A 72089-nucleotide genomic window follows, 5' to 3' on the forward strand; every position below is an offset into this window, starting at 1 on the left:
GTGCAGGTCTTCACCGCACACTTTGTCACCAGCAAACGGTGCCCCAGAACAGAGGAAAGCATCTTCGGAGTTGTCCAGAGGGAAGGAGAATCCATCCGGGGCTACATCAAGCGATTCAATGAAGCATGCTTACAGATACCACGGTTAGACCTCGTGGTGCAGCTCGCGGCGGCCAAGACAGGAGTAACGCACAAAGAGTTCAAGTGGCACATGGTAGCTAACCAGCCCGCAACCGTGGCCGAATTCCTCAAGCTCGCGGACAAGTTCATGAGGACAGAGGAAGAAATCAACCAACGAACCGAAAGCGGGAATGAGAAAAGAAAGAGGAAAGGCAAGCCCTCCAACCCAGTCGATAGAAAAAACCCGGCCCGAGAGCCGAAGCCGAACCAGTCGTTCCGGGCTCCCCTAGCAGTTCGGACGGATTACACGCCGTTAAACGCGAGGCGGACCGAGATCTTAATGACAATCAAGGACGCCCCATACGTTAAGTGGCCACCTCGCCTAAAAGGAAATCCGAACGAGAGAAATAAGAATTTGTATTGTAGTTTCCATAGAGACCACGGTCATAGTACCGAACAGTGTAATAATCTCCAGGACGAGATAGAGGGGCTCATCCGTCGCGGATACTTAAGAAATTTTGTATAGCATAACAATAATAACAATAAGGCAAGGGGAGCACGGAAAGGATGCCCCCGAATCTAGTAGCAGACCTGCCGAACCGTTGCAACGGCAGCCTCCGGAAGAGAGGCTAGTTCGGGGAACCATCCACGTAATTGTGGGAGGTTCGGTGGTAGCAGGGTGCACCTCGGCAGCAGCCCGGACTTCAGTTCGCGAAGCGGCCCTCGAGGAACGGAACCCCCCAAAAAGACTAAAGACCGAAGAACCAATCTTCTTCGTGGAAGACGACGCGCAAGGGGTCCACTACCCCCACGATGACGCGCTCGTCATTAAACTAAGGATCAGCGACTTCGAGGTCAGACGCGTACTCGTAGATTCGGGCAGCTCAGCGGACATCCTCTTCAAATCAGCATTTAACTAGCTACAGTTACAGAGGAGCGAGCTGAAGCCCACGAACACTCCTCTGGTGGGTTTCAGCGGAGAGGAAGTCAGGCCCCTCGGAAAAATAACAGTACCTGTGGAAGTCGGCACATGGCCTTGTGCGATCAGACTCAACCATGATTTCCTGGTGGTCGCGACCCCCTCCCCATACAATGCCATAATAGGGCGGCCAATCACGCATATCCTGTAGGCGGTGGTCTCCACCTATTATTTGGCCATGAAGTTCCCTACAGACTTCGGTGTGGGGGTAGCGCGGGGCGACCAGATCGAGTTCCGCAAGTGTTATGTTGCCGCCCTAAAGGGAAAAACCAAGGTGGCCGACGACCTCGAACTGGAGTGGCCTACGGAGCAAGGCGAGGAACGAGCTTCGCCAACAGAGGAAACGGTCACAGTCCCGACTTCGGTTACAGACCCAGCTCGCACACTACAGATCGGTGCTTCCGTCGAAGAACCCCTACGAACCGAACTGGTGAGTTTGGCCTATACTGCTACAAGGTCACGCCCTTCGGATTAAAAAATGCTGGGGCAACCTTCCAAAGACTTGTAAATAGGCTGTTTCGGCCCTTAATTGGCACAAAGATAGAATGTTATGTAGATGACATGGTCGTCAAGACACAGTTTTCACAAGAATTAATACAAGACTTAGATTCTGTCTTCCAAATCCTACGTCAATTTAGCATGAAGCTGAACCCTAACAAATGTGTCTTCGGTGTCACCTCGGGCAAATTCCTAGGGTACATTGTCAACCGGTGCGGTATTGAGGCCAACTCGGACAAGATAAAAGCCATCCTAGATATGAGACCACCCCGGAAAGTAAAAGAAGTTCAGAGGCTAAATGGCCGCATAGCCGCCCTAAGCCGCTTCATGTCCAAATCAGCAGACCGCTGCCTACCCTTCTTCAAAGCAATCAAAGGCAAAGGGTTCGAATGGACCCAAGACTGCCAGCTCGCGTTTGACAAGCTAAAAAGTTACCTCGCTAGTGTGCCAACCTTAGCCCGGCCCGAGGAGGGCGAAGTCTTAGAACTATACCTCTCGGCAAGCGACGAGGTGGTCAGTTCGGTACTAATAAAAGAAGCAGATCGGGTCCAGCGACCCATCTATTATGTTAGTAAGATTTTGCAGGGATCAGAGACAAGGTACCCGCAGATAGAAAAGCTAGCATACGCACTGGTGATAGCAGCTCGGAAACTCCGCCCGTACTTCTAGGCTCACACCGTCATCGTCCTAACTGACAAACCTCTGAGGCAAGTTCTACTCAAACCCGAGGTTTCCGATCGACTGACGAAATGGGCCATCGAACTCAGCGAGTATGACCTCCAGTACAAGCCAAGAACTGCTATTGAGGCCCAAGCCTTGGCAGATTTTATCGCTGAGTGCACGTTTAGCCTCGAAGCCCCGAAGCTAGTCAAGCCCGAGATCCCCAGTTCGGGCGAGTTCGGAGCTCCCAAGCCAATAGAGTCTGAACCCCGTGAAGTAGCAGCCAGTGTAGCATCTCTCCTAGTTAGGCCAAACGCGAACTGGGATGAGGAGCCCTGGATCCTTCACGTAGATGGCTCCTCGAACCGTCAAGGCAGCGGGGCTGGAATAGTGCTATGCGGCCTGAGCGGAACAAAATTGGAATACGCACTATGCTTTGAGTTCGTGGCATCCAACAATGAGGCGGAGTACGAGGCACTGATAGCCGAGCTGAACCTAGCACACAAGGTCGGAGCAAAGCACGCAGTTATCTGCAGTGATTCCCAGCTCGTGGTTAACCAAGTTACAGGCGAGTACGAAGCACGCGAGCTCACTATGATTGCATACTTGGCAAAAGTAAAGGAGGCTCTGCTCAACTTCCAGTTACACTTCATCAAGCAAATCCCGAGGTCAGAGAACACTGAGGTCGACGCCCTGTCCCGGCTAGCCAGCACGAGTCACAACGCCATGAGAACTATGTACATAGAGGACTTACCTCGGCCCAGCATTCTCGATGGGGCAGAAGAGGTCGCTCCCATCCTTGAAGCAGAGCCAAGCTGGATCGACCCACACGTGAGCTTCTTGCTAGATGGAACCCTCCTTGCGGACCGCAATGCAGCCAAGAGGGTGTAGCGCCAGGCAGCCAAATACATCATAATAGACGAACGGTTGTACCGACGATCCTACACGCTCCCCTACCTACGTTGCTTGCGACCTGCCGAAGCCGAGCTCGTACTCCGCAACACTCATGAAGGCTTGTGCGGCGGACACCTAGGGGGTAGAGCCCTTGCTCAAAAGGCACTTCGACAAGGATACTATTGGCCAACGATGAAGGCAGAGGCCGTCGAGCTCGTCAAAAAATGCGACAAGTGCCAGAAACATGCCAATATCCACCATCAGCCTGCTGTCGACCTCAAGTACCTCACCAGTCCATGGCCTTTTGCACAGTGTGGCATCGACCTTCTGGGGCCATTCCCGCCAGCAACAGGTGGGAGAAAGTTCCTAGTGGTGGCAGTAGACTACTTCACAAAGTGGATAGAAGCTGAACCCCTGGCAACAGTTACAACCCGAAACATACAGAACTTCTTTTCGAAGAACATAGTATGTCGCATCGGGCTACCTCGGGTACTGATCTTCGACAATGGCAAACAGTTCGAGGATATCAAGTTCTAAGAATGGTGCCAAAGTATGGGAATTCGTCAGAACTTCACGTCGGTCGCACACCCGCAAGCAAACAGTCAAACAGAAGTAATGAACAGAGCCATCCTCCGCGGACTAAAAGCACGACTAGACCGGGCTAAAGGGTTGTGGGCGGATGAGCTACCAAGTGTCTTGTGGGCTCACCGAACCACGGAAAAAACCGTTATGGGAGAGACCCCCTTTAACCTCACCTACGGCACCGAAGCAGTAATTCCGGCGGAAATCGAAGTACGTACACTACGACTAGAAGCATATGACGAGCAGACAAACGGAGATGAGTTACGCACCAACCTTGACCTACTGGATGAGGTAAGAGACCTCGCGCACATCCGAATTGCGGCCTACCAGCAAAAGGTAGCTCGGTACTATAACGCCAGAGTAAAGAAGAGGAGCTTCCGCGTCGGCGACCTGGTTCTCCGTAAGATCATGGTACCCGAACCCGGCGTGGGAAAACTCAGACCAAATTGGGAAGGACCCTACAGAGTAAAGAAAGCACTCGGGGGGGGGGGGGCATACGAGCTCGAAACCTTAGAGGGTAAGCAAGTACCCCGAGCATGGAACATCGTCAACCTAAGAAGATACTACCTAATAGACCGCCAAGCAAAGTGGATAAAATCACCACCAAAATAGGCCGCGTGAGTGCGGTAGCCCGGACAGAAAACAGATCGGACGTATGATTAGTTCGGCAAAATATGCTCAGTTCGGGAGAAAGAACAACCAACACTTAACCAAAAGTCATTCCATTTCGAAAGTAAGGTAGTACATTTAAAAAAAAAAATTTACAAGCCTAGAGCTATTTCCTCATTATCAGAAGGCACTTCAACAATACCCGAAGGCCCCGCCTCGCCCTCGGAGTCTGGCTCACCATCAGCAGCATTGGCCATCTCCTGAGTTATGTGTGAAGTGGATATGGCGCTAATATCGAGCTTGGGGTACGTATTTCAGATCATCCACCGGCTTAGTTTAACACCCCTCCTGTATGAATCCACCATCAGATCATCAAAGCCCGGCGAAGCAATGTACTCATCGACAACCTTCTTCTTGGCATCTTCGATACCTTGAGAAAAGATCTGCGTCCTCTCCCTGATGTCCTCCTGAAGGTACTCGACCTGATGCTGCAGATCCAGCCTCAAGTCCGCCATGTGTTTCACCACCACTCCCATGGCCTCGGCATCTCTCTGAGACCTCGCTTGCCTGATCCGGGAAACACGAGCAGCCTCCTCGGCAGCATGACGAGCCTCTTCAGTAGCTCGCGCCTACCTCGAGCTCCTCTGCACCTGAGCCGCCAAGGTGTGAATAGAAGAATTCACCTACCGAAAGGAACCGAGTGATCAAAAGAAACCAACAAAACGAAAGCCAAAGAGCTTTAAAAAAAAAAGGGAGAACACTTACCACCATGGCATGGGTAACGGCATGCTTCCCCCCTTTTGGACACTCGAAGAAACCCAAGGAACCCTAACAATGCACCTCGCGCCGTCAGAACCAAGATTCAAAGTGCAGGGCAAATCTACCTGACACCTTGTGAACTCCCCGTGCCAGGGCAAGACCCTTAGCACGAGGAGCGGGGGGCAATTGATGAAAGAAGATTTGGCCCGGCCTCGCAATTACGCCACGTGGCAAAAAACAAGTAGCTCGGCACTTGAAGCAACGTACCTAGGGTGCAAACACCAAAGGGAAGAAACCAGCAGTCCGAGCTCCCCTCGAGGAGACCGAACTCCCTTCGAGGAACCCAAACTCCCTACGAGGAGCCCGAACTCCCTTCGAGGAGCCCGAACTCCCTAAGAGAAGCCCGACCTCCCTACTAAGAGCTCGAACTCCCTACGAGGAGCCCGAACTCTCCCTTTGGCCTGAGCCACACAAAGCAGTGACCCGAACTGGCCCGCCTCATGGCAGTTCGGGACACTCCCCTATCTGAACTCAAGACTTCACCTCGCACACCGCTCCAGCACTTCGCCTCCAGAGCATCGAACTGGACAAACCACACCGTACCTGACACCGAGGGAGTCCGTATCCAGGGGCGCCGCACCTGACTGACTTGGGATCTGACGCTTGACGGCCGCACTTCAACGGCCACCTGCCACCGTCACTTGCCACCGCCATCTCCAGTTACAGAGACGGCTCTAACAAAAAGAGCAGTGATGGTTCTGCCTCAACAGAAGGTGATGACACCCGAACTGGCAGAAGCACGAAAGTAATCGTACCCAACCTGACAGAAGTCTAGGAGTGAGTGCGCGAGGTGGTTATAAAAGGCTCTCCACCCCTTAAAGAAGAGGTATGCAAACTTTGCGCTATCTGGTTTTATCTTGCCTTTGAAGGATTCTAACTTGGGCTTCGGAGCCTTTACACCAGGTTCCCCCCGGAGCTTCCTCATCTTCTCAATTTCAGGTTCCCTGCTACTCAGTTCAGAGGCAAGGTCGTTGACAGCTAAGACCGGCCGGATTGCGCACCATCAGGATACATCTCTAATATTTTATAATAATCATATTAAAGAAAAATAAGTGAGATAAATAATAATTATTTTTTATTGATTATGAAAATAGAATATAAAATTTAAAACAGATAAAAAAATGAAAATGAAATATATACATATAGATAGATAGATAGATAGATAGATAGATAGATAAAGTTAAGGAATTAGACCAAAGTTCACATTTTGAAGAAAACAATTGAAACACCTCTTTAAGTTGGGGGGTCAGATTGGTCGGTTCGTTTCGTTGAAGCACTCTGGGCTTACTGAATGCCAATTCGCATGCCGACGGGCCTTTACTTGATGAAAGGGCTCCGTATGCACTAACGTATGGGATGGAGCCCATCCTCCCATACAAAATTCAGATTCCATCTTTAAGAGTACAGCTCGATAAAGACCTCCCAATAGATAAACGATGAGAAGCCTTGCTAGTACATAAATGCTAGCACATAAAGACCTCCCAATATATATATGTATGTTTTGGTGGCTGATCAACAACTCAACCTTTTGGGTTAAATGTGTCAATTTTTGATATATCATAATTGAATATAAAAATTAAAAGAAGATAAAATATTAAAAATTGTAAAAAAAATATTTGAACACATCTCCAATATAATATAATATATTTATCATATTAAACAAAAATATATATAATAAATAAGAAATATTTTTATGCACATAAAAATATAAAAAAGATCATAGAAAAATTTGGACACATTATTATTTGTCTGTCAGATGCAAATCATGTATACACTTACTAGTACTTCCAAAAAACTGCATCAAGAAACATCTTTGTATTAGCCAAATAAGTGGCAGACAAGAGTCCATCACGAACAAATAGCGAAATAAAGTAAAGAAAATGAAAACATGAGGGGTCCATGCAAGAGTGTGGATGTTATTCGTCCCAAATTCCATTTATTCATATATTTTAATGAAGACCATATGATGAGTTTGTGTTGCTAACTTTGTTTAATAATACATTCATGGATAAAGAATAACCTTTGAATTGAATAACATGGTGATATAGCCAAGCCAATCCAGTTAACTTTGGGATGAAGAAAGAGACTGGACTGACATGAAACAAAATTGATGAATTGATTTAACATAGCTGGACCAGCTTAGAGATGAAGTGGATTCCATATTCTTCCTCTTTGAGACAATTTGAAAATAGAGATCAACTAAGCACCACTTCTAAGTCACTTTGCCGACTTGACTTTGCTGCTGTATCCACCACATTCCCATTCTCATTTTCTTCCCTGGCAACTTGGCTCTTTATATGCCACAAGCAGTATCCATGCACAGGCAAAGAAGTTTCACATACATAGAGGAAATAATTAGGGATGTCAATGGCTTGAGTTCGGAAAAGGTTTTGTAAATTTTAAACCTATCCATCTCCCTAATCCTCCTAATCCGTATCCATCCCAAAACTTATATTGAGTTGGACTTAATTTTGAGAATCTAAATCCTTTTCATACATGAAAATGTAAAACCCTTCCCAATCCTACTTTCCTTATATTCAAGGTGGGTGAATTGGGTTTAGAATCTACATCTAATTTTTTTATTATTATTTTTTATATATAAGTAATAAATAAATAAAATAATACAAACAAATAACAAAAATTTTAAATTATTTGAATAAAACATATAAAAAACACATAAACTATTAATTATCCTTCACATAAAATTCAAAATATTATTAAATTCAACACCTAATATATAAAGTTTATATGCTTTTATACAATATACGGATTGGGAGGGTCAGATTTAACCTAATGCCATACCCTACTAATACTTATACAGATCTTGAAATCCCAAAACCCGACCTAATTCAAAAAACCAAAGAAAACTGCTTCACTGGATAAGGTGGAAACTGCCATCGCTAACGATAATGTTTGACGAAGCCAATTCAACGCTAGTCCTTCTGTCCAAGAGCAGCAAGATGCAAATGGGGTCCATTCGGTTTAATTAATTTGGCTCAAAAACAGGCAAAAAGAAAATTGATTTGTCACTGCATCAAGCAATTAATTTCATGGGATTATGCAGGTTGAACCATCTAATTCAATACTTGTGTCTGGTTCTTTGATCCGTTTCCGTTCAACATTTGTATCGAACCAGAAGATTAAGGGAGATCGATTTCAATCAGGACAAACCTGTGTCCACTCCGTTCTCTTTTGATATCTTTCATTGAGAATATCTACCAATGAAATAAAATACATAAATGCAGAAATATTCTCAACGCAAGAAAGCAAAGGCTGCTCTAACGGGATTTGGCCTGACTGAAGCCGATTCCAGAATAAGGTATGGTGTTCTAAACATTGGCATTTGACAAGAGATTCAATTCAGCATCACGGAGATGTAGAGTAGTAAAACCTAGATGCTGGCACAGTTATCTATGATGTGTGGCGTAAGACTTCGTAAGAACCCTACTGTAACCTGAAATGGACCACCTTACAATACATGGTCCCGTGCTCGTGCTAGGCTTCCAACCCCAACGACCAGGACGATCCTCTAAAGAGATAATACATATAAAAATTTATAACAAGGAGCTTGTTTGATACTATGGTCATTTATTGAAGAAACCTTTTGAATGAGATTTGTCTTGAAATATGAGAAAATTAATTGTTATATGTTTATTACTGTTATTCGATAGTTAGGTGATATTAAATAGTTTTTGGAATAAGCCCTGTCGAAAAAAAAATGGCCATAAAAGGTGCAATCCTACTTCTGAGTATTTTTTAGGGTTACACAGGATCAATAGGATGGAGGGAGGTTTTGAAGAATGAACATTAGATGATTACAAGGGACTTATTTACTGATGGACCTGGCACTCTACATTGATGGATTCGGGTCAGATGGTTAGAATGTGGATCATTTTAGGATCCAAATCCGATAATTCAGGAACAGCCAGCCTTCTCCATTTCTTAATTCTGACCCACCCTAGAGCCCTAGAGTGAACAAAGTTAACATGGTGGTCGGGTTAGATGGGTCCCACAACCATTCGAATAGGTCCAATATCAACATAAATTAGGCCCGAATTTAAGGAGAGAAGATAACATAAAATTCCGCCCTTAGAAAGTGAAAAACCACCCTGTGGATAGATCACTAACAAGTCTCTGCCTCGAAACTTGAAAGGCCCGTCCTGTCTGCTCTCCACTCTCCTCAATCCATACTCCCTCTGCGCCTGATGATCCTACTCTTGAAGAGTCAACTGCCGAGATCTGCCACGTGTAAACCTTAATCCATGCATGTGCACCACATAATAACGCATATCTTATACTCTTAGTACAACAAACTACCAAAATACTTAAAATAATAAAATCTGAAAAAAATAAGGTCAAAAGGAAGCAAAAGAAAATCCAATGGGCTGGACTCGGCTCGGCTGGACTGAATCAGTCGATCCGTCAAGAATTGATAGATGACCCAGCTGAGCCAGAACCCACCACCTGTCTCCATCATAAGTCGACAACTCTCCAACATAATAATAATACTTATTTATAATAATATTACTATATTACAATATTCCTCACATCATTTCCCGTTTATATTATTTAATTATTTTATATAGTGTATAAAATTTCCCCAACCTGCCAACCAGGCCCCTCTCTCTCTCTCTGCCCTTCTTCTAATGATAGTAATGGAGGAAGAAGAGATATCAGCGACGGAGAAGGAGAAGATGGAATACACGAACACAGCACATCACACAAGGATTCCAGCCGGTCTAAGTGGAGAAGAATTCGAGGAATTAAAGCCAGTCATCTACCACCACCATACGTATCGTATCTGTACGGGTAAATGTTCATCTCTACTCGCTCAACGGATACAAGCTCCCATCGACACGGTCTGGTCCATAGTTCGTCGATTCGATAAGCCGCAGACCTACAAGCATTTCATCAAGAGCTGCTTCCTTAAAGAAGGATCCCAGCAGTACCCCACCACCGTCGGATGCTTGAGAGAGGTAAACGTTATATCCGGGCTTCCGGCGGCGACCAGTACGGAGAGGTTGGATATTCTGGACGACGAGAGACACGTCACTGGGTTCAGCATCATCGGCGGGGAGCACCGGTTGAAGAACTACCGGTCGGTGACGACGGTGAATGAGTGTAAAGGGGGCGACGGGAGGATCCGGACCGTTGTTTTGGAGTCGTACGTTGTGGATGTGCCGGAGGGGAATACGGACGATGACACTCGTATGTTTGCCGATACGGTGGTGAAATTGAATCTGCAGAAGCTGGCGTCGGTGACCGAAGGGTTAGCTCGTGATGCGAATAGAAGAAACTCAGGTGCGTGAAAAATGAAAAAATCAAAAGAACAATAAGTCGAATAGTTTCCCACGTCTTTCTTTTCTTGCCTCGAAAATTACCGAAAGCTGCCTCTTTTGGTCTTCTTTTGGTGATGAACTGATGAAGGTTCCATTAAAATGGCCGGAATGCCCTAAACATTATCTAAAATGTAATACTTTGTTGATTCGAACAAGTTAGGGGCATTGTTGTTGAATGATCACATGTTCCCATGAAGAAAACAAACGAGAGGTTTCTTTTTTCTTTTTTCTTTTTTTTTTTTTGTTTTTGCTTTCTTTGGTAATTTTCTTTCTTACTTTTTTTTTTGGAATTTTTGGTTCATATTTTTGTGATTTTGATTATGTCTGAATGAGATGAGAAAAGTTAGGTTGAGAGTTATTTTGGAAATGGGATACAATTTCTCATAGCTCATCTATTTTTGATAGGCAAATCACAAATGGGCTACACAACAGGGGCCCGGCCAGCCCACCCCAAACCTCTAAACCCGTCCAAGGTCCAACCCCGGTGAAGGCAGAACTCGATCCCAGGTCTCTGCTACAACCAGCTAGAGACAAGCTAGCTACCACCATTCACTCGTACCTCCTTACCTCCCTGTGAGTACTGTTCTCTTTTTCTATTTCAATTTGTCATTTTGTGTGAAATTCCAAGCTGGGGAGTTTCCAACTCCCAACTTCCCAAGTCTTTCCGGGTAGGCGACAGTTCTAATGTGGAGCCTGCAGAATGCCAAGATTGCCCTTAATGGAAGAGAAGTATGGAACCATGGAAGGAATGAGAAAGAATGGTAGAGGGGAGAGAGATTGGGGTCTCTGGAATTACTTGCTCTCAGAGTAGAGAGTGTCAATTGTTACCAAAATAAATAAACAAACAAACAAATAAATAAATAAATAATGAGGGTGTCAATTACTTTTATTTTTATTTTTGTAAAAATAGAGATTTCCATGTAATAACTGTTCAATTCGAAATTTGGACTTATGATTTTGACCCATCAGCTTGGCACACTGCAAATGTTAATTCCATTTTCCAAAGGGGGAATTCTGCATTCATTTGATAACTCAAGGAAGTTTTCAAGAGATGCCAATGTGATAAGGAATCTTTTCTACTCTCCAGGATTATGATTCATGTTTTATCAACAGGGCTTTACTCTTTTTGCGTGGAATAGCATTTTCTATGTTTAATTCTGAGGGTGGGATGGTGTTGGACTCGTGGTGACTGTCCATTCTAAATTTCTAATGTTGGGATTGAGGGTCTACCCCAAGAGCTGGACGGTGGCCCATAGATAAGTTGATGCTGTTGCTTATAACTTTGTATTACCATGATCTATTGGATGACCTACAGGGGACTCGTTCTCCTGGTCAATGAAAATAATAGTTAATAGTGTGTAATTAATGTACAGCTAATACAAACAAACTAAGCGAGTAAGCGCGCGCGTTTGCACGTCATATCTTTTATCAGTTAATCCATATCTATGTGGTGGGCCGTGGGCCGTAGGCCAGCCAGTCTGTGCGTGAATAATTTTGTAGCTCGCTCCGATGATAATAGGGTAAATTTGTGGTGTCGGAAATACATGATACAGGAGGAGCTTTGAACCTTTGACCCAATTATTTATGAATACGGATACAGGTTGTTTGGTTGTAGGTTTTTACGGTATAAAAGTAAGCCCCTAATAATAATTAAAGGATTTAAAAAATTGTGGAGGCAAACGAGTCAACACTTGAAACTCGAAAGGATTGTCCAATCTCCAACAAATATAGACTATAGAGTGGTCAGGCTTCAGGTGGAATCTGAAATCTCAATGTTTATGTGGATAGCACATGCACATCTACTCTCTTGACCTCCAATTAAACACGAAGAGATGAGTGATGACGGAGTGTGCTTTACTTTTAATTTATTCATTGAACGACTAGGGTGTCATGAAAAGGAAAGGTAGAGTATAGACATGCAAGTTGCCAACTTGCCAAGTTGCACGTTAATTATTAATGGAAGAAAAGTAAGGACAGACGTTGAAGAAAAGTAGAGAGAGAAAGATTTTTTATTTTTTTTTCTTGGTGTAAGTATATTTTGTTGTTTACCATGACTGTGATAGCAATGAAGGCACTAATAAATATCTGCGATAAGTTCACAATTCAGGATAAATTTGAAATTTGTGATAAATTTAAAGTCATTACAGACTTTCAATGAATTTAAAGTCATAATGGACCTATGATGAGTTTAAGGGCAGTAGGAACCTACATAAAAATTAGAATTAAGTAGGACACCATGCTATTTCAATATAGGATACATGAGAATCTTGAGAGAGATCTCACAAGACACGTGACGAACTCTTAGCAGTATTCTCTTAACAATTAACACCGAATTAAAGATCATTTTTTCAAATAGGAATCAAATCCTTTTGACTCATTCCCTTTAGAATCTTGGGATCTCTCTCTATAAAATGAGGTATGAATTATAAGAAGATACAATTCTGTCAATAGAAACTCGTAACCTATCCTTACTCCCAGTGTTCCTTCATCCTTCAAAAAAACCACCACATTTAACCTTATCACACTTGGTTCATGATCATAATACAAGGTGTAATAATCCATCCCCAACCCTTGTGGTAGATGAATTTGATCCCGATTCTCCGCTACAATCAGCTGGATATCTCCTACAACTGAACCACTATTAATAATCTGTAATCAATTGGTACCAAACAGGGAAGAATAAAAAAAAAACTACAAAATCGAGGTTTAATTAGAGAGGAAAACCGACTGGTGGGTTGTCACATAATCTTTGCTTTCTTTGTCCATGTTTATTTGTATTTTTCATTTCCTTCAAAAGGAAAGGAGTGGCCGCAAAGTTTGAAAATCAATAAACAAGGAGGCATTTAGTGATAGACCTGCCTTTTTGTGGATGCCACATATAATCTCTCTCTCCCCACTGGCCGGCTGCTGATAAGTGATGACCAAGTTATTTGTAGGCACCTATATGAAGTGTTGGTCCACAACAACAAACACCTGATCCATCCATGTAATGTCTAAGAAGGATGGATTCGAGCTGAGCTGAATCAAATATCTGGTTATTTAAGTTAGGCTTGCTAGAAAAATATGAGGTTTAAGTTTAAAATCAAGTTCAAACATCTTTTCAAGCTAGTGACCTGGGTTCAATTATGAGTCAAGTTTTTAAAAAATATAAAAAAAAAATTATTTATTAATATACATATAAAACAATCAAAATATTATATATAATATAAGTTTGATTAGACTTGTGAGCTTTAACGAACGGAGTTTCATTGGGTTCAAGTTCAGCTTAAATCTTAATTTAGAATATCAAGTCAAGCTCAAAAATATCTAGTAAAAAACTTGATTTGTGTCCACCCCTATTGTCAATCATCTCCTTTTAAAGGAATTCTATACGGTGTAAAGGTGATTAATTGAAGGGAGCTCTCTAATTGAGCTCCCATTCATGAAAAATAAAAGCAGCTCTATTTGTTTGCAGTGTTAAAATCTGAAGCAGATAGAAATTTTGTATCTAATTTAACTTTGCATCTGCCAAAAAAAATTTAACTTTGCATCAATTATGGTTTATTCCTACATGATACAAATTTTGTATTTTTCTCTCATTTACAATTCCTAGCAGTGTAAATTTTACATCTCAAAAAACCAATTTTACAAATTTTACATCTCACATTTCGTGCATAAACCACCTCTTACAGAATCAGACCCACAATGACCTGACCCTGTTTCAGCGTTATCAAATGCTACCAAATTAGACAGAATATTTTAATATTTATACATTAATCATCTGTGACATCATGTTGATATTATTCTTTGAACGCAAAAGAAGTTGGATCAGATGTGCAGTGATTGAAATGCCCAATTATTCTTTATTAGAAAATTTATCTTTGGCGTGTAGTCAGGCTATCTAACTTTGCTTCGATCTTAAACCTATTTATTATTAGCAATGCTTTCAAAATCAGATTCAAGATGGGATCAGGTCATGTCTTAGCCAAGGCCATGCATCTAATCTGGCATCAACCAGATTTATTAATTATATATATTCTGAGTTCTTTTACCTGCTACAAACAAATGATTAAATTAAAGGAGATTGGAGATTGTAAGGAAATCAATGTTACGTACAGACTAACAGACTAGGCACAAGCATTGAAAAGGAAGTTCGTTTGGTCGAATCCAGCTTCAAGTCAAATGAAACCACAAATAAGCTGAAAAATCAGAGAATGTTAACAAGAAAAGAAATACGTTAGAGCTGCTTTGCTGTTAGACACCCTATGCATATATACTTTACCTTATAAACTAAATCATATATAATTAATACGTCATGGCTAAACCTGTTCATGGGCCGGGTGGCCCGACGGGCCGGCCCGGCCCGGCCCGACCCCCAGATGGGCTTGAACAGGCTTTTTGGCCTGCGGGCTTAACCTCAGGCCAAAAAGCCCGGCCCGCATAAAATTCGAGCGGGTTCGGGCTTTGCCAAAATAGCCTGGCCCGAGCCCAGCCCGGCCCGACCTATAGTTAAACCTAAGTAAACCCGGCCTAACCTATAGTTAAACCTAAATAAAAACCCTATGTGATGTCCATTTGAATAAATTTTTTAATTTGAGAATGTTGTTGATTCACTTGTAGATCCATTGTTCATTTAAATAAAGGAAAAAAAAAAACATCTAAATTAAAATAGAAAATGTCCATTTGAATAGGGAAAAATTCGAATTTCTTTTATTAGGTCGGGCTTTGGGCTCGGGCTCGGGATTCGGGCTTTTTATCCGCACCGGGCTCGGGCCCAAGTTGTAGGCCCGTTGGTCGGGCTGGGCTCGGGCTCGGGCCTAACATTTTTCTGTTAATAAAGAGTCAAAGCCCGGCCCGGCCCGGCCCATGAACAGGTCTAGTCTTGGTCACCTCGTTTATAGAACAAACGGTAAAATTTTCGTTAAATTATAATATTTTTATTTTTGAAATTAAAAAATTGTAAAAGTGAGAAAAAGAGAGGGAACCAAAGTCTCTTGAGATTTGCCGCTTTGGACATTGAAAGAAAACTTCATTAAACCAAAGTGCTATCCGCCATTAACGATATCACAGAACACCATCTTCTTCAACATTCAGTTATATAGGGGCGAAGCTTGCCATCCGTGCTTTAAATAATATATGTAGCTTCATGTTGGATAGTTCTACAAGAGATTCTCCTGAATTATCCTCAAATGATGGAGGGCCAGCACGGGACCCACGGAACCAACCGGCGCCAGCTCAAGATTAGAAGATAGACTCCTTATGCCAACCGACCTCGGATGATGGTGGACATCGGACGGTGGGCATTGAAGGCATTAACATCGGACGACAAGTCATGCTTCCTACTTATTTTATAAGTCTGAATTACTTGGTTATTTTACTCTACGAGTCTACCAATGTCTATTATAAATACTTCTGTTTATGAGTTTTAATAACACACAAGAATTTCTTTATTCACTTCTCTCTCTTCTAAGGTTCTACGCCTTGTTCTTTTTGTGAGGCTTCAAGTTCGAAGCCGACTCGATCGTTCGGGTGCTTGTATAGGTAGCCCGGTCGAGTGCGTCACGTTGCATCAGGTGGTATCAGAGCGGGAGTTCGCCCAGTCAGATGGCCAATCAAGATGGTAGCAGTCGCAACCAACCCCGTGACGGAGATCAGGGGTTACAAGCTGTTTGGAGAGCAATCGAAGAGCAGTGTACAGCCACTAGTAACATTGAGCAACAGTTGGCAGAGATAGCTAGACAACTATGGACTTTGTTACGAGAGGATGTTCCAAGGAATAGGGATCACACATTGCACCAAGCTGGAGGAGACGACCACGGTAGACCAATCATCGATCCTATACCTAGGAACCCTATTCTTGATGATGATAGCGACGACGAGCTAGAATTCGGCGTTGCTCCAGTTATTCCCGGTGATGGTAGAACCGGTATGAATTGGCGAAATCCCGGCAATTTTAATCACTGTCGGAATAATGATGAATTTAAACTCAAGGTGGATATTCCTACTTTTAGTGGAGATCTAGATATAGAGGGACTTCTAGATTGGATCGTCGAGGTCGACCGTTTCTTCGAGTACATGGAGATCCCGGAAGAAAGAATGGTGAAATTAGTAGCTTTTCGATTGAAGGGAGGAGCATCTGTCTGGTGGGAACGAATGATGGAGACTTGGATCAGAGAAGGAAGAGGTCCAGTTCGAACATGGAGGCGTATGAAGCAATTAATAAGAGGTGGGTTTTTACCTCCTGATTATGAGCAGTATATGTTTGAGTCATATCAACGGTGTGCGCAGGGAACAAGAAGCATGAACGAGTACACCTCAGAATTTCTGAGATTGGCTGAACGGAACCAGTTATCAGAAAGTGACAATCAATAGGTAGCCCGTTATCTGAGTGGTCTGAGACCTGCTATCCGAGACAAGATTGGCGTCCAGATGGTTCTGAGTGTGCAGGAAGCAAGGAACTTAGCTTTGAAGGCTGAGTTAATGTTCCAAGAAAGACCCGAGCCGATAACTATCGACGATATAGTGGGAGCAACAATAGGCCGACAGCAGTCGACAAGGGCAAGCCAACCCAAGGAGTACAACCCTCCCACCCACCGAGTCTAGCCAACACCAGTAAGGCCGCCACGGGAGGAAACACTCGAGGTAATACTACAAACCCTCCTAAAGCCATTAATCCCTATGCAAAACCTGTTCCTTTTAAGTGCTTCAAGTGCAATGAAGTGGGGCATAGGTCTAGTGACTGTCCCAGAAGAAAGGCAGTTAACATGGTGGAGAGGGATGAGGAAGAAGTGTGTGACGATGAAGTATATTGTGGACCCGATGGGGAGGACGAAGAAGGTACCTATGAGCATGAGGAATACGCGTGTGTAGTGAGGAAACTAATGCTATCTCAAAGAAGCAAAGATACCACACAACGACACCGACTGTTTTGCACCAGGTGTACTGTACAAGGTAAGCTATTTGAATTAATTATTGATAGCGGTAATCAAGAAAATATTATCTGCAGGGATGTGGTACAGAAACTGCAACTACTTCCTGAGAGACACCCGAACCCTTACACGATTGGGTGGATCAAGGAAGTCGGGGGCGTACGTGTGGAGGAACGCTGCAAGGTTCCATTCTCTATTGGTAAGTACACTGATGAGGTTTATTGTGATATTGTAGATATGAATGCTTCCCATATTTTGCTTGGTAGGCCTTGGCAGTTTGATGCAGATGCCAAGCACCTGGGTACAAAGAACACATACCAGCTCGAGAAAGAGGGTGTGCGCTATACACTATTGCACATCATCACTCTGAGTTTGTAAGAGAATGTAAGGATACCCGCGAGGTCCACTTGCTAGTGGTAAAGGGAAAAAGCGTGAGTGAATCACTGGGGGAGGACAAAATCCCAATGAAAGTGCAAGGATTACTCGACGAGTTTCATGACGTAGTTCCTGACGAGTTATCCAGCATGCGAGATATCTAGCATCACATTGATTTTGTTCCTGTTGCTAGCCTACCTAATCTGCCACACTACAGGATGAGCCCTAAAGAGAATGAGATTTTACGGGAGAAGGTAGAAGAATTGTTAAGAAATGGTCATATCTAGGTCAGCATGAGTCCATGTGCAGTACCAGCATTATTAACACCTAAGAAAGATGGGAGTTGGAGGATGTGTGTCGACAACAGAGCAATCAACAAAATCACTATTGGCTACAAGTTTCCCATTCCCAAGCTGGATGACATGCTCGATCAACTTGATGGGGCCGTGGTCTTTTCCAAAATCGATCTCAGGAGTGGTTACCATCAGATCGGAATTCGTCCTGGAGATGAATGAAAGACAGCTTTCAAGGCCAGAGATGGATTGTTCAAATGGTTAGTCATGCCTTTTGGACTAACTAACGCACCCAGCACTTTCATGAGACTGATGAATCATGTACTACGCCCTTTCATTGGTAAATTTCTTGTGGTATATTTTGATAATATCTTGATTTACAGCAAATCTGTCGATGAGCACATAGGACATATCCGAGAGGTATTGAGTGCATTAAGGGAGAACAAACTATATGCTAATCTAAAGAAGTGTACTTTTATGAGCGATAGTTTGTTGTTCTTGGGTTTCATAATAAGCAAGGACGGAATTAAGGTGGATGAGGAGAAAGTGCGACCCATTAGGGAGTGGCCAATCCCAACGAACGTCATAGACGTAAGGCATTTTCATGGGTTAGCAACTTTCTATAGGCGGTTTATCAAACACTTTAGTAGCATTGTAGCCCCTATCACTGAGTGTTTGAAAAAGAGTGAGTTTCAATGGGGAGAAGAACAAGAGCAAAGTTTTGCTCTCATCAAAGAGAAGTTGTGCACCGCTCTTGTCTTAGCACTGCCAAGCTTTGACAAATTATTTGAGGTTGAGTGTGATGCTAGTGGAGTCGGCATAGGGGCCGTGTTATCACAAGAAAAGAGACCAGTTGCCTTCTTCACTGAAAAGCTATGCGAAGCCAGGAAGAAATGGTCCACTTATGATAAAGAATTTTATGTTGTCGTAAGAGCATTAAAGACCTGGGAACACTATTTGATTGCTAAAGAATTTGTCCTCTACACCGACTATCAAGCTCTTAAGTATTTAATTAAGCAAAAACAGTTGAGGAGTGATCTGCATGCAAGGTGATATGCTATTATTGATAAATTCCTATACAAAATTGTGTATAAGGCTGGGCAACAGAACACGGTGGTCGATGCTTTGAGCAGGCATGTGGCCCTCATCAAGACTCTTAGTATCAAAATTGTGGGCTTTGAATGTTTGAAAGATCTGTACGCCCAGGATGAAGATTTTAAGCAGGTTTGGGAAAAATGCATGAATCGACAACCAGCGGGTGATTTCTACGTACATGATGGCTTTCTTATGATGGGGGACCGACTATGTTCCTTGCATCTCCCTCTGCGAAAAAATCATTAGGGATTTGCATGGAGGCGGCTTAACAGGACACCTCAGGAGGGACAAGACGATTGAGGCTGTCAAGGGGCATTACTACTGGCCTAAATTAAGAAGAGATGTGACCACTATCGTGAGTAGGTGCTACATATGTCAAACGGCTAAGGGTCAAACCCAGAATACTGGCCTCTACATGCCTTAACCTGTTCCTACTGCGATTTGGGAAGACTTGTCTATGGATTTCGTGCTAGGCTTACCGAAGACTCCAAGAAACATGGACTCTGTCTTTGTGGTGGTTGATCGGTTCTCCAAAATGGCACATTTCGTCCCATGCAAGAAGACCGCGGATGCAACAGTGACAGTCAAACTATTTTTTAGAGAAATTGTCTGTTTACATGGGGTACCTAAGATCATCACGTCGGACCGAGATACGAGGTTCCTAAGTCACTTCTGGATGACCTTGTGGAGACTATTTGACTCATCATTAAATTTTAGCAGTACAGCTCATCTGCAGACAGATGGACAGACGGAAGTGGTAAATCGAACTCTAGGTAACTTGATCCGTAGTATTTGCAGAGAGAGACCGAAGTAGTGGGACTTTGCCATAGCGCAAGCAGAGTTCGCCTACAACAACGTAGTTCATAGGTCTACAGGTAGATCACCATTTTCTATTGTGTATAAGAAAGTACTTAACCATGCGTTGGACTTGGTGAAGCTACCCAGGGTACCAGGCCTTAGTACTTTAGCAGAGCAGTTAGCTGGACAGATCGAGTCAGTACAGGAGGAAGTATAGCAGAAACTTCAAAGGACCAATGCAAAGTATAAACTTGCAGCTGACAGGCATCGCAGGTACTAGGTGTTTGACGTCGGTGATGAAGTCATGGTGTTCTTAAGGAAGGAACGCATACCCGTTGGGAAACATAACAAGCTACAGCCTTGAAAGTACGGCCCATACAAGATTATTAAGAAGATCAATGACAATGCTTACGTAGTGGACTTGCCGGATCACATGGGTATTTCCAAAACATTTATGTTGCTGATCTTCATCGTTATTTGTCGGAAGCAACGCTTGCCTATCCTGATCATAACTCGAGGTCGAGTTCTTTCCAAGTGGGGGAGAATGATGGAGGGTCAGTGTGGAACCCACCGAACCAATCAGCGCCAACTCAAGATTAGAAGGACAGACTCCTTATGCCAACCGACCTCGGATGATGGTGGACATCGGATGGTGGGCATCGAAGGCATTGACATCAGACGACAAGTCACGTTTCCTACTTGTTTTACAAGTCTGAATTACTTAATTATTTTACTCTACGAGTCTACCAATGTCTATTATAAATACTTCTGTTTATGAGCTTTAATAACACACAAGAATTTCTTTATTCACTTCTCTCTCATCTAAGGCTCTACGCCTAGTTCTTTTTGTGAGGCTTCAAGTCCGAAGCCGACTCAATCGTCAGGGTGCTTGTATAGTTAGCCCAATCGAGTGCGTCACGCTGCGTCATCAAATCTCAGACATGGTTGACGAGGGCTGGAGCGAGATTTGGGAGGAATTCCCACACTTACCTCCCCATTCTTCTTCGTTTTTACATGAACCGTTTGAACAGTTCAATCACTCGGGTTAACACTTCGCTGATCAAATCAATGTTCTCTTTGCAAAAATCCAGTTTTGGGGAAACCGAAACCGGTCTGGTCCGGTTTTGAAAACCATATTTCCAAAAGTTTCACTGTGAAGATTTAAGTAGATTTTCCACCCCTAGCTTAAGCATGGAAAAAAAAGGCCTCCCGCAAATTGTTAATGGTGGATAGTATTATGCTTTTATGGCGTTTTTGTTTATAGTCCAAAGTCAGGAAGCCTGAAAAGACTTGGGTGGTTTCTCTCTATTTGTTTTTCCTTTTAACTTTTTTTTTGAGTTTTAAAAATAAAAATATTGTAAGTTAACGGAAGTTTGATCGTTTGATACTTAACGGAACAGTTAAGGTTTGACTTGGGGTTTCAGTCTTTGAACATGGGGCGAACAAGGGAAGAATAATTGGGGGAAGAGTGTAGACGGCGGAGTTGGCTGGTTTAGTTTTGAAAAATGGAGGAGAGGAGATAAGGGATTGAAGGTGAGTTTGCGTGAGAGGGCTGCCACGATGTTGTGAAAAAAGTGTGATCAGTAGGACAGCTACTGCTTACACATAGAAAAAGAGAGGGAATGGTGGACACAAAGCGAGTGAGAATTACCTTTAAATATAAAAAGATGCAAGGGAGGACTTAACCCGCTTTGCCCTAAACTTGAAGCTACAAAAGCTCTCCCTAACCAACTCACTAAGCCTTGTTATAAGAGTTTTGACAAATATTTTTGTGGCATAAGTTGCATAGACTAAGAGGTATGGTTTTGTTTTTGAAAACAAAAACAAATGCCACGTCAGTTATATAAATTTGCTGACATGGCAGTTATTTTTGTTTTCAATAACCCAAACCATGCATCTTGTCTAGCACCCCTTGATTATTCTATAATTGAATTAAAGAAACTCTTTGGATTGCTAACTTTAGGAATTAAAAAAAAAAAAAAACAAATGAAAGTATAAATACCTCGAAAATAGATTTTATATTATGGATATTTCTGTGATAACAAGACAAACACCTTCACCGATTATGTTCTGGCATTGAGTGAAACAATATTCATCAAAGCTTATGCACTAGAGCACAGGGATATATAATGAAAGAAAATGTAAAAAAAACTCCTTTAGGTTCTTTTTCTATATAGGTAAGACTCAAGCGCTATAATATTTTTGTAAAAAAAAAAAAAAACCATAATGGTTACAGTGGTATATGGTGAACTCTTGCTCTAAATTATTAATGTGAAAATGAGAGATTCTGTTTCACATATTGTATGACGAGAGGGTATGGAAACAATAGAAGTGGGAAATAAATCTTAATCCGATATGGGCAGTTTAAAGACAACAACGTCGTTGTAGTATAGTGGTGAGTATTCCCGCCTGTCACGCGGGTGACCCGGGTTCGATCCCCGGCAACGGCGTTCGTTTTCAAGTATTGGGAATTGATCAGGGGATTATTCAGTTCTAAATATTTTCTTAGCATATATTTCTTGTAGGTATCTTCAAAAGTAAAAAAAGCTAATGCTTCTCCCTCTCGTTTCAAAAATTCTTTCGGCATCTTTTTGAAACATTCATAGGAACAAGGTTCAAAATTTTGTTTCTTATCGATTCTATTAAGCGAAAGTTAAATAATAGAAATGCATAAGAGTTTATAATTGTTTTATAATTTAATTTTGAAATAATAAAAAATTATTTATGTTTTATATACTATTTTTAATATTTTTTTGTAATACAAAAATAACAATTATTAATTTCATCTATTGATATTTATCAAAGTAATGAGATTGACCAAATTAATCATCCAACTCGCCCCAAGTTGGTCACTTTCTAGTATTTTCGGTTGAATTCAGTTCAGCAATTTCCCAACCCGATCAAGTCAAGTTACTTTTAGTTTGGCCATTTGTAAATTGACTAAAATTAAACTGGCCTGATTATAAATATATATTAATATTTTATATTTCAAATATAATTTTTTAATACATGAAAGTGAGAAAATTCCCATATTTCTTGGTCTAAAATACTTTATATTGTAAACTTAAAATTTTAAATTTATTCTTTTAAATGTAATTTAATTTTTCAAATTTAAATCTTTTGAACCAACCAACCAAACTGAAAACTGGCCCAAACTGAAACCATTGTTTTCAACCCCCCATTGACCCGACCGGTTGAACTGTTTAAACCATCACCCAACCTTGATTCCGAGTCTAGTTCTATTGAAACCCTCCCTTTGGTAAAAAACTGTTGACTTGGTAAAAAACCACCTGACTTGGAGGATTCAACTGTTGACCCATTCAACCTGGTCAGTGGGTTATATATAGGTTGCATACTTAATGCATGTGTAAACTTTCGGAGGCCATAACTTTTGCACTCCGATGTCTGATTGAGGTAATCTTCTTTTTTTTTTGGGGTAAGTTATCAAGATCTATGCATCCTAATGTGTCGTGGGTGCTTTACCCTACTATTTTTGCGAAAAACGCCATTTTTTGTCCTCAAATCGCAATTTTTAATAATTTTTATAAATAAAAAATTAAAATGTATTGAAAATATAAATAAAATATAAAATAATGCATATATTATATGTAAAACATAATTATACAATACTTATTGATAAAATATGTATTTTTACACATATATGCATATATGCACATTTATATATGTATATAAATATATATTAATTAAATATATAGAGTGATGGCGCAGAACATTCTAACTTGTTCGACTAGGATGGTTGACCTGGTGACCGCGACCTAAATGCAAAAGTGGGTCGGTCTTTGGGTTGGTTTTTAAAACATTAATTGGTACAACTCGAGTTGCTCAGTTTTCACTAATGGTTGGTTAGTTTCGAGTGACCAACTCCCCAACCCGACCATATCAATCTAACTGGCCAAACAATCTATAACCGAATTAAACTGCTTAGTGAACACTACTAATTTCAGCTAAATTGGTCATCTAATCTCTAACAAATAACAATAGTTTAATATCCAATCATTATTAAAAGTTATAATGAAAATACAATAAATAATTAATAAAGCTTCAATACCTCTAAGTTATTTAATCTACTTTCACTATTTTAATAATTAATACCTCTAAATTATTACATAATTTCATTATTTAATCTGTTTTTTGTTTTTAAAATAATGTCTAAAATATGATTCAACATTAATTTTTTGATATTTAAAACATTTAAAAACTAGTTATTTATAATATTACTTTGTTATTTTTTAAATTATTTATATTTTATATTCTTATTATCAATATTATTAAATCTATTATAATTATCTTTTTGTTTTTGACAAAATTTTTAAGGTTATTGCGTAACTTCTTTATTTAATCTATTTTATTCATTTTTCAATAATATTTAAAACATGATTTAGTTATTAAATTTTTTAATATTTAAAACATTTATAATTAGTTATTTACAATATTATTTATCTATTGAAATAATATCATTGTTTAGTTATTTCATTATTACTTATTTATTTAATTTCATAATCCATAAAATTATGAAATATAAAAGGGTTTCTAGCCGTTAAGGGCAGCTTTTTGCCCTTAATATCAATAAAAATAATATTTTTTATTTAATAACCGAAAATGAGATATTTTTTTTTTGAAAAATATCAAATAAGGGCATTCGTCTTCTTCCTCTATAAGTTTGCGTTGAGCGAGTGATGTTTGTCGTCGATAACTCATGGCGAGTGATGTTTGTTGTCGATAACTCATGGCGAACCCTTCTCTGTTAATGTTTATAGAGAATCCATAAATCACTCTGTCTTTGCCCTTAAATAAGCCATGAGTTCGTCTTGCTCGTCATGGCGAACCCTTCTTTGTTAACGTTTGCCATCGATAACTCTAAGTTGAGTGAAGTCCTCTCAACTGGACCAGGGCCTTCAATCCATCAGTCATGTGTGCCATCAACAATGGAACAAAATCTGGCTCCTCTAACCCAACTGGTTTGAACTCAAACTGCTTTAGTAGAATCCATCACATAGTCCGACGTACCATGATTGTCAGTGTCAGGGATTCCATGAGGAGGTTCGTGTACCAATAGACTACAATGGTTCTTGTAGAAGGAGATCAAGCACCCAATTAGAAGGTAGGTTGATGGGCGTAGTGAAGATGGTGTTTATTTGCAACGGTTTTGCCCTTGTTTGATATTTTCGCAAAAAAATTACCCCTTTATAATTATTATACAAAAGTAGTATTTTTTTTTGATATTAAGGGCAAAAAGTTGCTCTTATTTGCTATTAACCCAATATAAAATTATTATTAATTCAAATATTATGAAATATATTATAACAATTTTTCGCTTTTAATAAAATTTTTAAGTTTATTACATAATTTCATTATTTAAAATATTTAGTTATTTAAATAATTTAAATAAAATGTAAAATATTTAAAAATTTTCATTATTTAAATTTTATTTGTTTTAAAGTTATTACATAATATTAATTATTTTGTTATATAATATTTATCCATTTTTAATATTTTCTTATTTATAATATTTAGTTATCGAAAATTTTAAACAAAATTTGTAATTTTAAATTTTTATTATTTGAATAATTCGTAAAATTATAATTTATATTGTTAGTACATAATTTTGTTATGAATTTCATAAAAGTATAAAATTATTAATAATATGAATACTATTAAATCTATGATAATTTTTTTTTGTGTTTTTAATAAATATTTTAAAGTTATTACACAATTTCATTATAATATATAAATAATTCTTAAATTTTTTAATTCAAACTTTCTTTTGATAGATATGGATGACAAGTAGGGGATAAGATAAATTGGGATTAAAGATAATTTAGGAGATAAGCTCTCTATTAAATTAGAAATAATTTAGGAGATAATTAAGAATTGTATATAATTTAGGAAATAAATAGGAATTATAGATAATTTAGGAGAGAATGGGGGATAGTGGTACCACTTGGCTAGATTATATAATATTAGATTTTGGTAGAGAGATTTTAGGAATAGTTTTAGGAAGGGATATCCAAAGGGAAAAACATAGAGGAAAGAGGGATGGGCCAAGCATACTGAGATGTCAAAATGAGAGAGGGAGAAGGGAGTAATGATGTGGCTTCATGAAGGAGCAAAAAAGGCTAAAATGAAGAGGGACTAAGAATTCTCTATTGGGATAAGAGAGAAAGTTAAGCCTCTAATATGACATATTTCTACTTTAATATATATATAAGATTTGGGGTTCATGGATATGCGAAGTAGAGGGAGTTTTGGGGTAAGACCTGTTTCAGAGGGTAGTCGGGGCCTTTTACTGATCGTACCGAACATGTTTGAGAAAAAACTAAAAGAAAAAAACATTAAAAGATTGTTATATTAAAGTCCAATACGCTTAATTCGGCATATCAAACTGTATTTATACTTTGAACCTTGCCTATGAAAGATCGTGTTTTTTTGGTCTACAACAAATTCCAGGATTCTGAATTTTGAACTTATCTCAATGTTTCCAAGATTCTTGGATTAATTAATTGTCTATTTGTCTTTATAATCTGATGAAACTAGTCCAGGATAAAGATATTGTGATTAAAATGATATGTTGGATTGCTATTGCTTACATCTGTTTTATAAGGAATAAAAAGTTGTTCAATAGAAGAGGGGGCTAATGTTATAAAGATATTGTTGCATGTACTAAAGGCAACAAAGTCGTTGTAGTATAGTGGTGAGTATTCCCGCCTGTCACGCGGGTGACCCGGGTTCGATCCCCGGCAACGGCGATGGATTTTTGGTATTGGGAATTGATCAGGGGATTAATCAGTTCTTAGCTGATATTTCCTATTCCCCATTGAAGGCACTATTTTTCCTGTCCATTCAAATTTTCTTAGCATGGATATATTTCTTTGGCCAGTGAAGTTATCTTCAAAAGCAAAAAAGCTAATGTTTCTCCCTCTCGTTTCAAGCATTTTTTGAAGCATTCATGGGAATAAGGTTCAAAATTTTGTTAAGTGAAAGTTAAATAATAGAAAATACATAAGAGTTGACAATTGTTTTATATACTATTTTTCATAATTTTTTTGTAATATAAAAATAACAATAATTAATTTCATCTAGTGATGTTCATCAAATTGATGAAGCTAACTAAACTAATCACCCAATTCACCCCAAGTTAGTCACTTTCTAGTATTTTCGGTCGAATTTGGTACAACAATTTTCCAACCCGACCAAATCAGGTTGGTTTCAGTTTGGCCATTTGTAATTCGACTAAAATTAAACTGACCTAATTATAAATATATATTAATATTTTATATTTCAAATATAATTTTTTAGTACATGAAAGTTGAAAAATTCTCATATTTCTTAGTCTAAAATACTTTATATTGTAAACTTAAATTTTTAAATTTATTCTTTTAAATGTAATTCAATTTTTTAAGTTTAAATCTTTTGAACCGACCAACCAAATTTAAAATTGACCCAAACTGATACCATTGTTTTCAACCCATCATTGACCTGACCAGTTGAACTGTTTAAACCATCACCCAACCTTGATTTTAGGGGTAGTTCTATTGAAACTTTCTCTTCAATAAAAAACCATTGACTTGGTAAAAAACCACCTGACTTGGAGGGTTCAATTGTTGACCCATTAAGCCCGGTCATTGGGTTACAGGTTGCATACTTATTCATGTGCAAACTTTCGGAGGCTATAACTTTTGCACTCCGATGTCTGATTGAGGTGATCTTCCTTTTTTATATTTTGGGTAAGTTTTCAAGATCTATGCATCCTAACGTGTCGTGGGTGCCTTACCCTGCTATTTTTGCGAAAAATCCCTTTTTTGTCCTCAAATCATAATTTTTTATTTTTTATAAACAAAAAATTAAAATGAATTGAAAATATAAATATAAAATAATACATATATTATATGTAAAACATAATTATACACTATTTATCGATAAAATATGTATTTGCACACATATATACATATATGCACATTTATATATGTATATAAATATATATTATTTAAATATATTGAGTGATGGTGTGGAACAGTCTAACTTGTTCGACCAAGATGGTTGAACTGGTCGGTCCTTGGATTGGGTTTTAAAACATTGATAGGTACAACTCAAGTTGGTCAGCTTTCACTAATGGTTGGTTAGTTTCGAATGACCAACTCCCCAACCTGACCATATTAGTCTAATTGGCCAAATAATCTATAACTGAATTAAACTGCTTAGTGAATACTCCTAATTTTAGCTAAGTTGATAGTCTAATCTCTAACAAATAACAATTGTTTAATATCCAATAATTATTGAAAATTATAGTGAAAATACAATAAATAATTAATAAAGTTTCAATACTTCTAAGTTATTTAATCTACTTTCACTATTTCAATAATTAATACCTCTAAGTTATTAAATCTAATATAATTAATTTTGTGTCTTTGATAAAATTTTAAAGTTATTACATAATTTCATTATTTAATCTATTTTTGTTTTTAAAATAATGTTTAAAATACAATTCAATATTAATTTTTGATATTTAAAACATTTAAAAACTAGTAATTTATAATATTACTTTGTTATTTTTTTAAATTATATATATTTTAGATTCTTATTATCAATATTATTAAATCTATTATAATTATTTTTGTATTTTGACAAAATTTTTAAGGTTATTACATAATTTCTTTATTTAATCTATTTTATTTGTTTTTAAATAATATATAAAATATGATTTACTTGTTAATTTTTAATATTTAAAATATTTATAATTAGTTATTTACAATATTATTTATCTATTGAAATAATATCATTGTTTAGTTATTTCAATATTACATAATTCCTCTAGCGTTGCATGTTTCTACTTTAGTGTGTGTATATATATATATATACATATATATATATATGTATATATATATATATACATATATATACATATATATATATATATATATATATATATATATATAATTTATATACATGCACAAATGCATGGGAGTGCAAATGTAACATGTGTCATGCATATGCTTAGCTATTTCAACTAATCCTAAAATACCATTAGATTAAAAATTTTCAATTCTAACCGGTTTAATCATTTATTGGAGACAAAACATTTCAATGTAACCTTAACCATAGCAGTTTCTATAGATTAGAATAATTGTAAATGCTTGGGCTGATCAATGGAATACAATTTGATGCCTACGTCTACTGCCGAGGTAGAAGGACAAGATGGTGCATTAAACATGCATATCTGCAAATAAAAGGAAACCAAAGGCTTGAGGATGAGGTCCTAGAGAAGGCACTCCGATGCTCAAATTAGTAGAGAACAATGAAATCGGTCAGGCCAAGCTATTGAGGGTGAGCTGATATGAGCCAAGGAGGAAATAGGAGAGCAAGAGAATAGGAGAGCTAGGGCTGTTCATAAGAATGCCCAACCCGTCCAAACCGACCAACCCAGACCGACCCAACCCGAGTCAGCCGGGTTTTCATCCGTACCGGTCGGTTTCGGGTTGGGCTCATACATAAACCGATATGCTGGGTCGGTTTCGGTTTTCTTGCGTGAAAACTGAAATCAACCCGACCCGAACCGAACTAGTATTGTACTAGTTTGGTAGTTCCTACTTCCTAGTTTGAGTAGTTTCTTAATTCCTACTAGTCTTCTACTTTTAGACTTCTACTAAAACTAGAACTCTAGAAGGCCCATTAGGCAATTACAATTAGAATTCAATTAGGTGTCATTTTTTAGATTTTTACCTAGATTAGAATTTAGAAGGTTTCTACTTTTTTATTTTATTGACCACTTTTGTCTTATCTTAAAATCTTCTATTCTCTAACTTGGTTGGTCCGCCCCCCTCATTCCCTCAAGCTCAACTGATCAAGTCTCATTCTCAAAGTCTCAACTTCAGTCATTCAAAGGTTAGTATTTATTTATTTATTTTTTAATTTAATGCATGTTACAAGTTGATATATTTTATTTGTGTTTTGTTTAAGTTTAAGCTTTGAAAAAAATCCAGTTAATGATGATATATTTGCCCAAAAAACTTCAATTTTGTATGAAAAACCTAATCTATTTAAAATTTTAAGTATATATTTCGGTTTTAATTTAAATATATTTTATATTTAAAACTATTAAATAAAGATATTTCAGTTTTACATAAAAACCGAAACATCTGAAAAAATTTATATCTAAAAAATATATATTCTGAAATATATGAGATATATATTTCCAGAAAATATATATTCCAAATTTCCAATATATTTTATTTGTATGTATATTTTAGTTTATATATATATATATATTTTAAAATACATATTTCAGTTTTAAATATATTTTCAGAAAATATCTTAAAAAATAAAAACTTTAGTTTTCAGTGATGATACTTGTATTCTTTACCTGAATTAAATTTAGATTTATCTTGGACTCTTGAATATCAAATTATCAACTAATTTAGATTTTATTCGGCTTTGTACAGAAGCAAAACCGAAACCGACCCAAACCGACCCAACCCGACTCAAACCGACCAGGTCGGTTTGGCCTATCAGTGGGTCGGTTTCGGTTCCCACCTTAGGTAACCCGACCAAGTCGGGTCGGTTGGGAAAATCCCAATAAACCAACCCAACCCGACCCGTGAACACCCCTAAGGAGAGCTAAAAGGTGTCTAACCTTTGAGTGGAGATGCCTTTAAATAGCCAAATGTCATTGTTCACTCAAACATGCTCCCTACGAGTAGGGCTGTTCATGGGTCGGGTTGGGTTGGTTTAATAGATTTTTTTCAATCGACCCAACCTAGTTTGGTTACTTAAAGAGCAAATTGGAACTGACCTGCCATTAAGCAAAACCGATCCAAACATGAAGGGTCAGTTTATCGGTTTAACCGGCCAGTTTATCATTGGATTCAATGCAACTTGGTCCAATGCGTTCCAAAACTAAAAGTTTTAGTTCAAGTTTGATTTTTGGCCCATTACACACCATGATTAAGGCTGCATTTGCCATTTGCCATTCATAGATACTCAATAGACCAATGGGCTTGTGATGGGCTGAATAATTCAACTACAGGATAGGGATTACCTAGTTAGGGAAAGACTAGGAAATCAGAAGCTAACTAACTCGGTTCAGTTCGGTTCGGTTATTCCTTTTCACAACCCAAAACCGACTAGTGATGATGATAAACCAACCAAATCAGGTTGGGTCGGGCTGATTTGGTTGGTTTGACATTGTTTGTTAACAGCCCTACCTACGGGGTTTTAGGGAAAAGGCCACCCAACGAGGTCTTCAAAAGAATTTGCCTTCCCCAATGGGGCTGTCTATCAGTAAGAGATGACACTTATCCTTATCCATGAAGAATTGTACTGCCTCCGAGATTTTTCATGTTCGTACTTCTTGGTAGGTGGTGTACTTATCTGCTGACATGGACTGAAATCGTCAAGCCATGGTGGTGTCCATGTGGCAACTTCGACCAGCCAAGGCACAACCCAAACAGCTACCCCCTAAACATCCTTGATGTCTTAGGGGATGTTTGGAACCATGGTTGTTTTTCAAAAAAATAGTGCCATGTTGGATCCACATAGGCGTTTCAACAAACGCCCATGTATCTCATTGTTTGGTTCAGCCGATTATTAAAATATTGGGCATGCCTCGAAAAATGTGACCTCATCGATGCATGAAACACCAAATTTGGCGTTTCATGCATCGGTGAACCATTTACCCCAACGGTTGATTGATGTGTATCCTATGTAGTGCTTACCTGTCAGCACATACATGAAAAACAGTGATGAAAATCACCTTAACAAACAGCATAGTATTGTTTACTGCCTACGTGGCAGAAGTGTTTTTTTGTGAAAAGCGGGTCTTGAAAACATGGACATTTTTTCTTGAAAATTGGTCCCAAAAAATGCCCACGCTTCCAAACACCATGTTAATTTCACTACCAACCCAAAACCAATTCTTGGGTTTCCATCCAAATAGAAATAATCAAACAAACCTTGGATCCCCATTGAAATTTTATCCCCAATGCATCCTCTGCTGCAGAGAATATATGCCATGAATCATTTATAACAAATAAAATGGCAGCACTAGTGTGTGATGGCAGATCAAGCATTAGCAGAAAAGGGTGGCATCATCAGTGGCCAGGGACTTCTTTAGAACTTTTCTTTCTTTCTTCTCCGCTTCACTAACATCGACAAATATATACTTGCAGATCTACCTAGAGGCAATCACCGGACCTTCGTTTCCACTTGTATCTTAAGCTTCTGAGTCTTAAGTTGGTTATCAAATGAAGTTCTTCGTAGAAATCTTTGGCGACATGAAGCTCTTCACAACCATATATCATGGGTTTTTCAATTTGGAATCCATTTGCAAAAAGCTTTGATCGGTCTCTTTGATCTTTCCATCTTCTTCAAAGTTCTAACAATAGATTTTTTTTGGAACCCAAGAAAATATTAAAAAAAGGGAAGAAATCAAATATAAATTAAACCTAAATAAAGGGAAGAAATCAAATATAAATTAAACCTAGTATTTTATTTTTTTTTCTTTGTTTTCTTTTAATGGCTTAGAGGTAATTGCTGGAAATTTGATATTAGTGTTCCATAGAAAAGATGATTCAAGCTCCATCAGTCAAATTAGTTCCGCAGTGGATGGAAGTTAATGTGTTTCTAACGTTGAGGATTTTTTTCTTTATAATTTGATTAGAAACCCAACAAATCAACATTTAGTCTGATAGGATAGTATTGTCTTTTTCCCTCATCCGTTAGATATAACAACTGATACACTAGTCCATTTTAAAAATATAGGGGAGAGGTCTTAGTATTTCTCACATAAATTAAGGGGGGTTTAAGTCTGTTTACCTTAATTCTATTTATACAGACATCTTAGTATTCTCCTAGGCCCGCCTATACTGTCAACACCAAGTAGCTATTCAGATTTCTACTCAAATTACTCAAATTTTGTTTACCGATGGTGGAGCAATTAATCACTCTGAAGGTTCTTATGTGTATATTTGATTTGAGTCTGACCTATCATTTATTTCGGCAGCTGATAGGAAATTTCAATCTCAAGGTTCACCTAAGGAAGCGAAGTTGAAAGCAATTTATGAAGGTCTCTTGGAAGTTATAGAGAAGAATTGACAACATATTTTGATTTGTTATCACTCTTTGGAGATGTTACAAAGTTTGTAGTCCTCCTCTCTATGATGGTAGTGTCTTCTCCTTTCTCAAACTAAACTTCATATTAAAGAGCTAGGGGTTGTTTCTATCTACCTGAAAGATGGTAGATGGTTGAGATAATGTTCTTAATTTGTGAGGCTGAGAATGAGGGAACAAGGGAATGGGGAAGTCTTAGGGTAGCAAAGCTTAAGGCCATGTTCTTTTTTCGGAAACACATTTACTTGGGTAAATACACTTATTCAGGCAAATGCTTTTTAGGAAAGACGCACCTAGATAAGTGCATTTATTCATGTTCTTTTTTGTTTAATTTATTAGGTAAATGAAATTTCTTATTTTCCCATGCTCTTTTTCAACACCCACTTTCCTGGGTAACTTGCCATTTTTTTCATCTCTTTCCAATTTTACCCTTTGGATATGGATTTGAAAACCATGTCACAAAGTCTTAAATGCCCCTAAAATTTTTGGAAATAAACCATGCTGCCTCTTCTTTTAAACCCAATTTGAGCCTAATTCAAGTTTTTCCTCTGGAAGAAAACACCATCTGCCATTATTTTGGGCATTTAAGACTTCTCATAATTTCTGGTTTTCTTTATGAAAATCAAACTAGTTCTGGTTATTTAATGAACCACTGAATTTTCACAAATGACAAATAGAATTCCCACTCTGATTGCTTGAAACCTCAAGAGCTCCCGTTAATCCTGCACCTACACCAGCTGGCTTTTTCTTCCTTCGTCGTCTTCCCTTCTCTTTCTCAATCCTAACTGTGAGATTACCAGTTTGCGGTGATTCCACCAAACTAGAGCCCTCAATTAATGCTGCAGACTTCGACACTGAAGATGATGATAACAAGAGTGCTTCTTTTTGAGGTTTTGACACATTGATAGTCCTTTCTTGGTTACCCTGCTTCAGTTTTGTATGTGAAGCAATTAGTCCCTGTTCTGCACTTGGACAATCAGAATATCTACCAATAAACGCCATATCTGTGGTTTCATTACCTGCTGGTGTGTCCTTGACCTTGTCCATGATCACAGACAGCTTTGGATGTCAATTTTTACAAATCTAACACATATTATCGTCCATCAGTCCACATCTTAAGTCTTGCAAATACAGATAAACTTTGCTTGAGATGCTACACAGCCTTGTTTTCTTACTCTCTTACAATGTATTTATTATCTCAGGTTGACATTCTTGATTACTGAGATTTGCTTGCTGGTCGTCAACTATCAAGTGAACTCATACAACCCAGCTTTTCTAATCAAGTATTCTTGAGGTCCTGATGTCGTCAAGCTAGGCTTAACCACCTTCTCTGTCTCCGGCCAGAAATCTGTACATTCTACCATTGATCTCTATAGTACTACAACCAGCAACTTTACTAATCCCTGCTTCTTTCATCATTCTTCTCCAGTTATCTGCTTCTTTCCATCTACCATGCAATGCAAACATGTTAGACAGTATCATGTACTCTCCATCGCTCAGACAACCGGCCTTGTCGATGATATGCTTTGATACAGTTTCTGCTAATTCAGCATCCCCATGAACCAGACAAGAAGCAAATGGTGTAGAACAACAATTTAAAACTATAAAAAGGATGTCATTTTTCTTCACTTAAATGGGGCTCATTTTAAGGAAAAACCAAGCACTAAAACCTAATTGATCAACCAAAAGCCAGTACAAGAGGAAGGAAGAGGGAAAATTAAAGGCAATGGAAATATGTGATTTTTAATTAAGGGTTCTCTTCTCTTGTTCACATGCTTGAGCAGTGTTTTAGAAACTGGATAGATGCAACCAAGCTCACATGGTGAGGCCAAGATTGGATTGGTCAAACATATTTGCATTACAATTGTAATATGGTTGCAATTAAAAGTTTGTAAAATATGACAATATAAAGAAAAAAAATGCAGCAATGAACTAGAAGGAAAAATAGGAATTAATACTAATTATAAGAATCATTTGGGTTCATTGTCAATTCTATATATATTGGTTAGAAACTCCTACTGTGCAGTGTGCACTCATCAAAAGGAACAATTATATGGTTAAATATTATGGTTAGTTGTGGAAATTAATTCTCTGTTTATTGCAGATCAAGCTCAGTTTGGTGTACTTGGGTTTGATTTTCACGCCCTCTATTTTTACTATAAAATTTCCATGCTAAGAATTTAATTAATAGGATGGTTGGTTCATGTCCTATCAAAAGTTACAATTCTTTTAAAAGTAATGGTTTAGAATGGACCCATCAAACATTCAACAAAAACCTGGTTGAAACCGGTCCAACCCATGGTCTATCCTAGTATTTAAAGACATTTTAACTAAGACACACCCACACCCACTTGCTTCATTTTCCAACCCATGGTCTATCCTAGTGTTAAAAGACATTTTAACTAAGACACACTCACACCCATTCGCTGCATTTGAACTGTATCAAAGAATCCCCACGAACCACGAACTGTATCAAAGCATCCCATTCCAATCTGAATGTGGGATGTTCCCACCTCATCCCTTAATATAGTGCCCCAAAGGATAAATAACCATTTTTCATCTAGATAATTATCATTTGACAGTTTCCTTCTACCATACAGTTAAAATTAAAGAGTAACTCAACTACTTCTCCAGACAAGCACCAATAAGCAATTCAACCTAAGACCCCAGAGAAGAAGAGGCATCTGAACTCCATTGGAACTACCATCTCCAATCAAGGTGGAAGGCACAAGGATGATCTCTACTTCCTACATGTGAAAGTACCTCAGACAGTGGAGAGACCTGGATTCCTCAATCAAGCAACCCTCAAAATCATGAATGATTTCCCTGACAAATGAAGTGTTTGCTCCTGCACCAGAACCTGTTGATGGACTAAAGTGGAGGATGACCATTGGCAATGAGTTAATTGCTTTTAATGAGTTGAAACCTTCCAAAACACCATTATTTGCAAAAAGAAAGAAAGCTTCCTTGGGCAGACATAGATCCTCTTTGCAGGTGGTAATGACTCTCCTAAAGTTTAAACTAGATTCCCATTTCTTACATAGACACATAACAAGAATCTCCAAAATATGGAATTGTAATTGACTGGGAAACATTTATCTTTTACAAGCTATTTGGATTATGGGAAGAATACTTTCTGTAACTATACTAGGAAAATCTTTTTAATTAAAGGTTGATATTCTTGCCTCACTGGTTTTGCAAAAACCAATCAATTTGCAGTGCATTGATCTCGGATGTGGGAGCTTCATACAAGTTTATATTTCATAAAATACAGCTTCAAATGACGACAACAAAACTAATAGAAGGCTAACAGCAACCTACCAATTCACCTAGGGATAAGACTACCCAGCAAAGGCTGCCTTGTTTCAGATCCCTACTTTTCTTGCTACAGATACTACAGATGGACATGAATAAACTTGACATGATAAAATGAGATAAGAATGGAATGCCCTGTGAAGACACATGATCTTTTCCCAAAGTGTTGGCCTTAGAAAGTTGATTCTGCATAAATCTGATTATATTTAAACTAGTAGCTTTGTCATGTGAAACTATCAAAGGAATAGCATCTAGACCTAGGGTATTTTTCAAGCAGTCCACTTAACCATACAAGGGATTGGAGAACCACCAGAATTCAATCGTGGCAGATATCCACAACATCCATTCGTAAAAGCTGAACTTATGTTATGCAGCACAGTTTTCAAGAGATTTTTGCAAGTCAAATAACATTTGGTCTAATCACAGGGTTTCAAATTGTACTAGAAACCTGGTACAAACCTGCCAGGATTCTTCTCCCTTGAAGGTATATATGTGGTGCGCTTCCTTCACATCTGGTAAAGATGTCTTGTTCTCCCCTTGACAATGAAAATAAACTGTTGGTTTGGCATCTAACCATTCATGCGTTTGAAAATTTTGAATGGACTTGACTGTAACAGTTCCAGATGAAAAGGCTCTTGCAAAGAAACACACCACCATTCAAGTCTTTAGAAAAGACAATAAATCCACTGTTTATCCATAGAGCATTTGAGTACAGAGTAGACTACGTTATACGGTCATACCACATACAGAGCCAATAAAATCAGCAACACCATTTAATTTCAGCCACAAACAACTGTAAATTTATCTTCATGTTTAGTTTATTCAGGAGACTAACAACTTGGGCACTAGCATGAAGTTGATAAGAGTAAACTTTTGAATTTGTAATCCTATGGAGATGTGGCATGAGGAACACACATATAAGAAAATCTATGAAGGAATATAGCTTGGCAGCACTAAGGTGGAGAGCTGAGAGCACACACCAGTTCAAACAACAAAATTAATTAAAAAAGACGAGTTAATTAGATCACACTGTCAATACAACAAAGAAACTGGAATATTATAACAGGATTGCATGCAATATTAATTAAATTCAATGCAATTAAATAAGGCATAAATAGACCCTTTGAAGATTTATGAATCAGAGGTTTGTACCCACCAAGATAGCTAGCCTCCCTACATGTAAGAATTTCTGAATTAGTGCTTGTCCACAACAACCTACAAACCAATGAAAGAAAGCCTCACCCCAGAACCTGCAACCACACACTTTTAATTAATTATTAAACACGTGAAACTAAAGGACCACCTCAAAAAAAGAATAGCTCGTTAGGAACGGGAGAGTAATAGTCCTTCAAATAACATTGAGATGAAGCCATGACCCACCTTGATAACAGGGACAAACAATCCATTATCCGTCTGCACAGGAACATTGATATTCACATTGTGGTACCTGAATCAGTATACACTGAATTGTCAGAACCAGTGTGATAGAGCACATTTAACAATAAAGGTCACCCTGTTCCTTTATGCCACCTTCTTTATGTGAAAAAAGGATTATTATGAGGGTCCTTGCTTTCTTCCCCCTCCACTCATCACTGAAAAGAAAAGACTGTTCAAGCTGAAAAAATACAAACCTGCGTACAGATCTGACCATATAGTGAATGTTATTCATAAGAGCTAGTCAAATTACCAAGTACAAATCTTCACCAAACCCTTCAAGATCTTCTTGTCTCAAACACCATCTTATGTTTGATTGGTGCCGCCATAGATCACACCTACTGCAATCGCTTCAAATAATTATTGTAAGAAGAATGGATACAGAGTTAGAACTCTGTATTTCTTAAAGCATGATAGAAGGAAAAACAAAATGGAATTCTTAAATGATTTTACCTGATTGCAGTTGCCTACACCAGAGCTACATCCTCTCTCAGATTTTTCTTGGTAAGCTACCTCTGCTCTGAATTTTAGAGTTCTAGGTTGATTTACAGCAAATGGTTTTGTCTATTTAAATGATTTGTTAGTAATACACAATTTTTTAGACTTTGAGGGATGCAGTATGTCAAATGAGCTCACAGTACATGAATTTGGAAGTGAGAAGAAAAGCATTCCTACTTGACTACCTAAATTTTGCATGAATTATATGTGAAAAGAAACGAGTTAGGTTTCTAAACCATACTGATAGTAGTATTTCCTTGCCTCACATTACACCAAATTCCTATAGAAATATTATGAAATATGAACAGTACTTTTATCAATGAAACATGAACAATATTCAATTCCATAAGCTGAGACCAACAATGGGTAGTTGCCTTTTTATTCAATTCCATACGCTCTTTATTCTTCAATCTTCATTCAACACAACATAAGTTGTTCATTGGTCTTGAAGGAGTTGGGATAGGATGTATGCATGTCTGAAATCCAGTGGCAAGCTGAAAAAATACTCTACCTCACTCATGTCACTAGTCATCTTAAACTAGTGACCTTCATTAACTCGTCAAACACCCTCATCCTCGTCTCCCTACCCTCTTTGTCAATAAGAGCATCTGCTACTTGAGATATTCTTTCCCCTACCACGGGAAAGTATTGCCCCACCCCAAACAACTCATCTATAAGAGCCCTAGCTATGGGATCATCATCTGTGATGTTTCTTGATCTCTTACTTGCTCTATGAGGGCGAGGGGCTGATGAAGCACCTAATTGAGGTCGATGATTAGGGGATTGCGTGGTAGAATGAGAAGCTATCCCATAACCCTGACTGAAATCTATTCCATTATATTGGGTTTCTTCACCATTGACCGATTCACCCACTATAGGTGGGTTGTTATATCCTCCCTTTCCACATCTTCTGCAGCATTAGCAGGAGAGCACTCTCCCCAGTTGCTCTATCTCTCCCAAATATAATGGAAAGGTCATCAAAAAATGGGAAAGCCTTGTTTCTTAACCCCTTAGCATGTGGATGGCTCTGCATTTATTAAAACAAAAGTACATTAACAAATTAGAAGTTATGTGAAATAAATATAAACATTTGCTTCATTATAAATTATAATTGATAACAATTACCTTAACCCTACCATTGAAGACCTCGTCTTCACAAGTGATACACTTTTTTATATCATCCCATCCAAACCCTGAGCAACTAGGGCCGAGCATCTCACAAATGGTTGCATACTATCTCTTCATATGTTTCACTCTAGACTCAATGTGTGGGTTTGCTTTCAATCCACATCCAGGGAGGTTTGTTTCCATGAACCTCTCTAACTGATTCAAGTACCTTGACTTGAAGGTCCCATTGTCTGATCTCCACATCCCAATATGAACTAGCATCATTAATCCTTCAATTAACTTGCCTTCTTCTTTTGACCAAATTCTATTTTGTCTAGTTGGTTGCCTTTTTTCTTTGTCTTTGCTAGCCATGTCTAAAAAACAAGTAATATATAAACATAAGGCAAATACAAGCAAATAAATCAACAAATGCTACTGGAACAAACCACTATTTACTAAACATCACAAGAGTAATACACAATAGTCTCATAGTAAACATAATGAACAAGTAGTACTTTATTACAACACAAAAGTAACAAATAGAAATTTCTATTAGTGTCTAAAGTGCTGTCACATTTGATTTGCCAAGTTGTCTCTAAATGCATTCCACTCCCTACTACCATCTAGGCTTGTTATTCATTCATCATCTACCTCAATTGCACTTTGACCTTGTTCACCAACAAAAAATTCTTCAAGTCCTGCTTCCATGGGGTCATTTGGCATGCTTCTCCGCATGTAGTTGTGTAGGAGACAACATGCAATAATGATCCTAACTTGGGTTTTTATTGGATACCAAGTTGAGGTCCTAAGTATTGCCCATCTTATTTTAAGGAGGCCAAATGTCCTCTCAATTACATTCCTAACTGCAGAATGTCTCATGTTGAAAATCTCAACTGGGGTGTTGGGTTGGTGCCCTTGCATCCACTCATTTAGATGACATCTTTGTCCTCTAAGGTGTTAAGGATCCATCACTATTAGGGTACCCGACATCAGACAAATAATAGCAACCTAGACAAGTAACAAAACATATATTAAATTAGTAAATAGTCGCATTGGCTCTCTCTAAACTATTTCCTTAGTGGTTAGGGTTTTATTATATACCTTGTGGTACTTTTAAACTATTTCTCCTTGAGATGGCATCATGCAGGACTCTGGTGTCATGGGCAAATCCCTCCCAACTAGGTAAAACATAAATGAATTGTATGTCTGGGGAAAAAACACCCAAGACATTTGTTACAATTTCATTCTCCCTCGTTCGATACTTAAGCTTATCCTTTTCATGCACTCGAACATTAATATAGGTTCCATCTAGAGCCCCTAGGCAATTCTACACACATAGACCAAAAAAAGATGAATTTAAGGATAATAATACTAAATATATGTTGTAATGGAAAAACAAATATACAAAAAAGTATACAAACCTTGAACCACTTCCATAAACCCAGACCTCCTAAAATGCCATTGTATTCTTGACTTCATGTGCCAAAATGTTTAGGAAGCATGTAACCATCTCATCCACTCCCATTTGTCTACTATCCCTTAACTTTCCTACCCTTTTAAGCATGTCACATAGTCTAAGATAACTACTCCTATCCATTCGTGTATGGTATATACACGCCACATCAGAAACCATGACCATAGTTTTGATGTTTGAAAGCCTACTTATAATCCTTTGCTCAGTTGCCTCCATATTGATGTCATCTTCACCATCACTATTTAATCTCCTAGAGACCCTCAACATTCTCTTCCTATTTTGAATGGTATTAGTAACCAATACAACCAGAAAAGTATATTGCAGCGACATTGCATAGTAAGAACAAAGCAAAGTTGCAACCAATTTTTTCTTCCTATCCATAGCTAGTGGTGGCCGAGGCATGTTTCTGCAAAAGATCACTATTTGATTCAGTTATGATATTAGCATAATGAGTCCAACTGCAAGGAAGATCAAGTATTGTATATAAAAGACATATATACACATTGATGGTTTGAAGGGTTCAATTCGGTTTTCTAAAAAGATTTTACAAGACAAACCAAGTGACCAATTGTTAATTGTTGTACAGAACTGATGGCATTCACCACAAGTAGGACTCAACCCTAACCCAACCCGACCTTTTCAGGTTGGGAGGGTGGGGTTTGAGCTAACCCAACCCAAGTTTCCGCTCAATACTACAAAAAAAATGTACATATACCAACGAACGCTTTTACTGACGGTCATCAATCCATCGGTATAGTTATCGTTTTACTTACATAAATTGGCATCCGTCACTATATATCTTGACAAATACCAATGAAATACTTATTCATCACTAAAACCTCATTTATACCGACAATGATATTTACCAATAGTTAAAACCTATTGGTATAAGTATGTTTTACCGACAATATTAAATCCGTCACCGTATGTACTAACATATACCGAAAGATATTATATCCATCACTATATGTACTACCATATACTCACATATATTATATCCGTTACTATATGTCATATAAATTACCAACGAATATTGCTCTTTGTCACTATAATATCTTGAACAATACTGACGGATATCATTATCCATCACTATATGTACAATCATATACTCATGGATACTAATCCTAGCTTGTTGTTGTGAAAGAAGCAACACCGATGCCTTTATACATTTATGATCAAAAAATAAATCTTAAGTAGGTTTATAATCGAATTGGATTTGAATCCTAATGGGCTCTAATTTTCTTTGGATTTAATCCAATTGTGATTTAATTTTTAAAATACAAAAAAATAAAAAAATTAATTACTTTTTGTCATCTATATACAATAAATTGATATAAATATAGCATATTGAATTTATTATACATATATAAATTCATATATAATATAATTTATAAAATATATTTTTATAATTATATAAAATTTATATATTAAAATAAATAAATATTATAATCTAATTGGGCTTGGATTTACTCAAGTCAACTCCGAATCCAAATTGATTATTAATCGAATGTTAGATCGGTCGAGCCACAAATTTTTGGTATCATTGACAAGCGTAATCTTAAGTGAAGGTATAGCCTATATAGACCTACTCATGGATCGGGTTCAAATCGGGCTTTGTCTTTGTATTTAAAAAATACATTCAAGCCTGAACCCAAAACTAGCCCGACCATTAGGCCTATGTCTTAAGCTTGAGCTCGGCCTGACCCAAACTAGGCTCGAGCACAACCAAAAATTTGAAAAAAAGATTTTTTATTCAATAAAAAACTTTTTTATTTATATTAAAAGACCTCAAAATGCAAAAATTATGAAAGATATCACTATTATAAAAAAAACATATTATATATTATTATATAAAATATATTTTTTTATTATATAATATATTATCAAGTTAGGATTTGACATAGGCCAGGCATTTTTGAGAAAGCTCAAGCTTAGCCCAGAAAAGAGTCAGGCCTAGTATTTTGGACATTAGCCCAAGCCCACAAACCTAAAGTTACATCAAGCCCAACTTAGTATGGGTTAGGTTGGGTTGACTCTTCAAACTACTCGATCTATGAATAGGTAGAGGTGTAAATTGGGCCATATTGGAGGGCTTGGGGTTCAGGTTTGTGAGCTGGGCTAATGCAACACAACCGAGCGGATCGTGTTGCCCATGATCCAACACAACTGAATGGGTCGTGTCGGCATGGTCCAACACAACCCATATATATATATATTATATTTAGATATAAATATAAATATATTAATAAAATAAAATATATAAAAATATATAATATATTATATAATTATAATTATATAATAATATATAGTATATAATATATTAATAAAATAAATATATATTTTTTAATTTTATTATACTATTTTATTTAATTATTGTATATATAAACAATTGTATACATCAAAATTCATATAAAATAAAAATTTTAAGATTTTTTTTTCATTTTTTTTAAATAAATAGTTTTGGCCTAGTCCACAACCCAGCCTGGCCTAAGGCTTGGCCCACAGGCCAGCCCTACCCATGGCATGGCACAGGCTCGTACAGGTTCAGGCACAGGGCCATGGGTCGTGTTGGACTCGACTAGACCTACTTACACCTGTTCATGGGCCGGCCGGCCAGGCCACTGGATGGGCTTGAACATGCAATTGAGCCCGCGGGCTTGACCTCGGGCCAAAAAGCCCGACCCGCAATAAATTCGAGCTAGGCTTAGCATTTGCCAAAATAGCCCAGCCCGGCCCGACCTATAGATTAAACTCAAAAACCCTAATATCCTAATTCCTAAGTAACCCCTCTTCTCATTCATCTCTTTCCAGTTAGCCGAACTGCTGAACCTCTCTTCTCTTTATAGTGACTCATATCCTCCTTACACTCTCAGGCAATTGCAGAACCGACGAATAATCACCGGCGCAACAAGTAAACTCCGACAGACCGGCGGTGAGTCTTCTCTCTCTCTCTCTCTCGTTCTTCTTCTCACTTCTTCTCTTTCAAATCTTAGACACTGATGAGGCGGCAAACACAGGCACCGGCGACGGTAGTGAATCTTTTCTCTCTTTCTTTCTCTTTCTTTCTCTCTCTCTCTCTCGTTCCTCTTCTCACTTCTTCTCTTTCAAATCTCAAACACTGGCAGTGGCGGTGAGTCTCCTCTCTCTCTCTCTCCCATCTTTCTGTTAGGTTGGGCTTCGGGCTCGGGCTCGGGCTCGGGCTTTAGGCTTTTTATCAGAGCCGGGCTCGGGCCCAAGTTGTAGGCCCGTTGGTCGGGCCGGGCTTGGGCTCGGGCCTAACAAAATCCTGTTTATGAAGAGTAAAAGCCTAGCCCGAGCCCGACTCGGCCCGGCCCATGAACAGGTGGCTCGACCCATTGACAACCCTAAGTTCCTAGCAATAAAATTTAATTAGCCAATACCATGGTTTTCGAACCGCTGCTGACTCGGACGGCTCAGCCTGGGAACCGTCCAGGAAAGCAGTTGTATTTTACCCCAAATTCGATCTTTGGCCAAAAATCGATCAATAACCCGTTGACTCGAGCGATCAAACCGTCGACCTACTCAACAATTTATGGTTGTTTTTTATTTTTATTTTTAAAATTTTTATTGTTAGAACGGGCCATTCGTTTGAATTGAATGATCAAGAAAACAATGGGGTGCGACGTTCACGTAAAGATGGCAGCATAATCAATGAGAAGGCAGCAGCAATATGTGTATGTATTTTTTTAAATCAATTAATAGATCTTTGTATATTATAGTCTATTGATGTGTTAATTCATCTTATATAGTCTTGCTTTGAAATCAGCCCCAAATGTTTTGTTTTCCCTAGAAACCTCTTTCAACCTTTGTTTCATTTCAAGTATCATTGCCCCTTTTTGCTATATTTTTTGCTTTCAATTAAATGATAAGTTATATTGTAATTTTTAGGAACGCATGAAACAGTGTATGGGTGTGGTTGAGACTTCAGAAATTACACAAAATTCTTGGAAAAATGACGTCTTCTCCCAGTGAAAGGACCAGAAAAGAAGGGAAGGATTTGTTGCATGGGAAAGTATCCCACTTCTTCTAAATCATTTGATGCTCCGTCTTCTCAGTCAATGGATTGTGATGAAGAGTTTCAACAATTAAAGTAAAGTTTTACAGGATTAAGAGATGAAGTTAAAGGGCTACGAGGAATAGTTGCAAGCCTTGTGTCAATAATTGAAGGGCAAGTGCCTACGGAGCAAGTTGCAAATATATTAGGGGCAGCAAACCGCTTCATCAATCTTGAGGTTAATCGACTAAATTTACTGGAGTTTCTTTTTACAGTTTTTATAACTCATTTGTTAATTCCTTTTTTCTCAAATTGGAAGAGTTTATTCTTAAGGATATTTTATGCTAAATTTGTTTAGATTATCTTTATATAAACTGTTAGTTCATCAATTGTATATCCATCCATTATAACTACTAGACACCAATTAGAATGTCAAATGAAGAGTTCATCCTATAAAATTCGTACTTGATCGACTTGAGGCATGATGTATGTGAGCATTGACAATTCTGGATGGGTTGGGCAAGGTATACCCAGGTCAGAATTGGGACGAAGGCTCAAGGCCAAGATTAAAGCTTGATCTGTGCAAACTTGCACTAAAATTTGATGCAATCCAGTTGGGCTCAGTCTTGGTTTGGTCTTGGATTGGCTAATCAGTCTATACTAGGCTTAGACTATTTAAGGACTAAGCCTAGGCTAAAAAAGGTTGGGTCTGGAATCCAAACTTTGCGCTCAAGCCCAACCTAAGCCCAAAATTGTGGACTAAGTCAGTCTATGATCAGGTTGGGTCCACCCAAATTGCACCCCTAGGTTTTGATGGCCCATGCATGAGTTCACCCTCTTCCCCCTTTTCCTATAATTTTGTCTTCTATAGCTTGTCATGTCATAAAAATTGATACTTATTAGACTCTTTAAGTTTTCTATTACCAAAATAAATTAAAAAGAATTTTTTGTATGATATAATGACTATGATTTCTCCTATTTTTTCATTATTTTCCAAAGAGAGAAAAATGAGTAAAACCATAGGTAAAGTGACTCCAGAATTAATAATTTTGTCACTTGGCATTTAGTATCAGTCCCAAACTAAGACCTTTAAGTTTTCTATTACCAGAATAATTTTTGTCACTTGGCAGTTAGCATCAGTCCCAAACTAAGACACGAAATCAACCTTCTTGAAAAAACAGAATTAATAACTCCAAAGAAACAAGCCACTTGGAAGTTTAGCATCAGTTTCTTGGCACTTGGAATTTAGCATTAGCCGAAGCCACCTAGAAGCTACAATATTCTGTCTTGAGAAAACAAACCACCTAGCATCAGCCAAAGAAAAAGCCACTTGGCAGTTAGCATCATTGGTTTGATGCTATGTTCAGATAGGTCTACTGATGACCTTGCCCATGGTCATGGAAATTGAACTAGAGAGAGGTTTCAGAACTGCATTAGGTGACATAATAATCATGCAACTTCAGCTCTGTGTTGTATTCTTTAGTTTCTCTCTTGGGACAAGAGGCCATTATTTTGGGCGTACAGTCTTGGATGGGGGGTGGGGGCAAGTATAGAGCCACTAGGAGAGGCTTTGTGGTGCATCATGAAAAGTTTGCAGAGAATTACAAGATGTATTCAAGGAGTCATTTTGTGAAAGGAGTAGAGCTAACGATATTGCTGATAGCATATGAGATTTATGGAGCTGTAGCTACTGATTCTACTTCTTATATGCTTCTTACAAGTTCAATGTGGTTCTTGGTGGTTTCTTGGATGTTTGCCCCATTCCTTTCTAATCCTTCAGGTTTTGAGTGGCAAAAGATAGTGGAGGATTGGGAAGATTGGACTAAGTGAATAAGCAGCAGAGGTGATATTGGTGTCCCAGCAACCAAGAGTTGGGAGTCATGGTGGGATGAGGAACAAGAACACCTACAGTATGCTAGGCTCAGTGGACGGTTCTGGGAGATTGTTCTTTCTCTACGTTTCTTTATCTATCAGTATGGAATTGTACACCAACTTTGTCCACCAACAATAAAAGCATCAGTCTATGGTTTGTCCTGGATAGTCATTTTGGCCATGATGATCATCTTAAAGATTGTATCCATGGGTAGGAAGAAGTTTAGTGCAGATTACCAGTTGATGTTTAGACTGCTCAAGTTGTTCCTGTTTGTTGGGTCTATAGTAACTCTGGTCATCCTGTTTACATTCCATAGACTCACAGTAGGAGACATCATAGCCAGCCTATTGGCCTTCATGCCCACCTTAGAAAGTCTTGTTTGTTTTCTAATGTAATAATAATATTTTTTCTTGACAAATGTTGGTATTTTTATTATCAAAATATTCTTTGTTTAGATATGTTATGGTTTGAGATGTATACTAAGTTTGTATGTTTTTGGATAGGTTCCTGATGATGGCATGGACCCTCTTCAGTTTCTAGTCATAATATTAACAATCAAAATTGTAAGAATACAATTTAAATATTATTTTATTTTTGTTATTATATTGCATACAAACTTTAGTCTGGATCGAAAATTTATATTCTTTTATCTAAAACTTATAGAACTTTTCTATTATTTTTCTCACAGGTATACCGTATGGTGAAGCAAAGCATGTGATCATGTAATTTTGTACTTTTGATGGTAAAAGAATTTTGGAAGCAAATCTTTTTGTGATTTCTAGTGTTTAGTGTTGGGTTATTTGGAATTATGAAAGATATAAGTACATTATAGGATTGAGTACATCTTTCTTTTTGTGAAGAGGGATTGAGTAAAGCTTGTGATCATGGAGTTTTAAACTTTTTTTTTTTTTTGAAAGTTACGAAAAACTTCATTTATGATACTTGTACAGATACAATATGGATATTGTATAAATTATGTGCATATGGTTATATTCAATTAATGAAATGTCTTTTGTTACAAATCTATTTATCCATTAGATTTAGATTTGAAGGAAAATGTTTATATTAAATGATGGAAATTGATAAAATAGTCATTACAAAAGTAGTTAATAATGCCGACATATAGATCAACATGGTATTGTCGTAAACATCTATAATGACAAATCAAAATATCCAATATTGTCAAAATAAATATTAAATGGAACTTATATCCGACGGAAATATATTAACCGTTGTTGGTAGAGGTAATACAACTATACCGACAGAAATATCTATTACGACGGAAAATTTAACGTCGGTAAAGGTATTATATTTATACCGACAAAAATATCAGTCGCTGAAACCATGCTATGACGACGGTGAATCTGTTGCTATATGCTATTACAACGGATGGTGAATCTGTCGTAATATATTATTGCAACGAATGATGAATCTATCGCTATATGCTATTACAACTGTCAGTTTAACTGTCGGTAAAGGCAATGCATCTATACTTATTACAATGAATCTGTCGCTATATGCTATATATTATAGCATCGAATGGCACATTAGGAATATCTACCGTATATTGATTCTCATTCTCAGAGTTTCTGCTTGCACAACATCTGGTCGGAAATTTTAAATCGTAAATCATAAAATTAATGGAGAAAAAAACATCTGGTCAGAAATTGGAATGGCGGATCAGCATGAAGAGGAATAGTGATTCTTATCGTTTCAATGGAGAAAAAAACAGTGAGCAGCGATGACAAGCGAAGCAGCAGCAGCTCAATGGTGTCGGCAACAGTGGAGGATGATGAAGCAGCAACAATGGAGGAGAATCAACGATGGAGCCGATGACTAGATCAAGAGGAGAAACGCAGAGCCGAGAGGTGATTTCTGAGAAAAAAAGTCTAAGAGACACTCTCAAGCTTATATAATGTTGGGGGGCAATTTTGAGATTTTCCTTTTTTATCTACTCACCCTTCACTCGGGAAACCAATTTACCCGAGTGTCGCAATGGTATTGTTTACCCGACCAACTGATACCCAGGAAAATTAAACTTGCCGTGGGTTCCACATAATTTTAGAATTCGAATACGGGTAAATTGGTCAATGGGATTGACCAAACTTTCCCCCCTCCACTTCAGTACTTCACGAAAAATGAACATGGCCTAAGTGATGAATTTGTGTAAGAATCTTTGGAGGTCTCCTATTTATAGAGGTTCCCTAGGCTATGTTTGATTTGAAGGAAAAAGTGGGGAAAGAAAGAGAAACCTTTACAAATCTTGTATGAGTTTCCCTGTCTTTCCCTATTTTTGCCTTCAAAGGGAAACTTTCCAGATTTAGGAAGGCAATCCCGAGCTTGTTGGACCCATGATTGGTAATTAAGCAGGTGAAGATTTTACCAGGTGTCCATGCGGTCATGTTGGTGTCGAGGATCTCTCTTCTTGTTTCTCCAAGAGTCCACATGTGAGTATGAGTTTAGCTACTCTCCTTTAGAAATTTTACTCTATGCAATTCTGAAGATATTCCACCAAAAAAACATCAAGTGTTTATGCAAGCTACAGGGCGTAAGGCAAATGGGTTGATATATACATAGGTGTGAGGCCAGATCATGGGGCTGCAATGAGGGGGAACGATTGACATCACAAGGTCATGAGAGCTTGTAACGTGAAACCAGGATGTTATAGTATGTTAATTGTCAAAGAACCATTAGGAGATCGTAGCACGGTATGTTGTGTGATGTCTTTCTGCACTAGGACAGTGGAAGAGCACCGAACGTATCCATGGAGAATAGATGCATTGGAAAAATCTCTTCTCCTGATCTGGAGTATTAGCTCCGATGAGTAGAAAGAAGCCATTCATGTGCGTTAGCGCCTGGTTTAACAATGGTGCTTTAGATCTGGTGTGAACACTGCATGTGGAGTTGGATATGGTAGGGCTGTATTGTAGAGTTGGATATCATTTTTTCTAAAATCAAACATCCTGCAAAATTTTTACATCAACCAAACATTAGAAAGAAAATTCTATTGGATAATAGGTCTCAACAAACAAATACAAACGCCCAAATTAAAAAAATAAAGTTTTCCTTTCTCATCCCATCCCTTCTCGGCAACCAAGCGGACCATCAATGTTATTGTTTCAACGCTTTGTCACAATGTCATTAGTTATGCATTGGCTATTTCCATAGATTATTCATCACAGGTGAATGATGATGTGATGTCAAATTCCATTTACTTAACATTAGCCACCATGGTTAATATAAGAAGTCAGGTCGGTAAGCACAATATCTTATTGCACGCTCAGATTTCCTATTCACTTTTTCTACAGATAAAGAGTGGCTCGTTATTGCATGCGTTAAAAAGGAGTTCAACTAATTCGCCGTTTCACTATTTTAATGTAGCCCTACTTATTGATAGAAGTAAATTCTATTAATAAAAGGGACACTTGTGAGTTGTGACTAGGTTATGGGTAGGCCATTGGCTTCCCTCTTGCGATGAGAAGACTCGTTTCAAAAATCCTTAACATAAACATTTGAATTAATTGACAGGATGAAAAACATTAAAAATTGGGTTCTAAATGGCCATCAAATGTGGTGTAATGATTCGGTACTACTATGGCTGCACGTTGGTTGAATGGCATCAAATGGTATTGATGAAGGTGGATTTGGCCCTTCAATGATATTCTGACACATGGCACCTAAGAACAAATAAGTGACACCTGGAACTGTTTTGGAAATAATTTGCCTTAGCCAAGTTGATGGTGTCCCACCTGTCGGCACAGGTGCGGCCTGGCCCTGGCACAGCCTAGCACAAGTACGAGCTGGCAGCCTGGCACAGGCGCAACCTGGCCCAGGCATGAGCTGGCAGCCTGGCCCAAGCGCAACCTGGCGGCCTGGCTTTGGCGCGACCTGGCACATGCACGAGTTGGAAGCCTGACACAAGCGCGAGTTGGTTGCCTGGCACAGGCGCGGCCTGGCCTAGGCACGAGCTGGCAGCCCGGCACATGCACGATCTAGCAACCTGGCATAGGCACGACCTGGCCCTGGCGCGAGCTGGCAGCCTGGCATAGGCACGAGCTGGCAGCCTGGCGCAGGCGCGACCTGGCCCTGGCGCGAGCTGACAGCCTGGCACAGGCACCGACCTGGCAACCTGCGAGACATGCTCACCGACAAATTCGACATGCATATCCTAACACTCCCACGATCCTTGGAAGTTGGCCCACGTGCCGAACGATCCGGAGGGTGGTCAACGTGCATGGTGGTTACCTCTAGGAATCTCGAACCACTTAGACGACATCATAGAAATCTCGGATATGGTGCATGAAGCCCACGCCAAACAATGCCTATATAAAGGCACCAAACCCAATGGCAAGAGCCGAGCAAGTAAGCAAGTAGGCAAATCCTAGCTCTCATACTTTATGATTTTCTAGCTCGCGGTCTACTATGAGGGTACTGACTTAAGCATCGGAGCGACCTCGCCGGGTTAGCCACCCCGGGTCCTCTGACATTTGGTTCCTTTCAGGTCTCTAAAGAGCAAGGAAGCTCGTCAATATAGCTCGCCACTAGGAAGCTTGGCACTAGACAGCTCGCCACCAGGCAGCTCAGCACTAGGCAGCTCGCCACCAGATAGCTCACCACCAAGCAGCTCATCAAGGTAGTTCGCCACCAGGCAGTTCACCACTAGGGAGCTCGCCACCAGGCAGTTCGCCACTAGGTAGCTCGCCACCAGACAACTCGCCATTAGGGAGCTCCACTTCAGCCTCTGAGTCATAGACCACTTGGGAGCATACGTCACTGACGAGGTACTTAGCCAAAAAATTTGATACATCACGAAAGAATCGATACTCCACCAAAAATCGATTCATCATTTGGCGCTGTCTGTGGGAAACACTAGAAAAAGCTAAGTTCTCCTCCTCAAAAAAGTTAAGTCCTCTTCTTCCAGAAAGCTAAGTCCTCATTTCTTAGAAACTAAAAGCTCTCGCTTTATAGTTTCCAGTTTTTATGAACTCAAAGACTATGCTGGGAGCTAACAGACTAAGCAGCTCTACCAACTTTACTTTCAATCCAGATAAAACCTCATTAGTCCTCTTCGTGAGGTCCCCTCTACAAAGATGTGCTCTTCGTGGCTTCCGTGGGAGTTGGCGGCCAACAGACTACATGGGCGCCCTTACTGGTCGAGCCTTCCAAGGCTCCCGTGTGAGCTGACGACCTAAAGTTAGTAGTGCTGCCCCCGAAGGTCGAGCTCCTAGTAGCTTCTTGTAGGGGTGGGTGACCGGCATTACGCGACCTGGCGGCTTGGCGCGGTCTAGCATGGCCTGGTGCGGCCTGCGCATGACCTAGCGTGGCCTGGCGTGGCCTGCGCGCAGCATGGCAGCCTTGCAGCCTGGCACACGCGACCTGGCACGGGCGCCGACTTGGCAGCCTGGCCCAGGCGCGAACTGATGAACTGATAAAAGACTTCCTCATCACATAAGACCCAGTCGTCTCTTCGGCATAGGCAAAATCAAGGAGAGTGGACTACGAGTCGCTCCCAAAGCTTAAGTGCTACAATGCTACGAGAGACCCAGTCGCCTCTTCGGCATGGGCAAGATCAAGGAGAGTGGACTACGAGTCGCTCCCAGAGACCTAAGGGACAAAATACCAAACTAGCGGAGACCTCCTCACCGCATAAAACCTAGTTCCCTCTTCGGCATGGGCAAAATCAAGGAGTGGACTATGAGTTGCTCCCGGAGCCTAAGGAATTGAATCGACGCTTACGAGCTCAACGAATTATTCATTCCGGGGCAAAAGGAGAAATCTACTCCCTTCGTCGAGTTACTTTTGGCTTGGGAGTGGGGGGCAAATTATGAGGGTGGATTTGGCCCTCCAATGATATTGTGACGCATGGCACCTAAGAACAACTAGATGACACTCGTAACCGCTTTGGAAACAACTTGCCTTAGCCAAGTTGATGGTGTCCCACCTGGCGGCACAGGTGCGACTTGGCGACCTGACCCTGGCACAGCCTGGTACAGGCACGAGCTGACAGCCTGAAACAGGCGCGAGCTAGGAGCCTGGCACAGCCATGACCTGGCCCAGGCAGGAGCTGGCAGCCTGGCATAGGCGCGACCTGGCGGCCTAGCCCTGGCATGACCTGGCACAGGCACGAGCTGGCAGCCTGTCCCAGGTACGAGCTGGCAGCCTGGCACAGGTGCGACCTGGCAGTCTGGCACAGGCGCAACCTGGCAGTCTGGCACAGGCGCGACCTGGCAGTTTGGCACAAGCGCGACCTGGCCCTAGCGCGAGCTAGCAGCCTGGCACAGGCACGAGCTAGCAGCCTGGCACAGGCACGAGCTGGCAGCCTGGCACAGGCGTGACCTGGCTGCCTGGCACATGCGCGACCTAGCCTAGGCACGAGTTGGCAGCCTGGCACAGGCGTGACCTGGCCCTGGGGCGAGCTGACAGCCTGGCATAGGCACCGACTTGGCGACCTGCGAGATGTGCTCACCAACAAATTCGGCATGCATATCCTAACACTCCCACGATCCTTGGGAGTTGGCCCATGTGCCGAATGATCTGGAGGGTGGTCAACGTGCATGGAGGTTACCTCCAGGAATCTCGAACCACTTAGACGACCTCGCAGAAATCTCAGATATGGTGCGTGAAGCCCACGCCAAACAATGCCTATATAAAGGCACCAACCCCAATGGAAAGAGGTGAGCAAGTAAGCAAGTAGGCAAATCCTAACTCTCATACTTTATTATTTTCTAGCTCGTAGTCTACTATGAGGGTACTGACTTAAGCATCGGAGCGACCTCGCCGGGTTAGCCACCCCGGGTCCTCTAACATTTGGTTCCATGCAGGTCTCTAAAGAGCAAGGAAGCTCGTCAATCTAGCTCGCAACTAGGAAGCTTGACACCATGCAGCTCGCCACTAGGCAGCCCGCCACTAGGCAGCCCGCCACTAGGCAGCCCGCCACTAGATAGCTCACCACCAAGCAGCTCATCAAGGTAGTTCGCCACCAGACAATTCACCACCAGGGAGCTCACCACCAGGCAGTTCGCCACCAGACAGCTCGCCATTAGGGAGATCCACTTCAGCCTCTGAGTCACAGGCCACTTGGGAGCATACGTCACTGACGAGGTACTTAGCCAAAAAATTTGATGCATCACGAAAGAATCGATACTCCACAAAAAATTGATTCATCAGGTATGATTTAAAGTGAGGGCCTAGTTTTAAATATACAAAATTGGCAACCCTGATTTTGTAATGACTAGAGCACAATATTCATACTTGTTCAGTTGGTTGATACATGGTGTTGGATGCATGTATCATGCTTATTACCGTTTCCTTTCTCTTTATAAGTCTTTTCTCTTTGAGATCAACATCCCAATAAGAAGCAGAGAAAGAGAGCAAGTCTCTTGATGCTATTTCTATTGTCCATCCATTTTAAGTTTTCCTGGAACATTTAGTATATGTTTGGTATCGATGTTGAATATACAACACCGTCTGAGAAAACACTGCTATATATGTATGGGTTGGAAGAACTATTTTATGAGAAAATTGTGTTTTTTTTTTGTTTGAAAATGTTGCTGTTAGAGGATGTTTTCTGGGGCAACAACAATACCTTCTTGGTACCAGTGCTCCATATCTGTTTTCAGCACTAGTACCCATTATAGGAAATCCACATAACTACCACATCATGTCCTCGTTGGCAGCAACGAACTCCAAATTGAGAAAATGCCGCATTCAACATTGCCCCAAACCACGCATTCTCAATTTCCCTGGCATGGTTTGGAGCACCATTTTTATGGAAAAATGGTTCCAAACATGTTACCGTTTTCTAGAGCATCGATTTTTCCAATGTGGTGCTTATGTGTCATCATTTTTTGGAGCAACGACATCAATGCCAAACACTGCCTTAGATTGCGAGAAATTGGTGAAGAAGGCATCATTACTAGAGAGCTAGGAAACTGGCAAACCCTTTCATTCTCTTATGTAGTGGGGGAAGATGGCCGTTTCGATGCTATATTGGGGAAGGAGTTACTATGCCTCTACAATGCCTTCCAAAAAGAAATCATGCATTTACCATTGTCAAGAGTCCGACAATGAGAATACTAGGTGGGCAGATTGGGTATTAGGGAACCCTAGTGCTTTGTTAAGTTTTAGTCTTCTTGTGATTTGCATTTTGCAATTGATTGCTTTGGGGGATAAGGAAAAAGAAGAGGGGTAGAGAATATGGAGCCTCTGTTGGTTCATCAGTGTTTGGGAATACATTCGTTCTTAGGAGCATTTGGTGCATTTGGAATTTCCTCGAAGGATGTGTCCTCCCTGTTAGTTTTACTTGTGATGAGGGATTTTATGCTAACATAGTTGGCAAATGCAAAGTGATTTCCAAAGGGGAAAATTCCCTTTTCAATGAAAGAAAATGTAGGATGACATTGTTGTGTTTAGTTCTTGTTGTCAATGACCATTTCATGATCAAAGAGATTTCAAACACATCATTGGAATTGATCCCAACATTAGATCTTAGGATGAAAAGGTAAATGGGATTAGTTTCAAAAAATCTTGGTATGGTTGGATTTAGAATTTTGGACTCTATATGTTTGTTGAGTAACATTTGTAACATTAGGTTTGTGATCGAAAAGATTTTTAATTGAAAGTTGAAATCAGTTTTTGTTTTGGGTCTTGAAATGGAGGGGTTAATAGTGTCGTGTTTAGGCAATCTTGGTATCATTGAATTTAGAATTTTGGGATCTATATACCTGTCATGGTGGGTTTGTGACATTAGGATTCTGACAAAAAATATTCAAAATCGAGGGTCGAGATCGGTTCTGGCTCTAGGTCTTAAAACAAAGGGGTGAACAACATCTAGTCTAGGAAATCTTGGTATCGTTGGATTTAGAATTTTAGGTTCTATGCATCTATCAAGTTAGATTTGTAATGTAGGTTTAGAATAAAAAAGATTCCAAACCGAGGGTTAAGAGCTCTAGGTCTTAAATCAGAGAGGTGACTAGTGTCAGGTTTGGGCAATCTTGGTATTGTTAGATTCAAAATTTCAGGCTTAACGTATCTATCAAGTTAAATTTGTGATGTTAAGCTTAGGACCGAAAAAATTTTAAACTAAGGATTGGGATTGATTCTAGCTCTGGTCTTAAAATGGAGGGGTGAATAATGTTAGGTTTGGACAACTTGGTATCGTTGAATTCAAAATTTCAGGCTCTATGTATCTATCAAGTCAGATTTGTGATGTTAGGCTTAGGACCAAAAAGATTCCAAACGGAGGGTCGGGATTGGATCTCTACCTTTGGGTCTTAAAACGAAGGGGTGAACAATGTTAGTTTTGGGCAGTCTTGTTCAAAATTTCAAGCTCTATGTATCTATCAAGTCATATTTGTAACATTAGTCTTGGGATAAAAAAGATTCTAAGTAGAGGATCAGGATCGGTTCTGGCTTTGAGTCTTAAACTAGAGAGGTGAATAGTGTCAGTTTGGGCAATCTTGGTATCATTGGGTTCGGAATTTTACTATTAGTTGATTTCATTAGGTTAATTTGGTGGTTCGAATTTAACAAAAGTCCTAAATATACCCTTTGGTTGACTAAAGCATTGCTTGAAGTTCTTTGCGTCTTTGTTAGACCATAGGCTTGTCCACTTGTAAGGATTGACTCAAGGTCCCCTAGTCGGTGATTTTCACCTTCTCTATACCCTGCCTTCTCAAGAAGCTTTTCAGCATTGGGTTTAAACCATCATTCTTTTTGTTGCCCTGGTTTACTAGTTGATGAAACTCTTACAAATCCATTTAGCGGTGGTTTAGTGACCAATGACTTGGATGTCGTAGAGATTGGAAACACAAGATCCTTCTTGAGAACTTGAATGTCACTTGTTAATATTAGTGCAATGCTTGATGTATCCATTACCTCAAAAGGTAGTTTCCCTTTCCTTCTCCTTGACTTTGGTGTGTAACGAAGCACAAGTACTGATTGGTTATTAGGAGAGGATGCTAATGGTGTAGTTGTTAGCATAAACTCAAAAGCATGTTGGTTTCGTAGAGGGTTCCTATCATCGCTTGAAGATGGATTTTCTTCTTTGTGCACCGTCTTCCTTTTCCTTCCAGACCTTCATTGTAGAATATTTTGGCATAGAAATCAGAAGAGCTTCTAAAATGATCTTGCTAGCAAAGAACTTAGCATTGGCAAAACATGCTTCGACTTTGTTAAAAGGCTCTAACTTAGTGACTACTTTCCTCTATGTTGCATTACGATAGTATTTGAAGCATTAGTGCCATGTTGAAGGAATCACCCCTGTCTCATGCAACCAAGGACACGCTGAAAGTAGTTGGTATGATGTCTTGGCGTCAATGCCTACAACACGTTGTCCCTTTTGTTTGAAGCCTTGGATTGTCAACTTGCTCTTTAACAATTCATCATTGTCAATCCCAAGTTGTTTCATAGTGTAGATTGTCATGATGTTGACGACAGATCAGTCTGACATCTTCTATTCACGAACATATCCAACAACATACAAGGATTTGTTGTGTGGATGTGACCCAATTTGTAGATCCTCATCTGTGAAGGTAATTGTTTCCATGCAATCCGTGCAGTCATCCCTTTTTGGTACTTGTTGGAGAGAATTAGGGATCCCGCCATTGTAAAGCGAACCTTTTGTGGTAGTTGAAGTACTTGGGTAAGGATTAAGTGGGATGACACTTCCTTTAGTTGTTTTGTTACTTCTTCATCACACATTGGGTGCTCTTGAAGAATCCTTATCATGTCTTCATCATCGCCGGGTGAAGCTTTTTCTATTGATGGTGTTGTCTCTCCTCTTCGTCAACTAACACCATGTATGCTGCTTCACACTCCTTTGGAAAAAGCTTTTTAGAAATGAACACCCAAAGGGTTATTGGATTCAGATAAGGTTGTTGAAGCATTTCCTCCTCACTAGCCGACGGTACCCAAGGTGCTTTCTTCTTTGCCACTTTCTTCTTCTTAGAGGCGGTGTGTACTTGCCACCTACTAGTTTGCTTTGGTCTGGTTGACATGGGGATGGCGAGATGAGGAGCCTTGTTCTTACGCCGAGAGACAACGGTCCATCTGACTTTGTCTTGCGGAGATGTTTCAGGGTCAATGGAGTAGATGGAGATAGTCATGCCCCCATTCAAAATGGCCCCTTTAGATTAGTGTACATTCTCCTTGGGTTTCTTTCTAGTGAAGGTGGACCTCCCATCTTCTATTTCATCTTCCGAAACAGATGATTCTTCCTAGTAGTCCAAGTCATTAATCATAAGCTCATAGAGAGTTGGGATGTTGGTATTCCCAAACCTCAGCATGTTAGGATAGGAATAAACCATGGTCACCTCTTGATCAACAATAAATTGGATAGGAACTGCCCCCTCCGGGAGGAACACTATAGGAAAAGTGGTTGTTGGAGATCCAGCTACCTTGTCCCCAGTTTTCATAATTTGAGGAGAAGCCATCGAATTGTATTACAGTGTTGATTGCCCTTTTGCAGGTGCAAAGTTTCTTGAGGTTTGGGCATTTACTGTTGCTTGAGCAGAGGAAAAAGAACCCATGGAGGGTTGTAATGGTACTGGGTCAAAAGACCCAAAAGTCAACATGGTGACGTTAGTAGTAGAAAAATTGCCACCAAGGTCTAACTTGACCTTTCCTTGTTCTGCAAGATGAAGTATTTTGTTCTTCAAGACAAAACACATTTTAGTTGGATGAGTTATCATCCAATGGTACTGGAAATACTTGGGGTCGGCCACACGTCCTTGCTCTTCAGGTCACTTGAGCAATGGAAGCTCAATCAATTTGGCTTAGATTAGTTGGTTGAGAATTTATGGAACGTCAAAGTCAGGGAATGAATACTCCTCTGTAGTTCCTTTAGAGTAGGCCTAGACTTCTCTTGGCCTTGGTTTGCAAAAGATTTCACTTTAATATCCGTCTTCTTCTTCTTAACTTCCTTCTTCTCACAAGGATCACTTATTTAAGGATTCCCATGTTTGGCTATCTAGATCTCTAGGTCATGAGCTCGAGTAGCTAATTCTTCAAAGGTGGTAGGCATGTTCTCTTTGAGGCTGTAGAGTAGCCCCCAATGTATCCTTTGGACGAACGTGTCTATAGCAAAAGATTGACTGGTTTGTTCCTTCAATTAAAGGGCAAGGTTTCTCCACTGCTCGATGTAGTCGATGACGGACTCATCCTTTCTTTGCCTTGTAGTTGAGAGTTCTAGAAGTCCAGTCGTTCGACGCATATGGTAAAAGCAAGTGAGGAATTCTCTCTCAAGATGGTCCCAACTATTAATGGAGCCTGGCTGGAGGTCGATGTACCAATCAAACGTAGTAGACTTGAGGGTGCGAACAAATTGCTTCACCATTTGGTCGCCATAGGTTCCTGCGTTTTTGTAGGTCTTGATGAAGTGGGCTATGTGCTGTTTCAGATTGCCCTTCCCGTTGAACTACTGGAACTTAGGTGGTTGGTAGCTGATCGACATGCACATCTCATCAATGCGACAAGTGTATGGTTTGGCATACACTAGAGAGGTCCTCTATACTAAGCCCTTATGGTGTCAACGATCATGCAAAGGAGCTGGCTGGAGGTCGATGTACCAATCAAATGTAGTAGACTTGAGGGTGTGAACAAACTTCTTCACCATTTGGTCGCCATAGGTTCCCGCGTTATTGTAGGTCTTGATGAAGTGGGCTATGTGTTGCTTCGGATTGCCCTTCCCGTTGAACTACTGGAACTTAGGTGGTTGGTAGCTGATCGGCATGCGCATCTCATCAATGAGACAAGTGTATGGTTTGGCATACACTAGAGAGGTCTATGGAACTCCTCTATACTAAGCCCTTATGGTGTCAACGATCATGCAAAGGAGTTGCTGTACTATTAGAGAAGTGATAGAGATTTGGGTGGTGTCTTGCATCATGTTTTGCAAAGTGACATGATCATGCTTTTCTTGTTGCTACTTTCGTTGCTCTTGGAAGTTGGAAGTCATTGGAAGAGTGAATCTTGGAGGGTGAGAAGGTCCTTGACTGGACTTTGCTTGGTGGTTTTGTATCTCTAATTTGTTCATCAGGAAGGCAATTTGGAGATCTATCTTTGCATTGGAGCTTTTGAGGTTGTCGATGGCTTCAACCATCTTCTGGAGTCGTTCTTCTGTTGTTGCAGCTTCTGTCATCATAACCGGTGCAACACCACTAGAAGTAGAATGGGAGTTGTATGATGGAGAGGAGTAGGACTTCATCCTCGACGTAGTGCTAGGTTGGTCATCTAAGAAAGAAGTGTTTTTTTCCTTTCAAATCAAAGTGCGAAGAGTTGAAGAGGCTTTGCTTCTGTACAATAGTCGCCTTGGTGATTTTCTGTATTGGAAGCTCTACTGGAGATATTAGTTGCATTTTGTTGGATTTCTCCATGGCACATGTGACATGATGGTTGTAGAAAGAACTGAAAGTGCTAGAGGGCTTGTTGAAGGAAGTTGTAGCCTTCTTGGTAGCGATTAGATGATTGTTGCAATTGTCAACTCAAAAGATGGGAGGAAGAGAGTGTCCCACTAGGCATGCTAGAAATTTGTCAACACAAATTTTGTGTATTTGATTAACACAAAATATGGAGACAGATTACAAAAATAAAGTTGTAATAAATAAAATTCAAGGGAGTTGAACTCTCTTTGATTTCTGATCGATGACGTGAGAAACCTCTAAGTAATAATCGAATTCAGTGAAGACGAGGGCCATCGACATGTTTCTCGTACTTCTTGAAGTGTTGATGTAGATTTTCTTGAATTTGGTACTTTTGAAGGGTTGATGTAGATTTCTTCACTCCGGGCTTCGCGCTTGATCGATTGTGAATGATGCTTCTCTAACAAGGGCCCTTTTGTAGTGGCTTAATCTTCTTTGGGGAGCATGAATCCGAGTGTGTTGTAGAGAACTAAGAAGCTTTTCCCTTCTTTCTTTTCTCTTGATCTTGAAGTCATTAGAATTTGTAGATGCTTGTGGTTGCATACAATCCTCAGGTGTTGGTGTGTGAGAGTTTCTTGCAGTGTGAGTGTTGAAGAAAGGAGCTCTTTCTCCCTAGGTAAGGCTATTTATAGCCAAGGATTAGGACTACCACCTCAGCCCACTTTTCTAATCAATCCCATGTGAGTGGGGTGTTGGGTTAGGATTAACTTCCATACATGCTCCATTATGTGGTAGTTAGTTGTCTTGCCAATGGAACCACCTTATTACAATAGGAGATGGGCCAGATTGGACTTAATACACTTGGATCATTGAACCACTAAGTCATATTTATGTAGACTTTAGCTTTGGGCCCATGGAGGCCTATATTAACTTGGGAAGGCTTTCATATAAATTAAGCCCACTTATTTGGTTTAAAAATTCACATGTCTACAATGATCCCTACCCCAAACCCATCCATTGCCATTCCTACCCAGAGGATCATCCCCAATACCCATAACACCCCCAATCCTATAAATATAGTTCCAATAATTATGGCAATTATAAATGTAGTATCTAAAAATTATGGAAATTATTAAAATTTTCCAATTATTTATTTGAATAATTGGTAGATTTATAATTTAACTTTCACTAAATTAAATTACCAAAATCAGTAATTTTTAGTAATTAAATTACCAAAATCACTAATTATCGTTCAAAAGTTATAATAAATATCAAAATTACTGAAATTAAAAAAAAAATAAAGTTATATTTAACGAAATTAATTTTCCACTAAAAAATTACTGAAGAATTTTAATTATCACCTGATAATATTGTTAAGTATTAATAAATTGACCAACATTACTGAAAATATCAATTACTTATTATTGCTAAAAGATTATTTACAATATCAAAACTATTAAAAATGAAAAAAAGTATAAATTTATATTTATTGAAAAAAAGTATCCAATGAGAATTTTTTAATTATTAAATTATATTTATCAATATTTTAATTAATTATTCATTTTTCAGTAATTATTGATTTCAATAATTAATTTTCAAAAATTTCTGAAGTTAAATTACCAAAATCAGTAATTTTCAACAGGTAATTTTTACTAATTAAATTTTCCAATTTACCAAAATTATCAAAAACTATAGTTTAGGTGTTGATATTTACTAAATAATATTCAATAATACCAGTAATTATAGAAAATATCAAAAACATTTCCCAAAATAATTTAACTACCCAAAATTATTTTAACAACATTTTTGGTTTTTGGATGGATTATTACGCATGTAAGATGGATGAAGAGGTGTTTTAGGAGTAATTATCAAAATTTTCAATAACTATTTTGAATTTTTAGATTTTAACATAATTATTTTTCATTTTCAATAATAATTTTAATTTCATAATTTTTAGAAATTTAATATTTTCAAACTAATAATTAAAAAATGATGTTGAATTTGGTAATTGTCTGAAATTTCAGAATGTTAATTATTTTTTATTTTGAAAATTCAGTAATTTTTAGAATTATTTTCAGTAAATATTCTCACTAGTTCTCGGAATTGTCAATAACTATTTTGAAATTTCAGATTTCAATACAATAATTAAAAAATTAATTTGAATTTAGTAATTATCAGAAATTTCATTATTTTGATTCTTAATAATTATTCAATAACCATTCATTAATTTTCAATAAACAATCACAATTTTCAAAATTTTTCAGTAATTATTTTGAATTTTCAGGTTTCAAAATAATTAATTTTCGTTTTTCTGTAATTATCTTATTTTCTGAAAAATTTTAAAATTTGAAAATAATAATTACTGACAATATGCAAAATAAGTAAATATAAATATTCAATAATCAATAGATATTTTAAATTGTAAAAAATACTATAATAATCATTACTTGTTTGAAATTGTAATATATATTCAATAATTTCATGAGTAACTATTCTGAATTTCACAGTTAATCTTTCATTTTTATTAACTACTTTAGTCTAATAATTACAGGAATTCAGAATTTTCAGTACCTTTAATTTTAAGTAATTAATTTGAAATATTTTTAGTATTATTTAAGTTTTGAGAAATTATTTTTAATTGTTAATTTTCAGAATTTTAAGAGTTTTTAATTTTCGATCATTAGTTTTTTAAAATCGTAATAATTTTTCAATAATTTCAGTAATTATTCAGTATTATAATTTTATATATTTTATTACTTTAAATAATATTAAATATAATCGATTACTGAAAATAATAATTATTGTAACATGTAATCACCAAAAATTCCGAAATAAGTTTAATACCGAAAATTCTAATTTCTGAAATATTAATAATATTTTAATTATTCAGTATTATAATATTATAATGTTTAATTACTGAACATAATATTTAATATTATTGTTTTGATTGCTATAATTACTGAAAATAACTTAATGACGAAAAATTGTTTAAAAAATTTTATTATTTTAATATTAACTTATTTCAGAAATGATTTAATTACCAAAAATTATAATTTCTAATTACTTTACTGAAAATAATATTTGACATTATCAATTATAAAAATCGGTAGATATTATATATGAATAACTATTGAAATAATAGTTATTGTAAAATTTAATTACCAAAATTCATATATGTCCACATCACCATACCTCTCCTTCCTTCAAACCCCCATCCTAATTTTCTGTTTTTTTGAATTTTTTATTTTTTTAATTCCACATAATTACTCATTATACCAATATCACATATGCTTAACTAAACCCAACAACCATAAAGAAAGAGGGATTTTCTTTTTTAATGTTTAGCCAAGTGGCACCACTTTCCCCCACTTCCTCCTAAATTGTTTCTAATTCCTATTTATCTCCTAAATTATCTCTAACTCCTATTTATCTCTTAAATTATCTCTAATTTAGTAGAGACATTCTCTCTTAAACTATCTCTAATTCCTATTTATCCCCTCCCCCACTTTTTATCTATATCTCTCTAATGAAAGTTTCAATTAAAAAAATTCAGAACTATTTAAATGTTATAATGAAATTATACACTAAATTTAAAATAATTATTCAAAACACAAAAAATCAATATTTAATAATATTCATCATGAAATTACTTAGTAACAATACAAATTATAGTTTTACGAATTATTCAATTTACATGTTATTCCAATAATAAAAATTTAACACTCAAAAATAAAACATTATTTAAATATTTTAATAACTAAAATTATTAAATAAAAACATTAAAAATAGCTAAATAATATAAAAGATATTTAATATTACATAATAACACTAAAATAATAAAATTCAAATTATGAAAATTTTTAAATATTTTACATATTATATAAATATTTAAGTAACAAAATATTTAACATGGCAAAATTTTAAATACTTAAAATAACGAAATTTTGTAATAAAATAAAAAATTCTTAAAAATAGAAAAATAATTATAATAGAATTCATAATATTCATATTAATAATAATTTATTATTTTACAAAATTAATAATGAATTATGTAATAATAGTACAGTTATAATTTTATGGATTATTAAATTCAATCAATAATTAATATTTTAAGAATTTAAGTAACACTATTATTTCAATAACTAAATAATATTGTAAATAACTAATTTCACTTATATCAATTAATGATTATAGAAAATAACTATGAACAAAATTATATTTATTAGTAATAATTTTACAATAATAGTGTATATTCATTATATATTTATATATACTACAATTCATATTTATTTATTTTCAGTAATTATTTATTGTTTTTTATAAATATAATTTCAATAATTATTTATAAATCTATTTTATTTTGTTATTTAATAGAAAATTGTCAATAATTATTGGAGATTAAACAAATACTATTTAAAATTTGAAATTTAATTTATCGTATTTATTGTATTTTTGTTATAAATTTAATTTTAGTACTTATATATTTTTTATACTTTATAGATTAATACTTATTAGAGATTAAAGTTTTATTTGAGATTACACTATTTATTGACTAATTTAGTATATTTTTAGTAATTATTATATTTTTGTAATTATTGTATTTTCGTTTTATATATATATATATATTATGTTTTTATTATAAACATATTTTCAATGATTGTGTACATTTGCTATTAATTTTCAATAATTATTGGAGATTAAACTATTGTTATTTATTAGAGATTAGATTACAAATTTAGTTGAACTTAGGAGTGTTCAATGATTGGTTAAGTTTAGTTGCAGGCTGTTTTGCCAACCAAATTGGTCTGGTCAAATCCGTAGTTTGTCACTCGAAACCGATTGACCATTAGTGAAAACCCACCAATTCGGGTTGTATCGATTTGGGCCTGTTTTTGGTTTAGTTTGTTTGTTCAAAAGATTTAAACTTAAAAATTAACTTTTAATTTCATAAATTACAATAATATTATTAAAAAATAAATTACAAAAATTAAATCTATGGTATAAAATATTTTAGACTAAGAAATATGGGAATTTTCCTACTTTCCCATATTAAAAAATTAAATTTAAAATATAAAATATTAATATATTTATTAAACCAAAGCCAATCTGAAATACTAGAAAACCAACCAAGTCGGGTTGAGTTTGATCGGATTGTTAAATTAAAATATTCATATTAATTAATAAATTAAAATATTCATATTAATTAATAAATAGTTAAATACAGTTAATATTTAATCCCACCCATATTCAATGAGTATTAAGTGTTATTACCAAAAGTTAATAAATATGGTTAGTAAATTACCAAAAATTAAATATTCTTATTAGTACGGTTAGTAAATTACCAAAAAATAATAAATATTGTTATTAATTAACTCATTAACAACATTTTATAGAAATTGAAAACACTTTAACTAATTCCTATAAAATTGAGAATTATATTTAACAATTCTCAAAAAGTATAAAATTTTAGTTATTGTTATTAATAATGATAGAAAATAAAATTATTAATTAATTTATTTTGAAAATAAAAGATAAGTTAGTGTAATTTTGTTAGTAAACTACCAAATAAAAATATATATGTAATAACAATTTAAAAAAATTCAACAAATCCACATAGTTACACAAATGTAATAAATTTTTCAAAAATTTTCATGAAACTACATTTTCGTAAAATAAAATTTTTGAAATTAAAAGATTTAAAGTATTTGAAAGTTTATTTAAAATAAATTAAATAATTATTGAAAATTATTAGAGTGTTTTGGAAATTTTAGGAAAATTTATTACATTTGATAGATTTTGGAAAACCATTGAAAAGATGTAATTTTCATTACAAATTATTGAAAATTATTAAAAAAATGACTATGGGAAATGGAAAACTATAATTTGAACAAACAATTACACAAATTATTAAGATAAATAAGTATAATATTGGAAAAAGAAAATTATTGGTTAGTTTATATTAGAAATTATAAGATAATGTGGTCGTATGAGACTACTAACAACCCAAGTTGTGGTGTATAATCAATAGGAAATTAAGAAGATGAGAGGAGTGAATGAGAGGAGAAAGAGAGAAGAAGATTTCGAAGGAAGGGTTTTAGAAAAGAAGAGGATGCTTAATCTGTCGCCCCCCTCTTTCTATTTATATTAATTCTGAAGTAAGGATAAGGCTGCTTACATGGCAAAAATAAAATCTTAATAAAAGACTAACAACTAATTGTGGACTGACTTAAATAACTAATAGTTGTATACGTGTATAATAGAAAGAGATGGGGACCACATCAGTGGCTTCTACACTCCCCCTCAAGTTGTGAATAGATGTTTGTCATTCCCAACTTGCATAGATCTGCTTCTAACTTCTTCTTTGAAACTGCCTTGGTGAGAAGATTGGCAAGCTGCATGTTGGAGCTGATATATGGAAGACAGACTTCTTGAGATGCAACCCTTTCCCCAATAAAATGTTAATCCACTTCAATGTGCTTGGTTCTGTTATGTTGTATTGGGTTATGAGCTATATTAATAGCAGCCTGATTATCACAGTACAACATTAGAGGTTTCTCATAGGTAATACCCAATTCATCAAATAGTGATTTCAACCATAGCATTTCAGCCACACCATTTTCCATGGACTGATATTCAGCTTCAACATTGAAACGAGAAACAACATTTTGTTTCTTATTCCTCCAAGAAACAAGGCTACCTCCTACAAAGGCACAATATCCCGAGGTAGACCTTCTATCATCAACACAACCGGCCGAATCTACATCTGTGTAAACTTCTATCTTCATGTGATTATTATCCTTAAATAGTACACCTCTGCCTGGACACCTCTTTAAATATGCCAATATCCTCTCAACAACAAGTAGGTGGGTAGTTCTAGGAGAGTGCATATACTAACTAACAACATTGATTGCATAGCTGATGTCTGGTTGTGTAAGACAAAGATAGAGTAGTTTCCCAACTAATCTTTGGAACATAGCTTTATTTTCAAGAGGGTCTCCACCTTCTACACTAATTTTGTGATTCTATTCAATAGGTGTATCGACTGGCTTAACACCCAACTTTCCTGTTTCTTCTAAGAAATCAAGGACATACTTCCTTTGAGAAACAAAGATTCCATGCTTGGACCGAGCTACCTCAATACCCAAGAAATGTCGTAGCTCTCCCAAGTCTTTTACCTCAAATTCTTGATGGAGAAGTTTCTTAAGAGACTCAATTTTACTGTTATCACTCCCTATTACTACAATGTCATCCACATATACAGCAAGTAGAGCCAAAGAAGTATCCACTTTCTTAATAAACAAAGTGTGATCTGATTGAGCCTATACATAGTCAAACTTCTCAAGGGCTTGTTTGAATCTATCAAACCAAGACCTAGGGGACTGTTTTAGTCCATACAAAGCTTTATTTAGCCGACAAACCTTCTTACATGTCTCTGTACTATAAAAACCAGGAGGTAACTGCATGTACACTTCTTCTTGCAAGTCTCCATTGAGGAAGGCGTTTTTAACATCCATTTGGAACAGGGGCCAAGAGTAACTGGCTGCAAGAGATAATAACACTCTAATAGTGGTCATTTTTGCTACTGGTGTGAAAGTCTCCAAGTAATCTATACCATAAGTCTGAGTAAATCCCTTTGCAACTAAATGGGCCTTATACCTTTCAATAGAACCATCAACGCTATGTTTCACAGTAAACATCATCTACATCCAATTGGTTTCTTCCCTTTGGGTTAATCAACTAGCTCTTAGGTATTGTTTCTCAGAAGGGTATCCATTTCTACCTTCATTGCATTCTTCCACTCTGTTCTAGGAATGGAATATCAGCAATGAATGTAAGAAAGGACTTGTAAGAGGGAGACAGGTGATCATAGGACAAGAATTGTGAGATATAGTGGAGTGTGGATGAGGTGCAAAGGCATTTGCCTTTACAGACTGTAATGAGAAGGTCAAAGTCATTTAATGGAAGTGAGGGCTCAAAAGATGGAGAAGGCTCAATAGTAGAAGGCTCATTTGTAATAGGAGTTGGAAAAGATGTAGTACCTGGATCTGGATCCTCAAAAGGAATTGGGGCTGGCCTGGACTGCTGATGACCGAAATCAACCTGCCTCCACCATCTATGATAAACTCTCAAATCCCCACATTTTTGACAACCCTCCCCATTACACCCTTCTTCACTCATTGGGACAGGTAAAGGGACTTCTGATGTATTAACCCCAACCTTACTACTCTCCCCTTGAGAAGAAACCCTAAAGTAATAAAGTACATCCTTAAAGAAAGTAACATCCATGGATACAAATCTCTTTCCCGAAGTAGGTTCATAGCAGTAGTATCCCTTTTGAGTTTGTGCATAACCAAGGAAAATATTTTGAGGCTTTAGGGTCAAATATGGAACGTTGAGGGCCAAGAGTTTGCACGAAGTAGGTACAACCAAAGGTTTTAAGAAGGACAAAAAACAACTCTTTATCAGGATATAAAAGAGTGAATGGAGGTTTCATGTCAAGAACCCATGAAGGGATTCGGTTGATGAGATACACAGTTGTGAGAATGGCATCTCCTTAGAAATGTATAGGCACATTGGAGTTAAATATGATACTTCTAGCTACTTCCAACATGTGCCTATTCTTTCTCTCAACCACCCCATTCTGCTGAGGGGTATGAGGGCAGGTACTCTGATGGATAATCCAATGGTCAAGAAAATAAGAGGCTAGTGATGTTTTAAAGTATTCTCTCGCATTATCAGATCTGAAAATTTTCATCTAATGAAAGGTCTGGATCAGGGTAAGAACCTCATCTCGAGGATGCATCAAGTAGACCCAAGAAAACCGGGTGTAGTCATCAACAAACAACAAGAAGTATCTGTACCCCTCCATAGCAATGATGTGATATGGTCCCCAAACATCGGTATGCACAATGTCAAAATGAACACTACTTCTCTTATTACTTAATGAATAGGTTGTTCTACAATGCTTTGCAAGTTCACAACTTTCACACTTTAAACTGGACATCTGGATAGATTCAAATAAACTAGGAAACAAGCTTTTCAAAGACCTAAAGGATAAATGACCTAATCGGTTATGCCAAAGCATGACTTAACCAATAGACTGAGAAACAAAAGACCCTCTAACTTCACTACCTTCCCACTGTGAACTTCCTCCAAGCAAATAGATTCCATTTGTCTTACGACTAATCCTAATCACCTTCCTTGTCTCCAAGTCCTAAAAAACACATTGATAAGGAGAAAAGGTTACTAAGCAATTCTGGTTATTAGTAATGCTGCTAACTAAAAGTAAATTGGTGCTAAGTTAAGGAACATGCAGAATAGAAGACAAGGAAATGGCACTAAACAACTTGATGTCTCTCTTGCTAGAAATGGGAACAAGTGATTCATCAGCAATAGACTCATTGCCTTTACTAGAGGATAAGTGATAGGTAGTAAATAGTGAAGGCAAACCAATCATATGATCAGATGCACTTGAGTCTATTACCCAACAATGTTCAGTGTTACCTAGAGCTAAAGCATGATAAGCTGAGGCCCGTATACCTGAATGAGAAAATGCTGAGGTGGGAGGAGCTGATGTTGTGGCTGGCTGAGATGATGATGCTGAATTACCAACCTCCTTTTTGAACTGAGTCAAGGCAGCTCGAATAACAGCTAGAGTGTCTAGTGGTGTTGCTCTTGTGCCTGATGAAGTTGTACAATCAGTAGTAATGGCTATATTAGCATTCCCATTTTTGTTCCTAAGTTTTGCTGGAACTAGATGAGGATGTAGCTTCCAATAGGTTTCTTTGGTATGCTTAGGTTTCTTGCAATGTTCGCATATTAGGTCATTATTGTCTTCCTTCTTTATATATCTCTCCTTATTCCCCCCAAACTTGGGTTTAGTTGCTGCCAAAGCTAATTCAAGTGGCGAATGTTGTAACATAACATTCCTTCTACTTTCTTCACTATGCACGAGAGAGTAAGCTTGTGATAGAGTCACACTGTCTCTTGTTAGAAGCTATTGTCTCAAAATGTCATATTCAGAATTCAGACCAACTAGAAACTCAAATACCTTATTGGTTTCAACCTGCTTTCTGTAGGTCTATGCATCATTCTAGCTTTCCCACTCAGTTGTTTCTAAGTGATTAATCTCACGCCACAAGGATTTCAAGGTGGAAAAATAAACCGAGACTGGCTTCTCTCCTTACTTAAGGTTATTTACCATATATTTTAGCTCATAGGCCCTAGCAACATTGAGGGGTTGGGAGTAGGTTTCTTTCATGATATCGCAAATTTCTTTAGTTGTTTTTGCCCATAAATAATTTCGGCTAATATGTGGCTGCATGGAGTTACACAGCCATGTCATAACCAAATAGTTCTCCTGAACCCATTTGGTATATATTTGGTCCTCCTTGGTTGGTTCCTTGACATCTCCCAGTAAATAACTTGGCTTTCCTTTACCCCCGATAGCCATCATGGCTAATTGGGCCCACTCTACGTAGTTTGATCCATCAAATTTTATAGTGGTAATCCAAAAACAGTTATCAGGTATGCTACCAGCACCACCAGCCCCTAAAAGGTTTCCCCTTGGTTCTTAAACTCCATTCTTTGTCAAGAAAAGATTAAATAATGCCTCTTGTATTACTGAGACTGGATAATTACACCCAGAATTTGCTATTAGTCGAACCTAAGGTCAAGAAAGAATACCTTTCTATCACTAAGATTGGCAATCTCACCTAGAATTTGTTAACAGCCGAACCTACTTTATCCTTCTAGGTCAATAATCCACCCAAAAAGGTAACCTTCCAAGAACAACTTAGAGTGCAAGGCTGAGAGTGCAGGGCTAAAACTAACTGTAGCCCTAGAATTGGCGACAGTTATCAGGTATGCTACCAGCACCACCAGCCCCTAAAAGGTTTCCCCTTGGTTCTTAAACTCCATTCTTTGTCAAGAAAAGATTAAATAATGCCTCTTGTATTACTGAGACTGGGTAATTATACCCAGAATTTTCTATTAGTCGAACCTAAGGTCAAGAAAGAATACCTTTCTATCACTAAGATTGGCAATCTCACATAGAATTTGTTAACAACCGAACCTACTTTATCCTTCTAGGTCAATAATCCACCCAAAAAGGTAACCTTCCAAGAACAACTTAGAGTGCAAGGCTGAGAGTGCAGGGCTAAAACTAACTGTAGCCCTAGAATTGGCGACAGTTAAGAAACTAGAATCTTGAATCTAGAACTAGTCAAAGGTCAATAAACAATCCAAGAACACAATCAATGGTTAGAAAAGGGGGGGATCTCTCAGCCGCACCTCTTAAAGTAACCAAAAACTATTCTTTTAATGTATCAAGAACAGTTCAGGAGGAAAAAACTTTTAATCGAACCTTTGAAATAACCAGAAAAGGTAATCTTTTAATAAATCAATATTAATGATTAACTTGCTTTAGCAAAACTCTGGCCACAACCTTCAAAAATAAGTTTGAACCCTAATCTTAAGGGTTCTGCCTTCTGACTTTCTGGCCGCAACCTTCAAAATCAAGTTTGAACCCTAATCTTGAGGGTTCTTCCTTTTGACTCTTCCTAATTTCTAGTCATCCTTTGGTGCTTCACCAAAAATCTCCAAGATTCAGCCGATGATCCCTTTTGCTGGAAATTTTCCAACCTTAGGAAATTCTTATGCAGCCGGCCATGTTAGACTATCATAAGATTTCCTAGGTTGGCTCTGATACCATGTGGTCATATGAAACTACTAACAGCCCAAGCTGTAGTGTATAATCAACAGGATATTAAGTAGATGAGAGGAGAGAATGAGAGGAGAAAGAGAGAAGAAGAGAAGAAGATTTCGAAGGAAGGGTTTCAGAAAAGAAGTGGATGCTTAATCTGCCGCCCCCCTCTTTCTATTTATATTAATTCTGAAGTAAGGATAAGACTGCTTACATGGCAA

The 72089-nt window shown here is 37.9% G+C and overlaps 1 protein-coding gene, 1 long non-coding RNA gene and 2 other non-coding genes across 5 annotated transcripts; all 4 read left to right on the plus strand.

Moving 5' to 3' along the window:
• The first annotated feature begins 9755 nt into the window (after positions 1-9755).
• Positions 9756-11800, plus strand: LOC104608779 (abscisic acid receptor PYR1-like). 2 transcript variants are annotated; one of them, XM_010274863.3, is made up of 2 exons: positions 9756-10461; positions 11613-11800. In XM_010274863.3, the coding sequence occupies exons 1-2, from the start codon at positions 9807-9809 to the stop codon at positions 11636-11638; spliced, it is 681 nt and encodes a 226-aa protein (XP_010273165.1). In that variant the 5' UTR covers positions 9756-9806; the 3' UTR covers positions 11639-11800. The 2 variants fall into 2 exon arrangements, with proteins under 2 accessions (XP_010273165.1, XP_010273164.1); XM_010274862.3 differs by lacking the exon at positions 11613-11800 and adding an exon at positions 10905-11462.
• A 10546-nt stretch (positions 11801-22346) lies between these two features.
• TRNAD-GUC (transfer RNA aspartic acid (anticodon GUC)) lies at positions 22347-22418 on the plus strand. Its single transcript has one exon. It is a non-coding gene; the product is annotated as a tRNA-Asp (tRNA).
• A 4245-nt stretch (positions 22419-26663) lies between these two features.
• Positions 26664-26735, plus strand: TRNAD-GUC (transfer RNA aspartic acid (anticodon GUC)). The gene has a single exon. It is a non-coding gene; the product is annotated as a tRNA-Asp (tRNA).
• A 19605-nt stretch (positions 26736-46340) lies between these two features.
• Positions 46341-47728, plus strand: LOC148790762 (uncharacterized). The gene is made up of 3 exons (XR_016077089.1): positions 46341-47197; positions 47310-47369; positions 47495-47728. It is a non-coding gene; the product is annotated as an uncharacterized LOC148790762 (long non-coding RNA).
• Positions 47729-72089: the final 24361 nt, after the last annotated feature.

Source organism: Nelumbo nucifera, chromosome 6, assembly GCF_055504915.1.
Source record: "Nelumbo nucifera cultivar China Antique chromosome 6, China Antique-T2T, whole genome shotgun sequence".
NCBI lineage: Eukaryota > Viridiplantae > Streptophyta > Magnoliopsida > Proteales > Nelumbonaceae > Nelumbo > Nelumbo nucifera.

Excerpts from the sequence above, each read along its gene's own strand:
- LOC104608779 (XM_010274862.3), top strand. The coding sequence starts at position 9,807 with ATGATAGTAATGGAGGAAGAAGAGATATCAGCGACGGAGAAGGAGAAG. Across the intron at positions 10,462-10,904 it reads TGCGAATAGAAGAAACTCAG|GCAAATCACAAATGGGCTAC; the intron begins GTGCGTGAAAAA and ends TATTTTTGATAG.